We start from the raw sequence: 71,342 nt of genomic DNA, 5'->3' as shown, positions 1-71,342 counted from the left end.
CTTTCCTATGGGAAAAACCATCCATCTCGACCAGATGCCCATGGCCAAAGTTTGGAATCCTCCTCCAGAATTCCCTAGGTCCAAGGATTTCTCAGTGACAAAAGCTGCTAGGAAAAACAGGTCTGGCTGGCCCGGCCTCCCAGGAGCCTTCTCTCTCTGCTTCTGCCCCTGCAACAGTGGGGCTCAGTGCTTTCCTTCCTATGGAAAAGAACCATCCTTCTTAACAATGCAGAAATGGCTGAAACTGGGGTTCCACCTCCCAAATTCCCTATATCCAAGGGTTGCTTTCAGACAAAAAAAATACCACAACGGAGAGGTCTGGCTGCCCTTGGCCTCTGATGGTCACCTTTCATCTGCCCCTGAAACACCAGTGTTCCGTGCTTGCCTTCCTATGGAAAAGAACCGTCCTTCTCCTCCAGGCAGCCAGGTCTGAAACTGGCATTCCACCTCTAAAATTCCCTATATCCAAGGACAAAATCTGCCAGCACCATCTGATCTGGCTGCCTTTGGCCTCTGGTGGCTGTGGCTCATCTGCCCCTGCAGCACTGGGGCTGGGTTGTTCCCTTCCTGTGCGGAGCATGGTGGCATGATGAGGACCTGGAGGAACCATGGAGTCCATTGTGAAACTTTGGGGCCACGGTGACACCGTGGGGCTCCATGGAACCCAGAGACCACCATGAATCTGTGGGGCCTTGTGGAACCATGGAGACCATTCCGACCCTTCAGGGCCTGGTGTCACCAAGGGGGCATTGTGACACTTCAGGGCCTTCTGGAAACAAGGGACCAGGCTCCATGGAATGAGGGGAACAGGGAACAGGTCTGGCAGGCTTGGCCTCCCAGGGACCACCTGACAGGTCTGGCTGATCTTGGAATGTCAAGGGCTGCTTCTCATCTGCCCATGAACCACTGGGGCTCTGTGCTTTCCTTGCTATGGAAAAGAACTGTCCCTCTTTTCAGACACCCATGGACAAAATTGGTATTTCCCCTAAAAATTTCCTGTATGCAAGGGTATCTGCCAGAAAAAAACCTTCCAGCTCTGGCTGGCCTTGGCCTCTGATGGTCACATCTCAGTTGCCTCAGAAGCACTGGGGCTCTGTGCCTTCCTTTCTGCAGAAAAGAACTGACCCTCTTGTCCAGGGGCCATGGCAGGAACTGGAATGTGGCCGCCAAAATTCCATCTATCCTAGGATTGCTCCCAGACAAAAGCTGCCAGGACAGACAGTTCTGCCTGGCCTTGGCCTCTGGTGATATGAGCAGACGGTTTTCCTTTGCAAACACCTTGGAGAGGGCCGAGAGATCTCCCGAGCTGGGTTTTGCAGGCCTCAGGAACATAACCCATGTATGGAGGCTGATGTGCCTGGGCTCAGCTGTGAAGAGACTGAGGACAGATCAGGAGTGGCCTGGCAGGGCTTGAAAGGTGGATTCCGAAATGGTGGAGCTTTTCTCCATAGTGGGAATCAGGCAGGGAGAGAAATTATTCCACAAATGCAGCTGGGGAAATCCAGACTGGACACAGGAGGAGAAAGGAATTTCCCTCCCAGGGCAGGGCTGTGGTGCAGCACGTCCCCAGCAGGAGCCTGGAGCAGCCCAAGGCTTTGTGTGGCCAGGCAGGGGCAGCAGGAGGCAGAGCTGCCAGCAAAGGAAGGGCCAGCGAGGTGGGGCAGCCGGGGGTGACGACAGCCTGCAGGGACAGAGGCGCAGGGCAGGGACACCGTGGGACAGCCTGGGCTGCAGAGGGCTCAGGGATGTGCAGCAGCTGCAAGGCCCTGACAGAGCCAACCTGTGCAGCCCTTTGGCCATGGCTGCTGGCCCTGGGCCTGAGGCCACGAGGGGACAAGTGACCCTTGCAGCCCTGGGGCCTCAGTGCCTCCTTGTCCCTGCTCAGCAGCCTGGCAGGGGCCGCCCCATGGTCCTGCCCTTGGCACTGCACATCCCCACATGCCAGTGCCCATCCCGGGAAGAGCCCTGAGCAATGAGGGAGGGACAGGATCTGCCTTGCCAGGGGCTGGGGCTCAGGCCTGTGCCCTTTGCATTCCTGAAACACATCCAGGTTTGCTCAGCACCAGAGACACCTTTCCCTTGCTTGTCTCCAGCTGTCATCAGTGCCTCCAGTGTTGTGCTCTGACTGGAACCTGGGGACACTTTCTCAGTCCTGTCCCTCAGTGGGACCCATGTGTGAGAACCCCGGGTTTGGTCTGGGGTCTCGTGTGGTGGTAAAGCTTCTCCTCCAACCCGTGTTCCCAAAGAAAAACTCCGCACCCTCTTCTTGCTCGGTCTCAAGACGATTTATTGCTAGTTATCTAACAGATTAGGTTCTCGGGCTGCGGCCCTTTGGTCAGCGGCCCAGGCAGAGAGGCACACACTCCTGACACCCTGACTGTCTGGTGTCTTCTTCTTCTCTCTCCCCGCCCAGGGCTGCTGCTATCTTTTATAAGATATATTACATATAACATGTTTACAATTATTCCCCAATACCTATTACCTACGTTACCAAGTGTTTTTCTATTCTAAACCAATCTGTGAGTGCCAACATCACCAAGAACATGGAGGTAAGGAAGAAGAAAGAAGAAGGATGGGTTCAGCCCACTTTCCTCCATCTTAGAACTTCTGACCCCCCATGTACAAAGTAAAAACCCCCCTGTACATGCACTAAAACACCCCTGTACACTACCAAAAAATTTTTCCCTCTACTTTGTGACTGCATTTACTATACTATCTAGCATTTTGTGACTGCTTGTTCCACCTTCAAAGTTGGTAATTCATTCCATGGTTCAAACTCGAAATCACAGCTAAATCCAGCTGCCTGCCGGGTCCAGACTGCGTCTGACCACGGCCTGGAACCTCTAAAAATGTCTGAGAGACATTTTGAGTTCCCACATCTCCCCTCCCTGTTTGAACCAAAAACACCTGCTTTGCCACTTTGTTCAAGGCCCTTCGAATACACATGAAAATGCATGGCAGAACAAGCAGAAGAACTACAAGCCCTATAAGAATGTAAGATATTATTTTCAAAATTTCTTTCCACACTGGTGAGAGATCAAAAAGGTTAAAGAAATCATCCCACCAGGACCCTGTTACTTTTTTCAACTTGGTGATACTACTTTCTATTTGTTTTATATTTTCATGAATGGATTTTGAATGATCGGACAAATTCATGCAGCACATCCCCTCAAATTCTTCACATCCGTGCCCATGTGACAGCAGCAAATAATCAATTGCTGCCCTGTTTTGAAGCACTGCCTGTCTTGCACTGCTGATATCTGTTAACATGTCACTCAGTGCAGACGAAATGGCATGACTGTGTTTGCTCAACCAGCAAGCTATGTGGTCCAATTGTGTCAAGGCCACCCCTGATGCTGTTTGGGGCGAGAAAATTCCAACTGCAATTCTCTGAGCCTTGTCCCAGGTATAAACATCATCATCATCACAATTCGGACTATATTGATCAAGGGATCTTTTTTCCCCTGCGTGTCTGTTCCTTTAAAGTTTTCAAATCAGGCGTTATCAATGAGAGCTCCCCAATGCTGCATGGACCACCCTTGATTTTTGCAGGGATAGCAGGCCAAACTCTGTCCCCGCAAATCAAAAACACTCCCTTTGGTAAAGTGACTGGGTGTTGAAGGGATGCTTTGCTTGTCACCTTGGTGTAATTGCACCAGGATGATGCATTTTTATAAAAAGACTGATTCGAAGTGACATCTATTGTATGATTATCTGTCTTTGCCACTCCCACTGGATTAAATTTGATACAGTATTTCATTTTTGTTGACCCAAAAATGTCTAACTCTGGGGGTTCCAGGTGAGCCACAGGAAGGTATTGTGTCCAAACATGCCACCCTTCCACAGGATCCGAAAAGGTTTTCAAAACCTTTGGAGGGATATTTTTTGGAATTGGCCACTCCTTCACTGGCACACCTACCAAACATGTTGAAAATGGTTTCCCTGGCTTTGAATGAGTCAGACAAATACTGTCCAGACCCGCTGCCTTTGCCAAAGTTTCCCACACATTTTCCCTTGGTTGTTTCATGGGAAAGTCTGTCTCATTGTCCAAAGCAACAGACAAGAGAATGAGACACATGAACACTGCCTGTCTAAACTCCATGTCCATGTCCCCAACCTCTGTGAAAAACCCCTCAATGCAGCAATGTTCAAATGACACTTAATTTCCCTGAAAAAACCCCAAGTCTCTGAATAATCAATCGTTGTCCGACGAGACGTCTGCAGCGTCCTTGTCTGCCTCCGTCTGCATGCTCTCTTCTTTGCTCCTCGGGTCTGTGTCCACCTGTGTCTGCACCCGAAAAGGTTTCACATGCCTCGCCGACACCCACTTCGGTCCTCGCTCTGTGGAAACACAAGCGAAACCCTTGGCCCAAGTTATTAATGTAAATGGACCTTCAATTTGTCCTGATTCTGGATTTCTGATCAAAACCAAAGGATTTTCCCTTTACTTTGCTTGTGCACTGTTTGTAAAATGCCTGACAATTGGTGGTGTGGGCTCTGAGAAAGAACCATTTAAAAAATTCAACACATACAGAGCTTTGTTCAGCTGCATATAAGGTGTTGAGCCTGCCTCTCCCCTTTTCTGTTTATCCAAAAGGAATTTCAGGGTGTGATGTGTTCTTTCAATGATTGCTTGACCTGAGGGAGAATAAGGAATACCAAAAATGTGCTTCACTCCCCATTTTTTCAGAAATTTGTCAAGCACCTTGCCTGTATAAGTTGGACCATTATCTGTTTTTATTTCTTGTGGCATCCCGAGTGATGCAAATGCTTGTAAAAAGTGTCTGCAGGCATGTTCTGCGGTTTCCCCTGTATGTAATGATGCAAAAATCGCCCCTGAAAATGTGTCAGCTGAGACACGGATATTTTTGAGCCTCCCAAAAGATGGGTGTTTTGTGACATCAGCTTGCCAGAGCTGAAGACTCTGCAATCCCCTTGGATTGACAGCTCCTGTAGACGCAGGAGGCTGCACAAGCTGACAGTCTGGACAAGCACTGATGATCTCCTTTGCCTGACTTTTAGAAAGGCAAAAGGATTCCATCAATGCCTGTGCATTCTGATGGAAAAAAGCATGGCTCAATTTTGCCTGCTCAAAAATATCCGGCAATGTCTGAGATATGGTCATTGTAAGTCTGTCTGCTTGAGCATTTCCCTCTGCTAAGAACCCTGGGAGTGATGAGTGTGCCCTGATATGTGTAACAAAATATTCATGTTCTCTATTTTCCAGAATTGTCCTCATGCATGACAAATATGAATATAAAATTTCATTGTCAGTGTGTTTCAAAAGTGATCCCTCTAACCGTTTGACCACATTTGCAACATATGCTGAATCTGTGACCAGATTGAGAGGTTCCTGAAACAATTGAAAAACCCTGGCCACTGCTGCCAATTCCACAATTTGTGGTGAACCCTGTACCATTTTTATGTCTGATTTCCACTCCCCTGTTTTTGAATTTTGCCATGTAACTACTGATTTGTGAGTTTTTCCCGAACCATCAGTGAATACTGTCACCCCATCCACTGGTTCCTGGCTTATTTTTGGCTTTTCCCTGAAACTTACTTTCGCATTCAGCATCCTGTGAGCTGGAAAATGAACTGTACAAATTCCTGGATAACCCAACAAAGCAATTGTAAAATCCTGTGATTTCTGCATCGCCCATTCAAAATACACTTTTTTCAAAGGAACATGAATAACTGAGAAATCTCTGCCTGACATTGTCAGCAACCTGTTTCTCACCTTGATAATAATCTGTGCTACCATTTCTAGATCTGTGAGAATTGTTTTTGAGGGCCTGTAAGCTAAGAAAACCCACTCTATCAACAAAAGAGGGTCCATTTGAGACAAATCCCATTGAAAAATCAACCCATATAACTGTGCCATTTCCCCCAACACTGCTAAATGAAAAGGCAATGATTCTACAAAGTGATGTGCTTGTCTCTGCTGAATCATGTCTGTGGTCTTTTCAAGGTCTCTTTTTGCTTCAGGCGTCAGAGTTCTGGGAGATTTGATGTTATTGTCCCCTCTCAAAAGGTCGAGCAATGACGAGATGTCATCATTGGTGATTCCCAGGATCGGTCTCATCCAGTTATCTCCCCCAAAAGCTGTTGCAAGTCCTGGAGATTGGTGACCTTTGTGTTGACTTTCAGTTTCTGTGGCCTTATTGTTTGTTTTGTGATCTTCCATCCCAGGTATTTCCAAGGTGCAATTTCCTGTATTTTTGGTGTACTAATTTCCAGTCCTGATTTTTGCACCTGCACAATCACACAGTCATGAACCTCTTGCACCTCCTGTTTTGTTGGTGCTGCAATGAGAAAATCATCCATATAATGGATAATTTTTGTTTTTGGATGTTTTTCTCGTGCTGGATGCAAAGCTTGGGCCACGTACCATTGGCAAATGCTTGGAGAATTTTTGAGCCCCTGAGGAAGAACCGTCCAGTGGTGTCTTTGCAGAGGTTCTTCTCTGTTGATGCTTGGGACAGAAAATGCAAAGCGTGAAGCATCATCTGGATGAAGTGGAATGCTGAAAAAACAGTCCTTGAGATCAATGATCACAAGCGACCAGTCCCTCTGGATTATCGAGAGAGATGGAAGCCCAAGCTGCAGTGGCCCCATGTCCTGATGACCTCGTTGATTTTCCTGAGATCATGAAGCACTCTCCAAGACCCTGAAGTTTTCTTGTGAATGACGAACACTGGGGAGTTCCATGGGCTGTCTGTTGGTTTGATGTGTCCCTTCTGCAGCTGTTCCTGGACCAACTTTTTCAATGCACTCAATTTTTTCCGCTCCAGGGGACACTGATCCACCCAAACAGGATCATTTGTTTTCCAGGTCAGTTTCAGAGTGGCGAGTGCCACAGTGACCCCTGTTAAAAATCCAATTCTAATTTCAGTCCCCATTGTGCCAAAAGGTCCCTTCCCCACACTGTGATGGGCTTTTGCATGATGAAAGGACGGATAACTGCTGTCTTTTTTCCTGGGCCTGTGACAACAATTATGTTCTCACTCTGCATGCACAGGGAACTCCCCCCTATGCCTGTGAGAGAACCCAAAGGTGCAACCAAGTCCCATTCCCAAGGCCAAAAAATGTATGAAATAACTGTAACATCCGCTCCTGTGTCAAGCATCCCTGTAATAGCAATTGTCTTCTCGTTACAAGTCAACTGACAAGTAACAATGGGCCGATCCCGGCTCAAATGTTTCACCCAAGATGCATGCACCTCTGCTTGATCACCAGGAAAAGAGTCCCGTTTGTTGAACACCGGCATGGCTTGCCTTTCTGGATGAGATGGCAAAGCCATGGCTCGAGCAATCGGTGTGTTTTGTGGAATTGTCAGAGGTGGTCGCAAGGCTTTTGCCGTGACCATCAACTCCTCATTACGGTTTGCTGAAATCAAAGATGGATAAACAACAAGTCCAAGAATACTGCTCCTGTCCCTGGCCATTATTAAAAAGTCCTGCCTTTTCCAAGAAGTCCCTGTGACACCTGTAGGTATCACTGCATGGCTATTGTCCAAAAGACACGTCAACTTGGAGGTTGCCAAGATGCATTGGAATCCGGGTGGTACCAAGTCTGGGTCGCTGGGGATTTTGGAGATTGCTCTGCTGAGGGGTTCTGTTTGTTGCTCCCCGAGGATTGTTCCTGCTGGTTCTGTGTCACCGCCAGGATTTTTGCCTGAGCGCGCTGGCGTTGATTTGCGCTCTTTTTCCCGTTTCCCGGAATAGGAAGAAGTTTCCCATCCATATCTGTCTGTGAGTGACACTCACTTGTGAGATGTTTCCCTCTCCTGCATCGAGGGCAAAGGTCTGGTGGTTTGTTGGGCTTTGCAAGTTGTGGGCAGTTCCTTTTAATATGTCCTTGTGTCCCACACCCAAAGCACTGTCTCTCTGCATTGGAGTTGCCCTTTGTATAATTTGCAAGAGCTTCCCTAACACGTTTTTCAATTTGATCCCCCAAGTGTTCCTCCATGATGGAAGCAACATGTTGTGGTGTCCCCACCTTGCTGCACGCCTCGACCATGTCTGCCAAGGTGGCCTGGTGCGGCATCATGCTGATGATCCGTCTGCACTCCGGATTGGCATTGGAGAACGCGAGGCTTTTGGTCAGATGTGGTTTCGCTCCCTCCTCGCTCACCTGCCGCTCCACCGCCTGAGAAAGATGATCCACAAATGAAGAAAACGGCTCCAAAGGACCCTGTTTGATCTCGGTGTAGATGGTGTCCTGGACCCCCGCTGGAGCAATCTGAAGAATTGCCCTCCATGCTGCCTCTTTGATGTCACTGAGCACGTGACACAGGAGCCTCACCGCCTATTGAGTTGGATCATCCTCAGGAGGATCACCAGCAAGCTGCGCCATGGTGAGGTTTGCATTCGGCCCGCCCTGGTATCTGGCTCTCAGCTCCTCCAGGGATCTCCTCCACACCTTCTGCCACACAAGAGCTTGGGTGTCTGTAAGAACTGATGTCGCAAGATATTTAGGATCGTATGGTGTTAAATCATACATGCCAAAAATGCTTTTTAACATCTGCTTGAAATATGGTGATGACAACCCATTGTCCCTAATGGCCTTAGCTAAATCTTTGATTGCTCCACGATCCAGGCGTTCCCATCTCGGGTTTTGGCCCTGAGCGTCCTAGTTCACCGGCATCATTATATTTCCTGAGCCCTGCAATAAACCTTTCTCTTTCTCCAACTCTGCTCGAATGTCCTGCCAGTCCACTTTTGCGCTCTGCAAAGCTGTAAATTCAGTGGGTACTTGCCTGTAGAGTGGAGTCATCTGTTGTGGCTGCAGCTCTGGTGCAGCAGCACTCACCGATACCAACGGCGTCTGCAGCATCTGCGAAGATGAAGGCTGAGAGTCTCTGGAGAAAAGTGAAGCATCTGCTGTGGAGGAGAACACACGACTGCCTTGCATTATTTGGAAAATTTTTGGAAGATGAACCAACAGTTCTGGCTGTGACTCCAAGGCTGTGCTTAAATATCGTAAAAGAAATTCAACAACCCCCTTTGATATTAAAATTGTCTCTCCCTGCCCCGAAAGTTTGGCAGACCTTGATTTTGGAATTGTCCAAGCTGGGACACCCTGCGAAGCGGTGATGCGTATTGTTTCATCCCGTTGCTGCGCCTCAGCAGAAGTGTCCTGAGTCCCGCACTGTTCTGGTGTCAGTGGAGGTTCCTGCTGCCGTGCAGATGTGACCTTTTTCACCCTGGAGTTTTTCTTATAAGAAACTGGAAAAAAGTCCTGCAATGTCACAGTCCCACCACTGGGTGGCGCAGTGCCCTGACCAGACAAGTTCTGTGCCGCCTGTTGCAATGTTGTGGTTCCGCCACTAGATGGCGCTGCCGCCTGACCAGCTGAGGTGGGAACCGCACTCTGCTCTTCAATCTGCACTTCCGATAAACATTTGAGCATTTCTTCTGACAATTGATTTACATTTGCAAATCCTGCAATAATTCCTGATAAACCTTTGAGCATTTCTCCTAATAACTGTTTCACGTTTGCAATCCTTGCATTTGGTGAAACTGACTCTTGTTGCAATAACTGTTCCAATTTGGTCATGTCAGAAGCCGACAGGGATTGGCCGTGGGTTTGGGCTGTCTGTTGCCATGGGAACTGTGATGGAGCGGTGCCCTGAGGAATGTTTACCTCCTGGCCACGCCCCATCCCTGCCTGCATCATCTCAGGGGAGTGATCGCTCCTGCTCCGACCCTGGCTATGCTTTGGCCTCGCTCCGCCCCGCACCGCCTCCGAATCAGAGCCACTGCCGTCCCCCACAAGGCTGACGCAACCTCCCTCTTGTTCCCATTCCAGCCCTGATGTCTCCGTCTCACTTTTCCCGTCTCCTGGCTCCATGCCAGCACCCACAGCCCGCGCGCGCCAGCTCTGCCCCCTGTGTGCCCGTCCCGCGCATTCGAAATGTGAGAAATCCCCTCCACCCGTGGCTGTCGGGTTTTGCTCGACCTTCACACACGTGCCCGCCGCCTGAGCTGCAGTGAGGAACGCCTCCCGCTGTCCCTCTGCCGCTTTCTCAGCAGCCCGGGCTGCCGCGGTCAGGGAGCCAAATTCCCGCACCCTTTGGGCGGCCGCTTCTGCGGCCTCACAGATTCCCGACATTGAACGTGTCACCGGGCGCTCCGAGCGTACCACCGCCGCACTCGCACTCCCCGCTTTCGCCCCGATCCGTCCCGCCCCCGCCGCTCTCCCCGGCCTCGCTTTCTGCGCGGGCTGTTTTGAACTCCCAGCCTGCGCAGATGTGGAGGCGCTTTCCTCTCCCTCCTCCCCCTGCTCTGCACTCACGTTCGCACCTTCCCCCACCGGAGCCGCCACCGCTGCCACCCTGCCATGAGTTTGGACTTGGGCAATGTCTTCCTCCCACCGAGGGTGGCGGCTGTGCCTGGCTCGCCTGCCTCTGTCTGGGGAATTTCTGCATCGGAGGAGCTTAGGGACTCTTGGGAAACTGAGGAACAGTGAGAACCCGGGGACACGGGACGCGATGGGGTATCATCTCCCTGATGTTCCACAGGAAGCAATCCTGCCTGTCCTGTGTCTGTGGTGAGAGGGGCTGTCCTGAGCTGCTGGCTGGACTGTCCCCCGCTCTGTTTGTCACCAGGAGCCGTAGCTGCCTGGCTTGAGCTGCCACGTTGTGAGAGTGACTCTAAAACTGTTCTTGCTGAAGATAAAAGTTTTGCGGCAAGCTTATTATTTCTTATAGCCTGATAATATAATTGCTTATTAATTTCCTGCCAAAAATTTGGCTCAAACGATAAATCTGGATCTGAGTGTGGGAAGTTACACCTCACCCACAATAATAAATCTTTCATCTCCTTTTGAGCAATCTCCACCGGATGGGCAGAGATGATGCCCTGGAAGGCAGATACTATTTCTTTTTCCTCTTGGGAGAATTCCCCCACCATGTTCTTAATTTTGACCGTTCTCACCAAAAGCTGTGTCGGCTCGAGGTCAGTCCGGAGATGGCACTGATCACCGTCCAGCAGGTCACAGGTGAGAGATCCCAGGTGCGCTTCTGGGTCGTCTCCTCCCTGGAAAGTCCCCGAGATGACTTGTTTCAGTGAAGGCCAGGTTCTTATCTCGAGCTGTCTGCTCCCTCTCTTCTTGGAATTTGCTGCGAGTGTGTGTGCTCTGCTCTTCTCTTTTTTTTCTTCTCCGCTGATGCAGGTGGGAGGTTGTTTGATGTTTCTTTTCGGTCTTCTTGCTGATGCCCGCAAAGGGACGCCAGATGTGAGAACCCCAGGTTTGGTTTGGGGTCTCGTGTGGTGGTAAAGCTTCTCCTCCAACCCGTGCGTCCAAAGAAAAACTCTGCAGTCTCTTGTTATTCGGTCTAAAGACGATTTATTGCTAGTTATCTAACAGATTATGTTCTCGGGCTGCGGCTGTTTGATCAGCGGCCCAGGCAGAGAGGCACACACTCCTGACACCCTGACTGTCCGGTGTCTTCTTCTCTCTCCCCACCCAGGGCTGCTGCTATCTTTTATAAGATATATTACGCATAGCATGTTTACAATTATTCCCCAATACCTACTCCTATATTACCAGGTGCTTTTCTACTCTAAACCAATCTGTGAGTGCCAACATCACCAAGAACATGGAGGTAAGGAAGAAGAAAGAGGAAGAATGGGATCAGCCCACTTTCCTCCATCTTAGAACTTCTGACCCCCATGTACAATAGAAAACCCCGCCCCTGTACATGTGCTAAAACCCCTCTGTACAATACTAAAAAAATTTCCCCTCTACTTTGTAACTACTTTTACTATACTATCTAACCCTTTCTGACTGTTTGTTCCACCTTCAAAGTTGGTAGTTCATTCCATGGCTCAAACTCAAAATCACAGCTGATTCCAGCTGCCTGCTGGGGTCTAGAGTGCCTCTGACAAAGGCCTGGAGCCTCTAAAAATGTCTGAGAGACATTTTGAGTTCCCACAGATGAGGAGCCTTCATTCCTATGACCACCAAGGGCAGAAAAAAAAAGACCTCCTAGCAACTAATTGCACTGGCACAGAGTGCATTGAGAAAAAAATATCTCTACCATAAAAAAAAAAAAAGAAAAAGAAAAAAAGGACTATAAAAACAAAAACGTCAAAGGGGGAGGGTGCGTGCCATGGTGGAGAGGAGACTCCCCGGCCACCCAGAGCTGCCTTTTTTGCTTAATACTGCTTGCTTAATAAATTCTTGTTAGTTGATTTATCTGTAATTGGCCTCCCCAATTGAATTTGTCCATAATCCAGGCATCCAGGGAGCATCCTTTTGCCTATGCAAGGGATTGAAAACAGGCAAGTGCCCAAGAGAGGAGGCTGCTCTGTGCCCTTGGGGGCATGGACAGAGCAGGGAGGGGGCCCAGGATATTTGTCAGCGCCAGCCTCTGTCTGTGCCAGCCCTTGGCAGCCCTGGCTGCTGAGCCCAGCTCTACCCTGGGCTGAGTTTGGCTGTGGCCCAGCTCCATCCTCCTGCAGGGCTCAGGGCCTGTTCCCGGCCGTGGCCAGCCCTGGCTGCCTCTCTGCTGGCCCAGAGGCCGGCAGAGCCCGGGCAGGGCTGTCTGTGCAGCCCCACAGGTGCCACGGGCTCTGCAGGAGCTGGCAGAGGCTGCCCAGCAGGGAGGCCATGGGGCACAGAGCCCCAAGGCTGCTGTGGGTACCTAATAAGTGCTTGAATGTCTTCAGGAACATGTGAATTGTCCCAGCTGATAGCATTTCACTGAGGGTTCTGAGATAATGGGCCTGCAGGTGCCCCTCTCTCTGTCCCTTAGTGTTTCCCAGCTGTTGTTATCCTTATCAGAATGGTGACTGATCTTGGGATCTGTTTTCCTTCCAGTCACTGGTCTCCCAGGCATCTGACTCCTCTCAAGATCAATGTCCAAGTCCCTTCTCAGGCCCAAAGAGGCTCTCCTGGTTTCATGCCTCATCCCAGGTTTCTTATCTACATGTTCAGCTGGTTTCTTCGGCAGAAATCTTATTTTGTCCCTGATTTATTTAGCCATTTTGGTTGTGATGTGTGTTCTGCAATGAGTTTATTGATGTTTTTGTTCCCCTCAAACTGAGCCTCCAATCTTATCAGTAGTTCTTACTCTTCTTTAGTCAAGAATATTTTGTGGGCTTTTTTGACCACAACATCCCCTGCAGCATTACAGGCTGGGGACAAAGGGGCTGGACAGTGGCCAGGCAGAAAGGGACCTGGGGGGACTGATGGACAGCAGGCTGGACATGAGCCAGCAGTGTGCCCAGGTGGTCAAGAAGGCCAATGGTTCCTGGGCTGGATCAGAAATGGTGTGGCCAGTAGGAGCAGGGCAGTGATTCTTTCTCTGTGTTCAGGACTGGTTGGGCAGCACCTCGAGTGCTGTGTCCAGTTCTGGGCCACCAATTTAGGAAGGACATGGAGGGGTGGAGCATGTCCAGAGAAGGGTAACAAGGCTGCTGAGGTGTGTGGAACACAATTCCTGTGAGGAGTGGCTGAGGGATCTCTTGTTGTTTAACCTGAGGAAGAGGAGGCTCAGAGGAGACAAGGCGGTGTCAGGGACTAGGTTGGACTTTTGATGTCCAAGGTTTTTTCCAACCTTGCTGGTTGTGTTATTCTCTGAAACCACCCTTGGAGCAGTTGCAGGATTGCCCAGAACAGGGAGCCCCACAGCCAGACACAGCAGCCCAGATGTGCCCCCCTGGTCTGTGGTGCCTCTGGCAAGAGAGCAGCATGAGGCATGCAGGAGCCTCCAGACAATTCCTGAAGCATTTGTAGGATGATCCTGTTCCCCAGGGGACATTCCCATGGTGCCAATTTTGGGAGTGAGGCCAAGGTGGAAAGGGCAAACAGGGATGGGCTGCCTGCAAGAGAGGGAAAAGCAGTGGGCAACAGGAAGAAATTTGTAGCAGGAGGAATAAAGAAAGCAAAGGTGAAGCCAAGGAAATGCTCAGGGCAGTTTGGGGGTGGCTGCCAGGCAGCCCTGGCTCTGAGCAGCAGCGTCTGCAGTGGGACAGGAGACTCCCAGCTGATGGGAACAAACTTTCTGGCTGACTGCAGAGGCCAGGACAAAGCTGAGTGGTTTCCCTGCCATGCCCCAGCCCTTCCTGGCCCCTGGGGCTGATGGCATTTGTGCTCCCTCAGGTTCAAGTCCCTACACCGACACCGTGGGGATGCTTCCACCTGCTGTGTGCAATGCAAACAGGGGCTGCTGAGCCTGTCCTGCCGTGTCTGTGCCTGCAAGGACAAAGCACCTGTGTGAGCTGGGGGAGATGCCAGGGCTGCAGAGGGTGGTTATTGTTGACAGATCCATGAGGATGCTCTGGCATGGTGCCCTGGGCTGTCCAGCACACTGGGGATGGATCAGCCCCTGATCTTCTGTTCCTTCCCATCTCCCTCAGGGACCCTGCAGAGCACCAGCCATGCTGTTTGGCCACAGCCTGCCAACAGCCACCCTGGGGCTGCTCACAGGGGTTTGCTGTGCAGAGCATTGGCCTGGCCATGTTCTTGTGAGAGCCTGGGCAAAGAGCCTGGAGCCCCCAGGCCCTGGCTTGAGGCATCAGCACTGCCCCAGCAGTGCCCATGGCCTGTCCCTGCTTCAGCCCCGGCACTGCCACCCCCAGGACTGTGCCCGGCCCCGAGAGCACTCAGGCCCTGAAGCAACACCAGGGCCACCAGGGCAGTGGGGCAGTGGCACAGGAGCAGCACTGGCAGCACCAAGTGCTGCTGCTCCTGGGCACAGCTGCTGTGCCAGCACTGATCTGCCCCAGCTCTGCACACAGACATTGCTGCTGCAGCTCCAGAGAAGGCAACAAAAGGGGTAACTCTGGAGAAAAACTTTGCTGGGAGATCCTTTATTTCCTTTAAAGCCACCAAGAGCACAGACCCTCCTTGACACATTCTGTGGGCACAGGGAAGGTGGACAGAAACAAAATGAGAAATGGCACGAGGAATGGCTTTTCTTTGTGGACAACATGTGAAAACTAAAACAAAGTGAAAAAAAACCCACCACAATGCAACCAACAAGAAATATCAAAGATTACTTTTATTCCAAGTGATTTGTAGTTTATTAGAATTTATTTGCCGGCACTTTAATGTTCCTGAAATCATCCAGTCATCAGTGTCCACACTGCAGCCTTGAGCTCCTGGTTCCCTAGGCTGTGGATGAGGGGGTTCAGGGCTGGAGTCACCACTGAATACAGAACTGACAGTCCCAGATCCAGGAATGGTGAAGAGATGGAGAGGGGCTTCAGGCAGACATTGTGCCAGTTACAAACAGGGAGAGCAGAGGGTGATGAGGGAGAGAGGTGGAAAAGGCTTTGTGCCATCCCTGCTCAGAGGGGATGCTCAGCACGGCCCTGGATATAGGCACAGAGGAGAAAACAATGAACACAAAACATCTGAATCTTAAATGTACTCTAACTGCAATGAGCCCAAGTTCCCTGAGATAGGATTTGGATCAAGGGAGCTTCAATTTCTGGGGTATTTCACAGAAGAACTGGCCCAGAGCATTGCTCTGGCAAAGGGGCAGGGAAAATGATTTGGCTGGGTGCAGCAGTGAAAGGAGAAAGCCAGTGGCCCAGGCAGCTGCTCTGTTTAGCTTTTAGGCTGTATTCCTTTTATCCTTGCCCTCACTGTCCTTTTGTCACACACACACACACACACAAACACACACACACACAAACACACACACACACACAGAGACACACAGACTCCGGGACAGTTCTTGACTCCTTTTTGGTTTGATTACCTGGATTTTGTTTGGTTTTGTTGTTGCTTTGTTTCCTTGGTGTGCCTGAAGTGTCCAGTCAGGAGCAGAGTGACTCTTGCCAAGGAACTCTGTGGTTCTGTCACTTAATATTAAAGCTGTTTTATGCTACTCCCCTGCTGGGGATTTTTAAAGTGCTCTCAAGCCCTCCTTCATAAGAGGGTGAAGGAGCCCTGGCCAAGCTCTGGCCCTGGGGGCACAGGGATGCTGCTAGGGGGTCCCTGTCTCCCTGTTCCAACTGTGACGGCCCTGAGCCCCTGTCCCCGTGTCAGGCTCTGGGCTTGATCTCCTCGAACATCCTCAGCGGGAGGCTGCAGCGCCAGGGGCAGGGGGACCCAGAGGGACACGGGATGCTACTGTGCACCAGGAGCTTTGGACTTCTCTGGGAGGAACTGTGAGTGGGAGCTGGCTTGAAGTGACCTCCCCAGTAAGGTCACAGAGCCCCTGAGATGTCACACTGTCTCCTGGGATGTCACAGCCCACCCTGGGATCTCACAAATCCCCCTTGTGATGTCACAGAGCCAGTGCTGCTCTATCACTCTGGGATGTCATACAGTTGTGCTGTGATGGCACAGAAGACTCTGACATCACAAAGTCAGCCCGTGTCACAATCCTCGAGTGCAAGCAGGAATCATGATGGTTCGTTTTCCTGATCTCAGAGTGCAAAAACCACATAGAAGGGATTTTCAGTATTAATCAAAACAAATGCACCTTTTATTGAGTGCCCACAGGAAATGCTATAGAAGGATTAGAAAGGAGATAAAGGGTAGAAAGAGAGAGAGAAAAAGAGTGGAGAGGAATAGCTATGAAGGGAGAGACAAAATCCTCCTGTTCCAACCAATAGTTCCCTCTTCATATGTCAAGGAGAATCTCAATGACTTTAGTTAACTCAGAGCTTTTTTTTAATATGTCGAGGGAGCAGGTACAGGACAGTTGAGAATAAGTCCGTTGAGAACAAGTACAGACAGCCGTGTTCCAAACAGGACAAACCAGCCCCAGCTGTTAGCAGTGCCCATTGATTCAGGACTGCTTTCCCTGGGAAACCAGTCTTGGTGCAGCGAGCACATCTGCAGGTAACACTTGTGAGACATCCCGCTTCAGTCAGGCCATCACCTCTGTGTTAGAATCTTAGGGGTCTCAATCTCAGTCCTTGGGGGGGCTTCAATCTCTGTCCTTGGTGGCAGTCGTGAGGCAGATGAGGGATCTTCCCTGGGGGGAAGTTCTCCAAAGCGAGTGGTATCTGGCCAAGAGGTGGGCAAATTCATGGGGAGCGGGGATCGTGAAGCTGGTGTAAGTGTACAGAGAAGCTGCTAATTGCCAGTCCCTGCTCAAAGCGGTGCACCGTGTGCACAGCACGCACACCTGCAAACAATCACTTGGCAAGCATCCACCTCAACCAGACCAGAACTCCTGCCAGGGTCTTCAGGGTCTTAGTCTCAGTACTTGTGAGGATCGTGAGGCAGATGAGGGAAACTTTGGACTGTCTCTTACAGCCTGTGATGTCTCTGTCTGTTCTGTGATGTCACGGCCTGCTCTGTGATGTTACTCAGGCACCCAGTGATGTCACAACCCACTCTGGTGTCACACAGCCACCCTCCATGGTGGTAGAGTTGGCTCTATGGCCTTACACCCTACTCTATGATATCACAGCCATATCTGTGACAACACAACCCCCTCTGAGATGTCACAAAATCCTCTCTTTGCTGTCATATGGTCACTCTGTAATGTCACAGCACACACTTTGACCTCATAGCCCGCTCTATGATGGCATACAGCCGTGCCATGATGTCACGGCCTGCTCTGTGTTGTCACACAGTCCCCTCTATGATGGTGTAGTTGCTCAATGACCTCACACAACAAACTCTGTGATGTCATAGCCCAATCTGTGACCCCAAACAACTCATTCTGTGCTGTCACACAGCCCCTTTTTGACCTCATCGCTGCTCTGGGCCTCTGTGACACAGCCCCCTCTGGGACATCGCACAGCCCCTGCCATTGCTGAGCCCCTGAGAGTTCTGTCTGTGCCCTGCTCATGTCCCTGGGATGCCCTGGCAGTGCCCCAGCCCTGCTGGGCTGTGCACAGGAGCTGCTCCTGGCCAGAGCTGTCTCTCTGCAGCTCTGCCCTTGCCAGGAGCTGCCTCTGGGCCAGGAGCCCGGCACATCTCAGCAGCACAGACACAGGACAAGGACTTTGGTCATCCTCTGGGGGCTTTGGCGCTGTTTGCATCTGACTCATCAGTCCTTCTGAGTGTGCTCAAAAATTTCTTTCTCCTGGTATCTAGTCTTGGGCTCTCCAGGTGTCCTTGGTGCCATTATTTCTTTCTCATGCTTATATCCTCTATGGAGAAAAGCTCCACCATCTCTGAAACCACCCTTCAGTCTCTCCCAGACTACTCCTGTTCTATCCTCAGTCTTCACACCACTGAGCCCAGAGCCCGCAGCCTCTACCTGCTGGTTATGTGATGAGGCCTCCAACACATCTTGGGAGATTTTTGGGTCCTCTCAAAGGTCTGTGAAAATGGAAAAGTAGTGGTCAAAGGTATTCTCTCTCAAATCTTGCAGTGGCAGAAAAAGGGTCAATATCTTTCAACTGAATCAGGCTGGATTTACATTTGTTAGAAGAAAGAAATATTTTACAATGATGAGAGTGGAACAAAACTGCAACTGTTTTTTCAGAGAAGTGGATGTGCTATCCCAGGATTTATCCAAGAGCAGGAGCTTTGTGCAACCTGGCATAGTGAAACCCTGTCCCCTCGCCAAGGATGGAGTTCCTGTTGTGTGGTGTAGGAACATAAAAAGGTAAAAAAATGTAGAAAGTAGAAAAAGGACCCAGAAAGTTGACATGAGGCTGAGAAAGGCTGAGAAATTTCAAAACCTTCTAATGGGAAGCTAGGAAAGTAAGAACCAAGTGAATACATGTTACAGAATTTCTGAGAGACAGAGGTCATGATTTATGTTTGGAATAAGGTTTGAGCTACCCAGTCAGACTAGGCCTGATAAGCGGCCTTGATGGGGCCTCAAAGCCTTTGATGCAGTGAGAATTCAGTTGTGGCGCAGTCAGAAATTATGTTAAGGTAACTACAAAGTAATCAGCTGTCCGAGCATGAATTAGAGTAGAGCTGCAGTGAGAAAAGTTTAGCCACCTTAAGGAAAAGGTAAACAATGTTAGCTTGCCAATCAGAGTGCCTTTGTTTTTGTAAACTATGTAGGAGCTTATGTAAACTACCATCTTATCTGGAATAAGGGGAGAACATTTGATTAACCACATTGGTTCAGACTTCCATTTGTCCTGTCCAGTATCCCCTTTTCCTGAGATTCCCTGGCTTTTAATACATTTATATTTATCATAAGGAACAAGAAAGAACAAGAACTTATTGATAGTTCGAGATGTGAAAAGTTCTAGCTATATGCTTTGCAAAGATAGAAAAAGTTTCAATCTTATTTAATGAATTATTGTGTATTGTTTGAAGTTCATAGAAGTCCTTTTGTTAATATTAAAGCCACATGAGTCCTTGTCTTATCAGTAAGACTATAATGACTTTCCACCTTTTCTTTTATGCTATTGGATCAAAGAATATGTAAAGAAAGGCTTTGCATAAGCTGCCATCTTGTCTTTGATCTGGATTTGCATAGATGTTGTTATTTTCTCTGTGTCTCTTGCTTTTTGCTTGTATGATAGAGACAGATAATAAATCCTAAGTCTGCAACCTGTCAGAGTCCCATCCCGCCTGCAGCTTGGGGGCCACCACGGGCACGGTGCCCGGGGAGAGGGGATAGACCTGATGGCCCCGGGCCGACCCAGAGCCGGGTTAGAGCTGTTGTCCCCCGCCACCGCACAACGCCCAAGCACCGATGCGGGGCCGGCAGCCCCGGAACTGGGTAGACCTGATAGTCCCGGGCTAGGCAGGAGCCAGGGTAGACCTGTTGTTCCCATGCTGCTGCACACATCATGGGCGCTGCCCAGAGCCTGGTGGACCCGGAGACTGGTAGACGTGTTGTACGGAGCCGGCCATGAGCCGGAGTAGACCTGTTGCCTTCACCAACGCGTGCCACATGGCGCCACTCCGAGCTCGGTGGCCCTGGACCAGGAGAGACCTGATAATCCCGGGCCAGACTGAAGGCGGGGTAGACCTGTTGTCCATCACCACTGCACGCTGCCCAGAAGTCACCACAAGCCCAGCGGACCCTGCGCAGAGTAGACCTGATCACCACGGCTGACCCAAAGCTGGGTACCTCGCAACCTCACACAGCTCGGGTGCCCCCACAAGCCCGGCGGCTCTGCAGCAGGGTAGACCTGTTGTAGGGAGCTGGCCATGAGCTGGGGTAGACCTGTTGTCCCATGCCAATATCTACACTGATGATCTGGATGAGGGCACTGAGTCCATCATCATCAAATTTGCAGATGACACCAAACTGGGTGTGAGTATGGATCTGCTGGAGGGTAGGAGGGCTCTGCACAGGGAGCTGGACAGGCTGGATCCAGGGGCCAAATCCAGCAAGGGGAGGTTTAACAAGACCAAGTGACGCTGCACTGAACCAGGAGGTCAGTGTTACTCTCTGGGGCCTCGTGGAACAACAAAGACCACTGTGACATGGGGGCACCTTGTATAACCAAGAGGCCATTGTGACAATGCAAGTACTTGTTGAAGAAAAGGAAGAATTTTGGCAGCAGGGTTCTCCTTGGGACCAAGAGGCCATTGTGACACCATGGAACCAAGGAGGCCATTGCTGCACAGTGAGACCTCCTGGAACCAAGGATCCACTGTGACACTGCAGGGCCCTGGGGGACCAAGGGGCCATTGTGACACTGCAGGGCTTAAGGGTCCAAGGGACTTAGTGACACCAAGGGGTCCCATGGAACCAAAGTAACATTGTGACACTGGGATGCCTGACAGAATCATGGAGAAAATTGGGACACTCTAGGGCTTCATGGAATCATAGTGACACCAAGTGGAGAAGGAATGTTGATCTGCTGGAGGGTAGGAGGGCTCTGCAGAGGTCCCAAATCCAACAGTGCGAGGTTTAACAAGTCCAAGTGACGGGTCCTGCACTTTGGACACAACATCCCCTGCAGCACTACAGGCTGGGGACAAAGGGGCTGGACAGCGACCAGGCAGAAAGGGACCTGGGGGACTGATGGACAGCAGGCTGGACGTGAGCCAGCAGTGTGTCCAGGTGGCCAAGAAGGCCAATGGCTCCTGGGCTGGATCAGGAATGGTGTGGCCAGGAGGAGCAGGGCAGTGATGCTTCCCCTGTATGTTAAGCACTGGTTGAGCAGCACCTCGAGTGCTGTGTCCAGTTATGGCCCCCAATTTAGGAAGGACATGGAGGGCCATGTCCATAGAAGGGCAACAAGGCTGGTGAGGGCTGTGGAACACAATTCCTGTGAGGAGGGACTGAGGGGTTGTTTATCCTAGAGAAGAGGAGGCTTGGGAGCAGCAAGGTGGTGTCAGGGTTGTCAGGGCACAGGTTAAATTTGATGACATCCAAGGTCTTTTCCAACCTTGCTGATTGTGTTATTCTCATAAAACCACCCTTGGAGCAGCTGCAGGATGAGCCCTGTCCTGAGGCATCAGCGCTGCCCCAGCAGTGCCCATGGCCTGTCCCTGCTGCAGCCCCAGCACTGCCACCCCCAAGACTGTGCCCGGCTGTAGTAGTGCGTTTTTTATATATATTTTATGTACGGTTTTATATATTTGTATTTCCCAATGGTTTGTCCCTGTTTCCCCCCTATTGCTGAGTTGGTGCATTCTTTTGTTTTCGTTTTCCCGCCTGGTCCTCCTTCCCGCCTTCCCGGCACCTGTCCGTCATCCCCAAAACTGCTGTGTCATTCCCCTGTCCCCTCCCAGGTGCCTTGTCCGTCACTCGGTGTTCCTTCCCCTCTATCCAGAAGCTTCCACTCAGGGCACCGAGTGATTGGACGAGGGCCTGGGGCCACTCCCCTGACCCTTCCCCATTGGACCAGGCGGAATCACCCCACCTTGGAGCCACTCCCTTCCCCGTTCCCCATTGGTTCCCCCCTCACAGTTCACCACTCCCACACCCCTCCCACATGTTATAAAAGTCTGTGCCGAACCCCACTCGGGGTTCCAGTCGGCAGGTGTTTCTTCCCCGTGTTTGGCCACGTTGGCCCATTAATAAAGAAGAGTTTACCCCCGGCTGGATCCGGCTTTTCTTTTCCTCTCCGAGGCTTCGCCAGCGACTCGAATCAGGACCCACGAGGACACCTCCTTAACCCCGTCAGGGTGCAGCGGGAGGTGCCTCTATTGCCCGTTCTCACCCCAGGTGCAGAGCTAGCCGGGGTTGGAGAAGAGAAGATCGAAGGGCATCTGGGGCTGAGGAGCGCGGCACCCGGCCCCGAGAGCACTCAGGCCCTGCAGCAACACCAGGGCCACCAGGGCAGCGGGGCAGGGCCACGGGAGCAGCACTGGCAACACCAAGTGCTGCTGCTCCTGGGCACAGCTGCTGTGCCAGCACTGATCTGCCCCAGCTCTGCACACAGATATTGCTGCTGCAGCTCCAGAGAAGGCAACAAAAAGGGTAACCCTGGAGAAAACTTTGCTGGGAGATCTTTTATTTCCTTTAAAGCCACCAAGAGCTCAGCCATCGTTGACACATTCTGTGAGCACAGGGAAGGTGGACAGAAACAAAATGAGAAATGGCACGAGGAATGGCTTTTCTTTGTGGACAATATGTGAAAACTAAAACAAAGTGAAAGAAAACCCACCACAATGCAACCAACAAGAAATATCAAAGATTACTTTTATTCCAAGTAATTTGCAGTTTATTAGAATTTATTTGCTGGCACTTTAATGTTCCTGAAATCATCCAGTTATCAGTGTCCACACTGCAGACTTGAGCTCCTGGTTCCTCAGGCTGTAGATGTGGGGTTTCAGGGCTGGAGTCACCACCGAATAGAGAACTGACAGTGCCACATCCCGGGATGGAGAAGAGATGGAGAGGGGCTTCAGGCAGACAAATGTGCCAGTTACAAAAAGGGTCAGCTGGGGTCACCTGTGCTGGCTGTGTCCCCTCCCAGCCTCCCCGCAGCCCCAGCCCCTCCCCAGCGTGGCCCAGAGGGGCAGGACAGGCCTTGGCTTGGTGGGAGCTCAGCAAGAGCAAAACCATCTCAGTGTGCTCAGCCCTGTGCTCAGCACCCAGCCCAGCAGTGTCTCAGTGCCAGTGTCTGTGCCATCAGTCCCAAAAAGGGGTTTCCATGGCACCTGCCAGGACAGGTGGCCCAGGTGTCACACCCGCTGAGGGCTGCCATGGACACAGTGCCCAGCACTGCCCCTTTCTGTCTGCCTGACCTGGCCTTTGGCCCTGGCACTGCCGTTTGCTGCTGGTTCCGCGGTGCCTGACCGGCCAGCGTGACACAGGGCAGGTGGCCATGGCACAAGGGCCCAGCAAGGGATCCCCTCTGGCTCCGGGCTGTGACAGCAGCCCTGAGGAACGGCCCAGGGCAGGCTTCCATGGCAACCAACCATCACAACGCCTCCAGGCATTGGTTGCCATGGCACCAAACTAAGGAATGGATCCCTGTGGGTGTTGCTGTGGCACCTGGTGGCACCAAGGAGTGGCACTGCAATTGTGCCTGGAACAGCCCCAGCACCGCTTTGTCCTGAGGGCTGCCATGGCAGCCGAGGGCAGCAGCAGCTCTGCAGGCAAGTGGCCATGGAACCTGGCTGCAGAAAGGGGTCCTGGGCTGGTTTCCAAGGAAACTTGAACTGATGAGGCTTGCCATGGCACCCAAACCCAGCAGTGGGGTCAGTGCAGTGACCATGGCAAGAGTCCCTTGCAATGGCCCAGTGCAGGTTGGGCTGATGATCCACCCTCACCGCTGGCCCAGGGCAGGTCTGCAGTGCTCTTGGAGGCACCTTGGGCTTGGCACACACTTGAGGAGGGTGTCTGTTTTCAATGGGGAAACCCAGGAGTTTCATTTGCTACAAAAAGTAAAGAAGGAAAAGCCCTCTTTGCCTGAGTGCAGCCAGTTCTCCAAGCAAAGCAGGTCCCAGGTGAGTGAGGAGAGACAGGATGGGGATGGGGAATGCATACATTCTATTTAAAACAAGAACCTCTGCCTGTTATGTGTCAACTGCTTTTTTTAATCCCCATGGTGTCTTCGAATCTGAGCAAGGCCTGAAGAAATTAGCTTTTTCTGATACAAAAAACATAAATTCCTCTTCTCTGGAAGATTTAGGTATTCGGTGACAGTTACTTCAAAGCAAGTATCTCATTCCTTAAAAAAAACCCCATTGACATAATTTTTATTGTAACTACTAAAGCTTCATTTTAACTGTAAAACTACATTTACCATACTATTAAAATGTTAATACAGCACAACTAATCAATATAATATAACACATAGAGTAAATATCTGCATAGAGCCATATAATATGCATTTTTCACATCCATGCTGGCTCAGACCTCCAGGCACAGCTCTTCTGAACAGGCCAGACCTCCTCAGGAGAGTCCCGGGATCAATATCAGTCACTGAATGCTGTAATCTTCTCTTGTGTAATAAGAACAGCAATAAAAGACACCCTTTAAAACAGGAATACATATTTCCTAGAAGCTCTTTTAAATATCACTCCATAAATATTGCAGGAAAGCTTCTTAATGAATGACACTAGAGCAGAGAGAAATCAAGGCAGAGCCATGGTTTGTCAGGACTGGCTTGATCCTAATGAGCCCCGTGGTGCATTTGGAGCTGAGCCCTGGAACCTCAGGGCCTGAGAGGAGATGCCACAAACCTTTCCAGGAGTCAAAGTCACAGAAAAACCCAGAGTGTCTCAAGGCATTAATGGGTCCCACTGAGGACCATCCCCAATACAGGCTTCTCATGGACTCCTTGTAGGAGAGAATTGGAGGCAAAGATGGCACAAAAAGCTCTGACAGACTCAGTGTGGAAAGGAAATTCCAAAGTACCTTCAAGACCTTGAGTATCTCAAAGCATTAATGAGCCCCAATGAGTGTCAGTACAAAGCTCTCAAAGGACTCATTAAAGCTAATTGGGGTCATAAAGATAACTGGGGCCATGATTGCACAAACCTCTCACAGAGTCTGTATCAGAAGGGAAACAGCAAGTACTTTAAAATAACTGAAGTACCTTGAAGCATTAATGAGCCCACTCTCTGTTGTTACTGACAAAGCCTCTTCAGGGACTAATTACAGCAGATAATTGGAGGCCATGATTGCACAAACCTCTCAGAGTCTCCAAGGCAAAAGCCAAATCCAAAGTCCTTTGAGAAACCTGCAGTCCCTGGGAGCATTAAGGAGCCCCCAGGGCCATTCCTGACCAAGGTTCCCCAGGGACTCCTTCCAGCAGATCCTTGAGGCCACTGGGATGTGGGCTGTGGGGGATGCTGAGGGCAGGACCAGGGGGTGACAGTGCCCAGCCTGGCTGGGGCTGTGCCAGGAGGCCCCAGTGCCTCAGCACAAGGTGTCTCCTGACAGCTCTTGGTGGCACAGACCCTGCTGTGCCCCAGGGCACCAAGACTTGGCTTCTCTTTGTCCCCACCTGTCATCAGTGCCTCCAGTTCTCTGCTCTGGCTGGGGCATAGAGACACTTTCTCATTTTTGTCCCTCATTCAGACTCATTAAAAATCAAATAAACTTTGGAGATGGATTCTGACGTGAGTTCTTGAGAGGTTTCTTTAGCTTCCTCTCAGGGACTGATGCCTAGGGCCTCAGCACAAATCCCCAGAGCGTCATTAAAGTCCTTGTGCTGTGTCTGTGCTGCTGAGCTGGGCTGGGCTTCTGGTACAGAAGCAGCTCCTGAACACCAAGAGCTTCAAAGGTCCAGCTCTCTTGATGAGCAGCTCTTCTCCCAGCCCAGCAGGGCCGGGGCACTGCCTGCAGCCACCGCAGGCACAGCACAGGGGCACAGAGAATTAACGGGATGGACTCTTTATCTCCTCCTGCTCGTATCCACAATTTCTCATATAACAACTCCAGATGTTCTTCCTTTAAAAATTCAACCAACGTCTCATCTGAAGATTGCACCAATCTGTGCAATCTCCGCGCCTGTATACTTGGAATTAGCGCCCCCAACTTGATAATACCTAAACCACCGTCCTTATTGCTCGAATATAAATGGCATCACATGTACTCGGGGGAAGATGCAGCCACTCCTTGACCAATTTTCGAACCTGCTGGTCAAGGGCTTCCAGGAGCCCAAGATGGATCTTGGTATGGTCAGCCAGACGTACCAGCCTCTGGATGGTATAAGTTCTGAGTATATCCACTTTCTGAAGAGGTTTAAGGGGTGAATTCCCAATCCGATTGAGCCAATCTCCCAGTTTCTCAGACAAACCTGAATCAGCAAAGCCTGTCCACGGATCTATCCATGTGCCCAGATATTTCTCAGAGCTCCCTGGGTCGATCTTGTTCAGGGGGGACCCATTAATCTTCCATGGAGGACAATCATTGATGGTATATGAGTCCTTTGTTGGTCTAATATAAAATCCATGGCATTTTTCACCCTGTGTTCGCAGACCAGTAAGTTCACAAAAGGTCTCGAGAATTTTGATGTTATCACACATGCCTTCCCAGGAATCACTCATCAGCACTAAATCATCAGCAAAGGCCATAGCTGTTATTTTCAACCTGCCCTGGTGGAACCCTTTACCCTCTGTTTCAAGTTTACATAGGAGGGGATCAAGTGCGAGGTTGAACAGCAAAGGTGACATGGGGTCGCCCTGCTTGACACCCAAGTGAATATATATGGGGTCCATTTTCTCCTTCCCAAGAGAAATGTACGTTTTAATATTCCTGTACATTTCCCTTACCAACTGAATCATATGTGGATCGACCCCTCTCTGAACCAAACCCCGAAATATATGCTGATGACATACAGTGTCAAAAGCCTTGGCAATGTCCACAAACACCACCCCCAGATGTTTGTGCTCCCTTTTAGCATTTTTCACCACAAGTTGTAACAACTTGAGGTTTTCGGAACATCCTGAGGCACAAATAAAACGCCGTTGATGGGGGTGAATGGGACATGCTTCCTGCCATGTCCAGGAAGGTGTCTGGTGGCTGATTTGTCTGTCAGTCCTGCAGCAGGATGAGCCCAGACTGGCCATTCCAGGATTATCCCCTGCGAGTGTCTGCGATGCCAAGTGTCGCAGCTGCAAATACAGGCAGGCAAGGGGCAGGCTGAGGGGAGTTGGGCACATCCCCCCCTGAGAGGCAGCCCTGGTGCTCTCTGTGCAAGATCCCTGTGGGCATTTCAAAGCACATCTCACAGGAGCGCTCTCTGGGGTGAGCTGAGCCACGCTGAGTATGTGTGGCAGCACATTTCTCCTTGTGCTGTCACAAGTACAGGCTTTGCAGAAAGCTCCCTGCGAAGGCAGAGCTCATACCACACTCTCTGCACCAGGCCCTCATTTCCAGATAGCTCTGACAGGCCTCCCGGGCTGACACCTGCCAATCTCACCTCCTCCTTGGGTGTAAACCAGATTTGTAAGTTCTGCCACCGTTGCGGATCAAGGGTTCCTTGGGAGGGCATCACTTCAAAGGGACAGGGCTCATCCTCCGGCGCCTGCTGCTTCTGGCATAGGGCTGGTGTCACGTATTTGTGCCGATTGTTCTGGGCACAGAAACCAACCGTGTGAGGTCTCCTCGGTCTGCGAGGACAGAGCCTCACTTCCTGAGTGCTCTGAGACACTGATGCGGTGCTGAGAGCACCCACAGCCAAACCAAGAGTGGCCCCCATAGCCTAGAGCTGCAGGGAAAACCTGTAGACAGGGCGGGCAGATGGGGAACTACTGTCCTCAGAGAAGGAGGAGGAATGGGTGAATTTGCCACCTTGTCCTGCAAATCCTGTACAACCTTCCAAGCTATAACATCGTGCTTGTCCTGTTGTCCCGAATTTGGGACAGCCTTGTACACAGGAAAGGCTTGAAGCTTACCTTGAACTGAAGCATCATCATCCTCACTTGTGCTCCCCCTGGGGAGGACAGGAATCAACTGGCCGCTAGGTATGGTCTCTGCCTCCTTGAGAGGCGGGTTCAAAACCGCACCACCAGGCTTTCCCACCCGCTCTAACAAATCCTAATCACACACTTCCGAAGCGCTTTGCCTGACCGCATCCCAAAGGCGATGGGGATTTATTGGTCACACAAACACCTGACAGGGAGGTAGCGTCCACAGATCTCTCTGGGACGCTCGCCGCCCTTGTCGGTATTCCGACAGACGGTCAGGCCCCCGTGACAGAATCGAGTAGATCAAATCATCGCTGTCACTACCTGCCTCCTGTGACAGGGGCGTGGGGGACAGTCCGCCATCCACAGGGGAGGGTGGGCTGACGAGAGACACTGTTATGTGTAATAAATATAATTCGCACCATTCCTCATATGAAATATGTAATATTGGATATTTGTTAAATCATGCCTGTCATATTAGTTCCCCCCCCTTTACAGGTGAGACTGGATGTATAAGAAACTGATTTACAAGTAAAAGGATGTGGCTTGGCCAGGAGATGGGCCATGTCTGAGCTCCAGGTGTTAATCATCACGATCATCAGTGCTGATCGTCCAAGATGGATATCATGGAAATCCTCAGACAGATCCATGTGAATGCAGCCTTCCCGTAAACTCTCATCAAGAATTCAACTACTCCAGACATTGAATTATTTCTCCTCATCACCAAAAAAAGAAAATCTTATTAACCTATAAACTCTGAATAGAAGAAAGACTAACTGCTCAAATCTTGGCCTCAGGCGGAATTTTCCCTATAAAAACCACTTGTGCCAGGATGGAGGTGTGTGGGCATAGGAGAAAACCTCTGCTGAGGCTGACTCCTTGTTGCACACCCAGGGTCGACCCCGGGCTCGGCTCTGTCCTTTCCATGTGGCTGACTAGATAGAATTTGACCGCAAATAAAATTATTTTTATTTTTAATCTGGCTGAATAAATTCTCATTTATAACAACACCGCGGCTGGGGAAGCGGCTACGACCGCGAAGCCGAAGCACTGGGCGCGGCCCCCGAGCCAACAGCTCCCGAACCAGAAGGGCCAGCCGCCGGTGACGGGGCGGAGACTGGGACCATCACCGGCCGCTCGGTGGATCCTTCCATCGCAGGTGGCAGTATGAAAGGATCAGCAGGAGATTGCAACCGTGGATGTGACGTGCGTTGAAGCTGCAGTCATCGGAGGCAGGAACGGCACTGGCTGCTGGGGCGCAGCAGGCATCACGGGCACTGAAGCAACAGCGGGCGGGGCAGGAGGCAGAACCGCCGCCGCCGAAGCTGCAGGCGGGGCGAGAGGCAGAGGTGCTGCCGCTGAAACGGGGCGGGGGCAGGAACCAGAGGCGCCGCTGGAGCCGCCGAAGCGGCGGGCATGGCAAAAGGCAGAACCGCTCCAGCCGCGGGCGCCGGGCCCCATCGCTGGGAGCACCTGTGCCACGGCAGGCGTGGCGTGGAAAGCAGGCACCACTCCCAGCGCTGGTGTCAGTCCCGGAGCAGGGAGGGCCGAAAACAACACCAAAGTGCCCCCCACAACATGCTGCTGAACCATCGACACCGGCACCGTGAAAGAAATCAAGTCAGTCGCAGCACACGTCGCGCAGCGGGACGTTCCGGGAAGCAGCTGCGCTGGCCCCGCCGGTAGAACCGGAGCCCCCGCGGGAGGCGGGGGGTGTGGTGGGCATGAACCAAAGGCTGCATCCCTGCCCCCAGCGAGGCCCATACATCTGTGCAGGCTCCATAGCTGATAACGAAGCTGCAGACTGGAGAGGGGCCCCACAAGGGCTGAACCAGCTGAGCCGCCTGGTCAACCGCCGGACGGGCCCTGGGCTGTCGCGGCGAAGACGGGACAGCCCCCTGTTATAAATTGTGACACGGCAATTTGAAGTGTCTTAATTCAATAAAGCAATTTTATTTAAAATTAGCAAGCGAGTAAGGCAGGCAAAATCCAGCGCTGGGCGGCCGGGGAGTCTCCTGCTCCACCAACGGCGCGCAAAAATGTTCTGTCCCAACCTTCCTTTTATCCCCCCCCTTTCTCCTTGCAGACGTGACTCTCCAAATGCAGTCTGAGTCTGGTCGTTGTGATAGCTTCTAAGTCTCTTCTTTTGAGATACAGCAAGCAGACCAGATACACACACGCCCAGGACTTTAATCTCAACCTCCTTATCACCTTGTAAGCAAATAAGCATTTCAAAGACACACCAGTACATTCTTAGCCACTATCTTATGCAAAACAAATTAGGTTAACATACCACAGTACATTCTTATGCAAACCAAGATAAGCAAGCATATTACAGTGAACAAATTATCTTCTACTTATCTCACCCCCGACAGGCCGTGCAAAGGGGGGTGGGCCGAGCCCGAGAGCTGCGATGATGGCACTCCCAGCGCCGCCTGAAAAGCAGGTGCTGCCACTGGCACCGTGCCCAAGGCAGATTGAGCCTGCTCAGCCAGCCGGGGCACAGTCTGCTGTGCAACCTGCGGCTGATTGTCCGGCAAAGAATTCCCAGGCTGAGTAGAGCCATGGGGTTGGGGAGTGCTGGGACCAGCAGGAGTCCCCGGTGACACGGGAGGCTTGCGGGGCGTCCCATCATGTCCCGACACCCCGCTCCGCGCCGTGGAGGACTGGGCATCGCCCGGCCCGTCTGCCTGTCCCCGCTCCCCGAGACACGGCTGCACACAGAAGCGGCGGCGTCACTCCCGGAGAGAACACCCTCGGCATCCCTGCTCCCCGGGGCTCCCTCCCGCAGGGGCACATACACGCGCCTCCAGACCGAAAAGTGCGGACACCTCCGCGTCCCCCTTGTGCATCTGCTTCATGAGGCACCGCCCCAAATCGCGCCAGAGCTTTCGATCGAAGGCCTGCCCAATGTCCGCGGAGAATCCATGGTCCCGAGCCCAGATTAAGAGCAGTACCAGTTCCTCATCAGAGACCCGAACTCCCATCTGCGGGATAGAGGCTTTCCAGGCAGACAAGACCGTCCGATCAGCTGCAGACGCCTGATTCCCCATTGCTATGAAACCTCCTGTTTGTGAACATCCACTTTTAGAGACAAGACAGCCCGCTCCTCCAGGGAAAACCTGTCCCGCACAGTCCCGGCTTTTAAAAGCCGCACCACGGTCCAAATAGGACCAAGCCTTCTACAGAAGGCGTGGAGTTCCAGCGTTACCTTTCTTAAGAAGGCAAAGGTGTCTGTTCACAGCCACAGGCTGGTGGCACGGTGCCGCGCCGCCGAGACCCCCCCGCAAGACGCTGAGGTTCAGGTCACCAGCCCAGGCCATAGATTCACGAAGGGTCACCAGACCCTGTTTCTCAGGGTTAGGGGCAATTCCACGTCAGCGGTCACCAGATGTTGGTGTCGAGGTAGGACGGGAATGAAGAGACTGCTCAGAAGGCTGCGAGAGTAAAACTCTGGTTTATTCAAAATACACTGCTCTTTTATACAGAGCTTCGTGAGGACCAAATCCATTGGTTCTGTAGTGAAAACAACCCACCCCATTGGAGCAATGTGCTTCATGCACAGTGATAGAACTTAACAATAAACAATGGAATAACAAGAGAGATAAAGAACTATTTACATTCTTCTCCAGCTCTTTCCCCGGCTTCTGCCTGGCTAGAAATTCTCAGTTTCTTTCTTTGACTGAATCTGAGACCCACAGAGCCGGATGGTCTCAACCTGGCACTGCCCAACGGGGATGTCAGAGAACTGCAGTGTGTTCTTGGAGAGTTCAAGCGATGGTTCCAGCACAGTGGCACAGAGGCGGATGTGAGACGTGGGGCCATTTGTCACCTGGAGAAGGACAGAGAATTCAGCAGAGGGTGCAGGTGACATCTGCTGCTGCGCCCAGCCTGCTGCCTGCCCCAAGAGCTGTGGTACCTCTATGGGCAGCAGCACATCCACGTCACCCGGTGGCTGGTGGGCACTTTCAAAGTGCACTTCAAATGCCACGGTGTGGCTGGGGGGCAGGCTCTTTATCAGGCCTAGGTCCATGCTGAAACCTGGAACAGATGAACACAAAGCAGCTGAGATACACGAGGAACACGAAATGTGCCATAAGCACTTAAAGCCTTACAGGTGTCCTGGCTGAGAGGGCTGGGGAAAGCCCCACACTGTTCTGTGACCTGGATAAAAACTTAGAGTGCACCTGAACAGCCCTCAGACACAGTGAGCCACTGTGATGGAAGTGCAGCCTTGCCTCGAGGTCTCTTTTGGAAGCTTCTTTTGATCCACCAGAGGATCTCACAGGCTGTTTCTTCAATAAAGGCTGAATACAGGTGCTGTGACAGTGTGAACTCCAAACAAAGCATTTCCAAAACACAGCAGACCCCCCTGGTTGCCAAAACAAGCCCACAGAGTGCCCAAAGAAACTCGATGCTCGTGGGAGCCAAGGGCAGAGGATGCTGAGAGGTGACCAGGGTGATGAGCCCATCTGGCCTCTGCACTGAAGTGTTAGGGCAGGCACAGGCAGGCCAGGAGAGGTCCCTGGGCATGGATGGTCAGGAGAATTCTGCCTCTAAAGCTCCCAGCAGGGGCACTGAGAAGAAAAAAGCTCAAAAACCTCCCCAAGTTCAGTGGCTTAAGCTAATCTGTCTGAAACACCTCCTTCAAGGCCACAGGAAGTGTCTCCAGCACTGCTTACCTGTATCCTGCAGGGCAGACAGATCAGCCTGGAAGGACACTGGGATCTGCTCAGGGTTGGTGATCTCCAGAGTGCTTTTCTCAGTGAAACCCTTAAGGACAGGGCCCATGTCCAGGATATACTCGGGCAGCTTAACTCTGCAAGGAGGATTAAGGACAGTCCTTAAACCACAGCCTGGCTGCATGTCCAAGAGGACAGCCATAAATAAAGTGGCTATTTCTTTATTCACTGCTGTAAAAACTCAGCTCAAGCCCATGAAACCCATGGCCTGACCACCTGACAAAGAGTTTGGGAAGTCAGGAGGAGTCCTGACAAGTCCTAGGTTGTATCAGCTACTAACAGTACCTGCAAATAAAATTATTTAAAATGGACACTGGCCACAGCTCCTCTGCCATGAAAAGCCAGTACAGGTGAGTCCACTGGTTCTCCACTGGTCTCAGTGGAACTGCCCAGCCTGGGGTACAGCCTGAGGCTGAAATTGTTTTGGGGCCTAGAATATGATTTGCCTGCACAGGAAATCTTCATTGCTCTGCAACCAGACCACATGATCTGCTCTGCAGAGCATCTGCTTCCTGCATTGAAACCTCTGCTGCTTGTGCTGCATCATGATGGTCACAGGGACCCACCAAGTTTCCTAGACAAGCCCTGCCACCCCACCAGGATTCAAGCCATCTGATTTGGGGTTTTAAAGGGTTCCCTTCTCCTTTTGCTTAGTGTGCTCTGTTAGTTGGAACCACGACATCAGCTGGGAGCTGTCTCTTTCAGAGCTAGTCAGCAGGGACAGAATTTATCCTGCCTGGAAGGGCTGGAAGGTCTGCACTGGGTCCCCTCAGCTCTAGGGACAGAACCCCACACTTGTGGGGAACTGAGCAGTCCAAAGCTCAGCGTGATGCTGGGGAAGGGAGGACACCCCACTGCTCACGTGTGGTGTGTCACAGCCACCGGGACCAGACCCCTTCTGGACTCCAGGCTATTCCCAGCTCTGCAGGCCCAAGGAGATCTCAGGAGAAGGGGACATGGCTGGGTGTTCCCCATGGGGCACCTGGAGATGGGGATGGGAGTCCCTACTCACTTGACAAGACTATGGCATAGCTGGTTGTTAGGGAACCTGCCCTTTGGGAGATGGTATGTGAGCCTTTTCTGCCGCTCCAGAGCAGCCTTCTTTATCAGCATCCTCATCGTGTCTATCTGCAGCTGAGTGTTTGGCTGAGGAAAGGGAAAAAGTACTTGGTTAGCAAAGGTCCTTCCCAAGGCCCAGCCTGCACCTGAGAAAGGATCCCACCCTGCTCTTGTTGGGAGGGGGCGTGGGGTCCTCCTGTCCGGCTGCTCAGTGTCTGTGACACCTCCTGGTCTCTTAGCCAGGACCTCATCTCCAGGGAAGTAACTCCAGCATCTTTGCCTACCCAGATTCTCAGCAAAGCTGCTCTGGCCAGGCAGACAGACCAGCCAGGAACCTTCCAGAGCTCCAGACACTTGCCTCCCCCAGCCAGTACCAAGGCAGCTTGAACAAAAACTGTCTTGGAAGGGAATCAGGACCAAGCTGGTGCCTCTTGGAGATGAGCACCACCAGCACAGCCCCAGGGCACAATCAGGCAGCTGCTGTTCAGGTCTGTAACTCTGGCAGGGCTTGAGTTGGGACTAACAAACTCCCCAGCAATGACCTGCATCCCCTTCAAAGCACCATCAACTCCATCCCTGGAGCATGGCCTTCAGGACCTCTCCCTGGGGTAGCCAGGAAGTTGATGCAGCCCCAGAAGAGACCATGAGCAGAGTGTCAGCCCTAGGGGCAATGCTGAGATGACACAAGGTTGTAAGTGGGCAGGGAGGTCCCAGGTGCCATCAGGGCACTGGGGAGCTGCTGTGGGCTGCAAGGGGCTCAGGTGACACGGAGAAGGTGGCATGTGCCAAATGGGGCTGCAGCTGTTCTTACTACCGTGCCAGAGCCGAGCAAACGGGGCTTCAGGTCCTGAGTCTTCAGATCCCGAGTCTCCGAGGTCTGAGTCTTTGGAGTCTGAGTTTTCAGAGTCTGAGACTTCAGGCTCTGAGTCTTCTGAACAACTTTTGATTTATTCCTCTCACTGTACTGTTGCAGGTGTTTTGCAGTCTCTTTCAGTAGCTTCTCATATTTTTCATTTTCTGAAGGAAGAAAACATCCGCAAAGAGAAGTGTGAGCAAAGTGCCAGTCCCATTTCAGCTGGCAAGTCCCCACCTCCCAACATTGGTTTCTTCCAGAAAGAAATCCCTTAAGCCCTCTATGGGAAGTGGATGCTGCTGCTCCTTGCTGAATCCTCACGTTCTCTCCCTCCCCACCAAGGAGCATCTCATCCCCTGCAATGTCACACAAATCCAACCCTGCCAGAAGCCCTGCCAGCCTCTCCTACAGCTTTCCAAGCCCTTCACTCTCGCCACCATCCTTCAGGACCCTGCCAGATGTGCTGGCAGGATCTGCAGGATGGCTCCTGGGACAAAGCCCACATGGCATCCTCCGCTCAAGACTCATGAAGCAACCAGGGGGGCTTGAGTTGGCCTGGGAGTCCTGCAGACCTCCAGGCTCGGTGGGGTTGGCATGAGCTGCCCCATGGGCTTACGGTCGGGAACAAAACCAGAGCGGCCCTTCCTGGGGCAGACAGGCCGTGCCCACCTGTGGTGTTCCAGGGCAGGTTCACGCTGATCAAGGGACAGCACGCTTCTCCTTTCAGGGTGATATTTTTTGGGTCCAGATCATCCACTTCAAGCTGGTAAATCCTGATGAAAGCTCCTGGTATTCCTGGCATGTAAGAGAATTCCAGCTCTTGCTTCTCGCCAGGTGCAATGAAGCCCTGCAGGGACAGGAGAAGAGGGAGGGAATGCATCAGTGTTTGATGGGGGATCAGGGGACACACAGGCTCAGGAGACAGACTCTCATCTGGAATAAACCATCAGACCACATCACCTTCGTGATAAATATATTACAGTGTTGGTTTTCACAACTGTTAAATACAATGTGGTTTATAAGGTTGACTTCTGTAAAAGAAGTTTTGCTAAAGTTTAGAGTTCTTTTAATGCAAATGTTGTGTTGTGATACTAATGTTGATGAAGAGTTGTTGTAATATTAACATTTAACATTTATATAATGTTAAATTATAACATATATATAATATTAAATTTATAATATATATTAATTTATAACATATAAAAAGTATATAACATACACATATAAATATATTAATTTATAACATATATATATAATATTAAATTTAACACTTAATAGTGAAGGAATGGAAACCTGTTGAATATGTTGAAAAGTAACAAATGACCACCACTAGGACAACTGCACATGCTCCAAAAAAGTGGTACAGAGGGGAAACTATGTCAAAATTTTTGAATATATCTAACCATTTGTAAATATGTATTAGGCTGATGCAATACCCCAGGGATATAAGGGGTGTTGCTGTGTTGACTGGTGTGCCTGTGGCTGCAGCTAAGCACCCAGTGCTGTTACTTCTGCTTTATTGACTTTGTCCTCTATTGTCTCTTATTAAGTTTTTTTTTAATTTTAACTGAGGAGTGGCCTTTGTTTCTCACACCTTCTACCTTCCCTGTATCCAAAAGTGCACCGTGTGTCCTCCCCAGGGCTCACAAGGCTGCAGCCCCAGCACAGCCTGATACGAGCACAGCCCTGCTGTTAACAGGCTTTGCCCTCTGCCAGCAAGAGCCTGCCTCCACAAAAAAAACTTCTGCTGCCGCTGGGGAAGGGAAGCCTCTGCTCTCAGCAGGGCCAGCAGCTCCTCTCGTCCCTTGGAGGATTCAGGCATGCAGAAATGGGAAAGCAAATTACTTCCCACTTCAAGGAGGGACAAAGGCAGGAGTGCTGCTTCATCTCAAAGACATCCAGGCAGGACTGAGAGGCTTGGGCAGTGGTGGGATGCTGCTAATCTTTCTCGCTGCTCTTCCAGCCCCGCTCCCTGGCCCCCTCACTGCCCCACAAAGCCGCTGCACAGCAGCAGGGCTGGAGGAGGCAGGGAGCAGCAAGCCTAGTAAGGGACATGTAAGTGGTGCTTAGCTGGCAGTGGGGAGGCAGGGCCAAGGACAATGTCCTGTGTGATCACACCCTGGGTAAGGTGACCCTCAGAAACGCTCCAGTGCCAGCACAGCCTGAGATCTCAGCCCTCAGGGTCCCCACAGTGACTGTGAGGAACCAATTATATTTTTAGTCATGCCTCAGCATAGGCTATAAATCCATTTTCTGACACGGGGTGAAAAACTACAATAGGGGTTGTCCACGTGCTGGGAGCCCTAACTCATCCCACTTTAAAGGAGGTTGTGGCAGACAATGCAGGCAGGCTCCGTGTCTGGGGGCTGCCAGCGACCTCCCCCTCGGAGGAGGGCAGACCCCAAAGCCCAGGAAAACTTTGCCCGCCTGACCAAATCCTCCTGAAAGGGCTGAGTTACGGGAGTGTGAAAAACACATTCACTCTCCTGTGAAAATGTAAAAAGTTTAATAAAGGACAATAGGAGACAAAGACCACAGCAAAGGTTGTTAGGGCCAGGTGCATCTTGGCACTCATCCAGGAGCACACACTTACCTTCGGGGACACCCCTTAAATACCTTTTCATTACACCAGGCTGTTGCATATTCATAGTCCTTATGTATTTCCATAAACTAGTTTACATATTCCAGGAACCATTTTACATAGCCCCTCCTTGGTTCTGCCTTTTTAGGGCATTTGTGTTTCTTAGCTGGGTTTTGGCTCCTTCTCTTGATTGCTTCCAGTTCGGGCCTTGGTCCTCACTGCCTTCAGACGGTGAGTGCTGATGGTGGCAGATCTGCACAGGTGTCCTCATCCTGTGTTCACTGGGTGTTATCCCATCCGAGCAGGCATTTTAACACGAGCATGGCTATTTCACTGCTATGTCTAAGCTTAACCAGCAGCAGAAATACAAACTACATCTTTATAACAAAGTTACTTTAACACCACACATATAAAATCCATTTTAATATGTGGTATGCACATTCCCTGAACAGAGAGACGCATGATTCTCTCTCCCAGGATTTTTCCTGGGAAGCTGTGAGACACAGTGAGAAAGCTCAAGGAAAACAATTCTTCTCTCTATTCACTGCTCCTGTTGTTTGCACATGTGAAATGTGTTATGGAGATTGCTTACTGAGGAGGGATTTGTTAATTAGACATCAGTGATGGCTGTTTGGATTGATTGGCCAATTGGGTCAAAGCTGGACTATCTGCACACAATCACAGGTTTTTCTTCAGTATTTTTTAGTATGATATAGTTCTAGTACAATATATTATAAGAGGATATAATAAAGCAATTATTCAGCCTTCTACAACATAGACTCAGAGCATTCTCCGCACGGGGGGTCACATTGCTTTGATATTAATATTTGCAAAAAGCCAATATTATAATATGTATCTATGACAGGAGGAATCTTAGCATATAAAAGCACTGCCAGTTTTTCCCTGCCATTTTTGTTTTTTTTGTTGGGCTGGGAGCACCTGGAGGGCCTGGCTCCCTGCAGAGCCACTTCTTCCCTGTCTCTCTACCCTGCTGTCGCCACTTCCCTGCTCACCAGGGTAAGCTGGTGCTCCGCTGTCTCCATGAAAAACATGAACATTGATCTTATATGTGTCGTGTTAAAGTAACTTAGTTATAAAGATATAGTTTTTATTTCTGTTGTTAATTAAGCTTAGTGAAATAGCTGATATAATGTGCTTGGGTTAAAGTGCCTGCTTGCATGGGATGGCATCCAGTGAACATATGAAGAAGACACCTGTACAGATCTGCCAACCATCAGCACTCACCGTCTGAAGGCAGCCTGGGCTGGGGCCAGAACTGAAGATGATGACAAAAAAGGACTAAAAACGCAGCCAAGGAATAGGCACGCTCCAAAAAGGGCAGATCCAAGGAGGAGCCATGCTAAGCAATTCTTAGGACATGTAAACTAGTTTAGGGGAAAAGTTTACTATGCATAAGAGTCTGTAAATATGCAACAGGCTGATGTAATGGAAAAGGCACTTTAGGGGTATCCCCGAAGGTGACAGTGTGCTCCTGGCTGAGTGCCAAGATGCACCCGGCTGTAATAACCTTTGCTCTGTGGCCTTTGTCTCCTATTGTCCTTTCTTAAACGTTTTACAAGTTCACAGGAGAGGGAACATGTTTTTCACCGTGCAGCTGGCAGCACACTTGCTCCACCTGCCCAGCAGGACGCCGACGGAGCGTCCCAGGGTTCCAGCAGTAATGCTCTGTCCCTGTCCTCTGTTACTTTCTCCATTTCTCGTTTTCTCTCTGCTCTCTTTTCTATCCCCTTCTGGTCGGGACCATACCCTCTCTTTATCAACAAACAGTTCTCAGATACAGTACTTCCTGCGTTTGTGCCTTGTTTTTGTCCGAGAAATCTACCAAAAAGAATTCTCCTCTACTCCCCTGACAGCAGGACAGGACAATGACCAACACATTCGAGCCTCCTGCTGGTGTCTGCCTCTGACAGCAGATCCACCCACCAGCCAAGGCCATGGGGAATCTATCAGGAGAGCCCTTGTTAGACCTTCTCTGCCCCCAGCAGAAATTGCTTACAGCTCTCTCTCTCTCTCATGACTGGGTTTGGGTTTTTCCCTCTGAATTTTTTCCCCCTTTCTTCCCCTCCTTTTTCCCTTTAATGCTTTCCTGGGCCACCTGGCACAGGGCTGCGGTCTGTCACTTGTGCTACTTACAGTGGTGGGATTGACCAGAAACACACCAGGCAGATGCTGGTCATAAATGTTAGGCTTCAGCACCCAGGTGAACTCAGTCCTGCCAGTGTTCTCCAGAGTGACCGTGCTGTGACCAATTTCATTAAATATCTGGAGAGAAGGCACAGGAGTGGGAAGTTACAGACCCAGGCCTGCTGCTGGGAATCTCCTTCCTCTCTCCTGGGCTTGGAAGCAGACACATCGTGGGAGAAGGGTCCAGGGAGGAGATAAGGGCACTTGGGAACCCGGGGAACCCCCAGGCACAGGGCACCAGGACCACGGAGCTCTGGCAGCACACAGAGGTGTGGTAACAACCGTGTGAGGGCCAGCAATAAATGAACCAGGGGACACAGGCCCTCTGAGAGGTCACCAACAGCCAGGAGAAACCGAGACAGCACTGAGGCATTCCAGGAGAAAAGGCATGCAACTATTGTCAAGCAACACACATGCAACAAGGGAGTCACACAGGGCAACACAGACAGGGCCAGCAGCTGGAAATATCTGTGGGCTTTCAGCTGGAAAGTGGGGATTATTCTGGGACAGTCTCTCCAACTATAGCGACTGGAAGCCCAACTTCTTCCCTTGATTATTTGTGGATTAAGCAGGAGCTTTAGACGAGCATCTCCTTGGAGGTCAGGCTTTAGGTGTGGATCAGCAGAGGGATGTCTCAGGGACATGACCCCCAGGGCATCCCCACTGGGACCCTGCCTGCCCCAGGAGGCAGTCTTAGGCACCCAGAAAAAGAGGCACTCCCTACATTTTTGGAGATGGCTATTTTGAACCAGGTTGGATGCCAGATGTGTCCCTCAAAGGTTGTACTTCCAAGCCCCAGAGCCAACAAAGGGGCTGGGGAGGGGAGGGAGCCCTGGGCCGAGGTGGGCAGGAACCCGCTGACCGTGGTTCCAGGGCAAGGAGCTGTGCCAGGGGCTGTGTGTGGTACCTGAGGGCCACAGTTGATCTCCCAGCAGCTCAGGGAGTAGCTGAGGCGTGAGGTGATCAGCTCCACCTCGTAGGTGGGGCCTCCCTCCACGCAGCACAGCGCCTTCACGCTGGGGAGGATGTTGCAGCAGCCAGAGAAGGTGAAGGAGACCTGCTGGCTCTCTCCTGGCTGCAGCACACCTGACAGCGGCAGGATACTGAAAGCCTGGATGGAGGACAGGAGAGATTGAGGTGTTGAGCATGGAAATGGGTGCAGAAGAGCATCTTGGAGCAGAGTGCAGCTGTACCTGGAGGGGCCTATTCCCCAGCCAAAATCACCCTAATCTCATCCTGCATCCATGCCACTGACCAGTGGAGGGACCATGGGGAAAATCTCCCATACTCACGGATCAATGCGTTAATTAATACACTACATTGAAGTGAACTGGGATGTCTTCTGGCAGTAGAAATTCTCTCTGATTCACAACATGCCTTTAAAAAGCATTTCTTACTGCTTTTAGAAAAGGAGGAGACTCAGAGTAAGGGCTCTTGGAGCTCAGGGAGCTCAGGGAAGGACTCATCTGACTCCTGAGGCTTTCCCACCCCCCCCCCCTCTCTGATTTGTATCCTACTTCCTCCAGGTGCTACAGCAAAAGCTCCTGCAAGAATTTCCTATGGACCACCTGATGAGGTCCAGGGGGAGCAATGCCCTCCATAGGTGCTGCACAGCGTCCTTGGGCAGCCCTACACCATGTCCTGCATGGCCCCTCCAACAACCAGTTGGTTCAGCAGCACTTTGTGGTGAGCCTGGAGGGACGTGAAGCCCCTCTGTGGACAGTGCTGGGGGCCACCAGTGGGACTGGGAGCTACAGCCCTGCTTGCCACGCTGGCAATGGGTGAGTGAGACAGATTCCCTCTTACCTTCTCCGCTTCGAGGGGAGCATGAGGTGCATCCACGGAGGACGCGATTCCTGCCAGCTCCCGTGGGAGGTGAGGGGGTCCAGGAGTTTGTGGTGGCACCTGAAAAACAAGCCATTTTCTATGCCAGGAGGGAGACAGCCACTTTGCAAAGTCTCAGTTTGTAAGGCAGCTTCAGGGCCACCAGTGCAATACCAGCTCTCGGAAAAGGGTAGGTGAAGATCAGGACTCATCTCAGCTTGCTCTGGGAAGGAAGCTGGAGGTCTTACCATGATGATGCAGATAAAAGTCTCATCTTACATTGTGAAGAAAACCAGGCACAAAAATCCCACACTCAGCACAGGTCTGTAGGATCTGAGTGAGCTTCTCCAAGGAAAACTCTCCTCTTTCTCCCTCTCACACACCCCATATCCAGCCACAGGCCCTGCTGCCCAACCCACAGGGGCACAGGACAGCAGGGCAGCAAAAAGGGAGGTCAGCACGAGCGTGACTTGTCAGTGGCAAGCTGGGGAGGCAACACAAGCAGTGTGTGTACAAAAAAATCTACCTCTGTTCCTAAAGATTGGGTGAAATCCTGTGCTTCTTTCAGGGCACTGTTTGCCTCCTCCTTTCTAATCCTGAATCTCCTTCTATATGCTGAGTAATCCAAACGGGAGGTTCTCTGCTCCTTTGGTGGTTGGGGTTTGAATTTAGGTGGCTTAAGCTCATATCTGGAAAACAACAGAAATGTGAACAGGGATCTGCAGTGGGAGGGAGGAGGGAGGGACACCTGCACGAGCAGCGCCTGCTCATGATGCAGCCCCTGAGTGGGTGCTGGAGTGCTGAACTGAGAAATGGTTTGATCCAGCCCTTCCCAATCCAGGCTGGAGCAGGTCTGTTGTAAAGGCAGCCCAGGGATGACGCCGAGGCAGCAGCAGTGCAGCAGCTGCAGCTGCTTGCACTGAGCACCTACAGAGGACAGGGATTAACAGCTTGTGGGGATGCAAAAAGTGGGAGAGGGAAAGACACAGAAGACAAGCAGGAAGGTGGGGTTTGAGGCACCGAGGGGCAGACCCGGCCAGTGAGGAGCCAGCCCAGCAAACCCCAGTGCCCAATGCCAGAAACTCTGAAGCTCCACCAGGAATTTATCAGGAATGTTTCCCTGACAGTGTTGGGGGGGTTGGTTGATATTTTCCAACACTCCCAGGTGACTCAGGTCACAGTCCCCATTTTAAATTGAGGCAGGTGCTCAGGGTAACTCTGCTTGTGTTTCTAATGCCACATGAGGGACACAGTCGAGCCGTGCCTGCCTGTCACCCTGCTGAGCTGCAAGTGCTCCCCACACAGTCAAACACGACCTGGATGCTCCATCCCCAGACAGGCATTCAGGGCCTGTAATGACCTGCTCCCCAAGGAATCACTGCCTTTAGCTTTGTAGCTTGTTACCTAAGGCTGGGTTTAATTTCTGGGTGAGGGGCAGTCTCGTCATAACCCCCAAGAGATCCCTAATCATCTATTCCACTGTCTTTAGTTTTAATGAATGCTTTGAAGCAACTTCCCAGTTGTCCAGACAATGATATTTTTCACTCTAAAGCAGAAACTCTGAGGGAGGCAGGGATAGGAGATGATGTGATGAACAAGTCCTGCTGTCAAACAGGACAAAACCCACCAGGGACATGTTGCAGGGGAAAAGTCAAAACGAGTAATGGGTCACAAAAAAAGAGAGTGAAGATCCAAGGTGTGTGCTGAAAGCTGACCCCTGGGAGGGAAATCATCCTGGCAGTAAAGGAATTGTCTCAGCAAAGAAGGAAAGGGGAGGTAACAGACATTCAGCATCAGCCCAGGCACCAGGTAGCTTTTCTCTGGTGTTGGGACTTTCTGGGCATCCTGCAGCACAGTGCGAGGGAGGAAGGCAAGGAGCAGAGAGCTGCTCCTGCAGAGAGGACCCATCCCAAAGCAGAGGGGCCAGAAGGGGCTCCAGCAGCACTGTGGAGCTGGGACTAGGAGCCTTCATCAAGGTGACATTGCCTCAGGCCACAGAGGTCTGAGAAATCAGCTTTCACCCCAGCTTTCCTTCCCAGGGGAAACCCCTGTGGGGCCTAGGCAGCACCAAATTGGTGGAAAACCTTTTCTCTGAGCATCCAGGCTGACCACGGCTGGTCAGTGTTATTTGAACAAAGAAAAGCCAGAAGCAGTCTGTCAGATCCTAGGCCAACAGCTTTGTTCTTTGCCAAGTACAAGCAGGGCACCAGGAAGAAGAGCTTCAAGGAGAGGGCAAAGGTGCACATACCCCAGCTTGTCCGCCTGGCTGTCCCAACAGAGTGACCAGTGGTACTTGGTGAGAAGAAGGCTGCAGTTGGTCATCTCCAGAGAGCGCACTCCCTCAGTGCCACCCACGAACTCCAGGGTGCTGGGCTGGATTTGCAGATTTGGGAAGCAGTTTTTTCTCCAAAGGGCATCATGGAACACCAGGGAGGTGTCAGTGAGGCAACAGGTCTTGGTGTTGGGAGAGCCTAGGAAAAGGACACAAGTGTCCATTTAGGCACCAATTATGGCATGACTCAGTTCCCTTTGACACTGATTCCAGACTGCAGCCTTGAAAATGCCCACTCCTAGCCCTGCTGAACACTGCAAGCTTCTCTCTCTCTGATGGGGAGGAGCTCCCTCACCCGCTTCAAACCAGCACCAGTTATCTCTCAGGGATGAGTGTGCACCCAGACCCAGCATTTACTCTGAGAATTCAAGCTGCAAAATTCCCTGTTAAGTCTGCCAACACTCCCATTGTATTCAAAATACATAAGCAGTGAGTGACATGAATTCACACCCATTCTGGTCACTGTGATTACTGTTGCCTTTCTTGTTTCATTTATTCAAAACGCAACAAGTGCTTCAGCAGTGATAAGGGTGGGGAAGAAGCAGCTCAAGAAAGCTTCCTTCCTTCCTTCCTTCCTTCCTTCCTTCCTTCCTTCCTTCCTTCCTTCCTTCCTTCCTTCCTTCCTTCCTTCCTCCCTCTCTCGGAAACTTCTGTTATTGTGTTGTTGTTTGTGCCGATATATTCCAGTAAAGAATTGTTATTCCCTTTCCCATATTTTTGCCTGGAAGCCCCATTATTTCCAAGGTATAATAATTTGGAGGGAAGGGGTCATCTTTCCATTCCAGGAAGATTCCCGCCTTCCTTGACAGACATCTGTCTTTTAAACCAGGACAGGGACATCAGAAAATACTGCCTTTCTATTTTCCTTGGTTCTATTTGATCTCACAGTGGGAAATATACTGACTTTTTATTCTATTGGTTCTGTTTGATATCAGAGTGGCAAAAATACTGACTTTCTATTCTATTGGTTCTATTTGATCTCAGATTGGCAAAAAAACTGACTTTCTATTCTATTGGTTCTATTTGATCTCACAGTGGCAAAAAAAAATGACTTTCTATTCCTTGGTTCAATTTGATCTCAGATTGGCAAAAAAACTGACTTTCTATTCTATTGGTTCTATTTGATCTCACAGTGGCAAAAAAAATGACTTTCTATTCCTTGGTTCTATTTGATCTCACAGTGGCAGAATGCTACCTGGGGCACCCAGCAGCCCTGGAGTTCACACCCTGAAGAGGCTGCTGTGGCAGACCATGAGTGAGGGATGCTTTTATGTTCCAGTGCTCCATTTTGGAAGGCACAGATCCCCCACACTGTGTCCCAGCCCAGGGAACACTCACCAGAGGAGATGTCCTGGAAGTTGGGCTTAATGGCATCCAAGAGTGAAGTTGGTCCGGTGACACTGCCCCTGCCGTGGCGAGGACAGAGGAGGAGATGGCTTGGTTAAAGGGAATTCAAGCACAGGTCTGGCTGTCGTGGCTCGGGGGTGTAAAACCTGGTGTCAGGGCAGGTTTGAAATCAACACCCTGCCATGTGCACAGGGCAGGCAGGAAAAGCCCCCTGGTTGCTGGTGGTCCCATGAAGGACCCTGAACACACATCCAGACATGGCTCTGTGCCTCAGTTTCCCCATCTGTAACGTGATGGACATAAAGGTGTCCCCACAAACTTCTGTAACCTTTGCTGCTTTGCTACTCCCTAGCTGCAACTGCTGCTCCCATGGAGGATCTTTCTCAGGAGATTTTGACCCACACAATCATTACAGAATTTTGAGACATGAAGTCAGGGAAGCCCCAAACACCCTCTGAAAAGAGCAGCAACAGTTCTACACAGTGGGCAGATGAATCCTGGAGGAAAGGACCAGCTTGTCAGCAGTGCACCAGCTGGCACAGCCAAGAGCAATAGCTTAAACAACCAAACAGGGGTGTCCTGAATCTAGCACACCACCTCACCTGTCCTTAAACTCAGCAGACAGGCTCCAAAAGCCACAACATCCACTGAAATCAGCACTTGGAGCTGCACAACATCATGAGTTTATTTCATGGCTGATGCCAATTGATGCCCACTCTGCCTTTTGGTTAAAAATCAAGGACCAGCTGTGCCTTCTGTTGTATTCACAGGACTGCCACTGGCTCTGCTCTACACCTCTCAACAAGAGACACCTGCCCTTGCTCAAGGAGAAAGCTGCTTGTGCAATAACACCCCATGAGCAGTTTGGGGGAGGGACAGAGCAGAAACAATTATTTGACGGTGAAATGTTCCCTCTTGATTTCAAAAGTAGAAAAACCCAGCACTTTTCCTCTAAAAACAAATCCAGCATACTTGTTTCTCTACTATGGGCAGACCTACTCACCACTTTTCTCTTGCTAAGTAATAACTTTCTTGTTCTTTTTAATCCATCTCCTTTATCTCATTGGTATAATCGACTGCAGTTTGCTTTCATTCCTTCACTGCCTTGACCCAGTGCCTCCCAACAGCAGCTCCCAGCTCCAAAGCTCCAGAGCAGCCAGCACCAGCTCTCCTGCTTACCCTACAGGATCCTAGCAGCACATGGCTCAGGCTAGCAGGGACAAGCCCTCATGCTGCTGTGGTGCTGAGGACTGAGCTCTGCCTCCCCTATTTTCAGCCCCTCTCCCTTCTGCTGGCCAGGATTCTCTCTTGCCATGGCTCCAGCCCACAGGATGACACGCCTGTCCTTGGGACAGTTCCTGCTGCAGTTCCTGTGTCCCACATCAGCCCTTTCCTGGCTGTGGAAAGGAGGTACCAGAGCACTCTGTGCACAGGAGCTGGGAGCACGGCTCGTGCCTCACAGCATGGCCATGAGAGCTGAGGTGGGGCTGCTGCTGCCCCTCTGGGATGGATTATTAATGGGAATTTTTACAAACACTGCTGCTGGTGCAGAATCACCCAGGCTGGGCCACCTCCAAAGCCCTGGGGGCCTTGCTGGCTGTTCGGGGGGACATCCCAGAGCAGCTACTGCCCAAAGCTGATCCATCCCACTGCCTGCCATGGCCCACGGCAGAGGGAGATCCCTGCAGGGAGGATCGTGCCAGCTCCCAGGTACCCACACAGGGCAGGAGGCATCCTCACACTAAGGCAATTCCAGGATCAAAGCAGAGATCAGAACCTCAGGAAACACCTTTTTTCTCTGCTCAGCCCCAAAATGAGGGAGATGTCCCAGAGACAGCCACAGATGTGCCCACCAAGCTCCCACAGTCCTTACTTGATAGTCAGGAGTGCAGACCTATGAGATCCAGCCACACTGAACTGGAATTCTTCCTCAAACGTCCCCAGCACGGTGGCACTGAAGTAGACCTGGATCGTCTGGGTCCCACCTGGTGCAATGACGCCCTCCTTGGGTGCAAACTTGAAGTAGAAGCCCACGTTTGCATTTGAAGATATATAGGTGAAGGGAGCATCAATAGCTCCTAGGTTAATCAGCTGCACCTGCAGCAGCAAGAAAGCAAAATGGAAATAACCTTCTCGTGAGTTGTCTAATGATGCAATAAACATACACTTTCTAACTTTACACTGCTAGAGAGTTTTTGTCCGTCTCAGTTGCATATCGATATTAGATCGATATTCATATTTTAGTAAGTCACACCCAGGCTTGCTGCTGCCTCAGGAGCCATCAGGATCCATCCCAAGTCCTGCTCTCACCTCATGAACGTAAGGGGTGTTGACAGAAACGTTCCCAAGGTTCAGTTTGCGACAGTTCAGCTCAACCAGGGGTCCTTTGCCGTGTCCTCTGAGGCGCAGGGGCAGCCTGCTCTCACAGCCTGGGGAGAGATGTCCATTTCAGTACAATAATTCCCTCTGTTACACTGCATTTTCCAGGCTGCCTCAGTGCGAGTCCCTGACTCTGAGCTGGATGCCACCAGCTCCTGATGCTGCAGGAGAAGATATGGACCCTTCTGTTCCCTCAGGAGATATCCCTTGGGGCTGACTTGCAATTTCTAACCCATTCCTTAGGCTGGTTTCCAATCTTAGCCACCAGTCTGCTGAGTTTCAAACACCTCTGAGGTCCTGTAGTGGCAGGCCAAGCAGTAACGCATATAAATTGAAAGAAAGGAAATTTAGGTTAGATATTAGGAAGGAATTTTTTACTGTGAGGGTGGTGAGACACTGGAGCAGGTTCCCCAGGGGCGTTGTGGAGGTTCCAGCCCTGAAAGTGTTCAAAGCCAGGCTGGATGGGCTTGGAGCTCCCTGATCTAGTGGGAAGTGTCCCTGCCCAGAGGCCTTTAAGGTCCATTCCATCCTGAACTTACTATGACTCTGTGGTTTCCTTCCCATGCACTCAGAGGAGCTCTGAAATCCATTCAGTGCAGGCACAAAGCTCATACAGAGTTTGGCAATTGCCAAACTACCTGGCCCAGTAGCACACGGCTTTGTTGCCAAAATCCTCAACATCTGGCACTCAGCATCGTGTTCTACTTCCACAGACTGAGCTGCAAGGTGACAATTCCCACATAGGGACAGAGGCAAGTGCTGGCCAAGGGTGCTCCTTCACAAACACCCTGGGCTCACTGGGCTCAGCCACTCTGGTCTGGTGGTGCCTGGGCAGTGGGAGCAACCCAGGGTCAGGAAGCCCATTTCTAACTCAGCTCCTACCACCTGATGATGGAGCCGTGTCAAATGGACCATCCTGGAGGTCAGTGGCCTAGAGGGGCTCAGTGCTTGTTCACTAAAGCTGTTCTGCTCTGCAGCTCTTTGGCCTGTGAGGAAATGCTGGCAAAGCCATGGCAGGAAAACCTCTCCCTGCACTGTCTGGGTTGTTCTGGGATCAGGAACCCAGACACAGGATTCTGAGCCCTGGCCTTGCACAGGAGACTCCCTGGAAGCTGCAGGGCCAGTGGGGATGTGCCAGCACTGCCCGGCTGGCCAGGGACTCTTCCCAGCAGTTACAGGGGAGCCCAGTGGGCTCAGGCTTGCACCATGGCTGCACTGAGGCTGAGAGAAGCAGGGGAAAGGAGCTGGACCTGAGATGTTGCAGTAAGCCACACTTCGGTACTCCAGTGCCTCTATGGGTTTGAAGGTCACCTTGATTTCAGCCGAACAATTTGGCCCAATTTCTCCCTCCTAAAACAGAAAGAGACAGCAAAACATGTATCTTCAAACTTCACATTTCTTGTTTTCAACCACAGTCCTGCAAGCCTTAGTTTAGAGCATCAGTGATGAGTTAACAGCACAAGGAGCTCAAGGAAACACTCCAAACCCAGCTCAGCACACTGCTGGAAGCTCTCGGTGCTCAGCTGATCAGCTCCCACTCTCCACAATGTTCCTACTGCTCTGACACAAGCCCTTGGTCACTTCATGCTGCTGTCAGCTACAGCGGGATGCAACTGCCACTGTGCACTCATGGCTCTTCACAAGAAGAGAACATGATCCCCTTCCTTGGAAATAAAAATATTCGTTTAACCTTTTTTGAAAGAAAGCAGCAGTGGGGATTATTCTGGGATTTACTCCAAGATAGGAAGGGATTTTGCACTGTGCAGACACCAGGCATTCATCATCTCTCACATCTTCAGTACTCAGAATCAGGGCTCTGGCTGATTGGGAGGATGTGGGGGTTTGCTTGCACAAACAGAAAAGGAAAATGTTTTCTGTCCCTGTGTGCAGGAGAACTCAAAAGGCCCATTTAAACCTTCCACCCTTGTGTCCAAGCTCCAAGAGGACACTGGAAGGGACACTCAGAAATAGTGCAAGGCGTGGTCACAGGTGGGGATGGGCATTTCTATGATTAACCATGGCAAGCTTGAGCTCAGTATGTGAACTGGCAGAGCTCCAACACCCTCTGCTGAGCCCCTGCCTACAAGAACTGCTCCCTGTGGACACTGCAGGACAGCACGGAGCACCCCTGAGCTCCAGCCCTGGCAGCAGATCTCGGCTTTGTCAGGCTCCCAGCCCTGCCCTGAGCCTGCAGGGCAGAAATGCTTCCAGCAGGGAGCTCTGCAGCTGCACCAAAACTCGATGTCCTCCCTCCCAGCACATCGGGCCAGCTGAGGATCTGCGAGTGACCACATCCGGGTGGGAGGAGGGAGAGGGGGAGGAGGAGGAGGAGGAGGAGGAGGAAGAGGAAGAGGGGAAGGAGGAAAATGAGGTTCTCAGCTATCACTTACCACTGGCTCAATGAAGAAAATGTCATCGGAGAACAGCATGGGGTCTTGTTGCACCTTTGCTATCTCCTCCAGGACCGTGTTGCTCAGGAGGGCCGTGTGCTCTTCACAAGAGCTCATCTCTGACTCCGACGTTTCTTCCTCCGTTAAGTTTTCCTGCGACATCTCTGACCACAGCCGCAGAAAACGACACTGCCTGCAGCCACAGGAGAGACAAGGCCAGCAGATCGTTTAAGAAGCCACATATTTGCAGAGGGAAGTGTGAGCGCAGGAGAGCAAAGCACCTGGGGAGGAGCAGCAGCAGCTCCCCAGCAAGGGCTGACCCCAAGCCATGGGGTCCCACATGGATCAGAGGATAACCTGCTGTTCACTGGCACAGCAGATCGTTTCACTCCACACCTGCAAGCTCAGGAGATGTTTCCAAAGCCAGAGAAAACTTCCTGGCTCAAAGCCTCTGACAAAACTGAGGGAGAACCGACCAGGCACTTCAAGTGGATTTTCCTACCACTGAGCTGCTCAGGGGAGGCAGATAAAGATCATGGAGCAGGACTTCCTTGGGAAGGGGAGACAAAGCTGGGCTGCAGCTACGTGTTACCAGCGTCACTCTTTGTTTCTGCCATTTTGGACCTGCCCTGATCCCTACTCTGCCTTTCACAAGAGCATCCCACAGCACTTCCAAAGGAAATGGATAAATTCAGGCACCGCACCCCTTCAGTGACATTCAAGGTTTTATGCATGAAAACAGAAGCTCTGAGAGGTGAGGGGACTTTGCTGTGCAGGAGGGAGACAGAAAACTCCTGGAGAGGCCTTTTCATGACCCAGAGCTTTTTGGGTCCCATCCCAGTGCATGGTAGTATAATGTCCTGAGAGGGAAAGGATCCTGCACTGTGTCCTCTCATTAAAAAGTCCTCTTGGCTCTGAGATTTCAAAAGCTGCTCTGACAGCAGGACAGTGGCCTTGCCTAAGACTGGAAGTAAGGGAGAACAAAATGTCCTGGTGGCAGTCCAGGACACAAACTGGCATGAAAACAAATGTAATTGGAAAAAAAACCCACAAAACCAAAACCAGGTTGAAGTTTACTTTGGGGCAACCGAGTTGCTTTTGAGGGCAAAGCAGGTCACCTGGGGTCCAGGCTGAGGCAGGGAAGTGGGGAAAAATGGAAATAAAGAGCCCAGGGAAGTAGCCAGATAAGGTCATGGGGTTTTTGTTGACACACAGAGCTTGTATGGAAGTCAGACATTGAGTAAGGAGATGGAGAACAGTGGAAAACCAAGAAGCCCAGGGCACTAAAGCCATTCAGGTGGGCAAGGGTCAATCTCCTGGTTCTTTGCAGGCAATTTAAAATGACTGGGGACTGCAAGCAACCGGGCCCTCAGCAACCAGGGGCTTGCCACAGCAGTTTTGGTCCAGCAGTTTTGGCTCAGCAGTTTTGGCCTAGCAGTTTTGGCTCAGCAGTTTTAGCCCAGCAGTTTTGGCTCAGCAGTTTTGGCCCAGCAGTTTTGGCTCAGCAGTTTTAGCCCAGCAGTTTTGGCTCAGCAGTTTTGTTTCAGCAGCTTTGGCTCAGCAGTTTTGTTTCAGCAGTTCTGGTTCAGCAGTTTTGGCTCAGCAGTTTTGTTTCAGCAGTTTTGGCCCAGCATTTTTTTCAGTTTTTGTGTGGTAGTTTGCACAAGCAGCCTGAGCAGAAAAGGTGCAGCCACCCACCCTCCTTGTGCAGAGGGTTGTGTCTTTTTGCTGGTTGTGAGGTGCTTGCCTGGTTTTTTTTTCTTTCTTCTTTATGTTTTTTTTTCCCAGCAATGGCTTACAAATGATGAAGAGCCATTGCTGCTGCCAGCAGGAGTGCACTAACTCAAAGAGAACCCCCCAGGAAGGGCACAGCTGTCCAGGCCCCTGGCTGCAGGGAGGGTCTGAGCCTGGTGTTAATGGCAGAGGAAGTGCAGAAGACACCTGTGTGTGGTGTGAGCAGCTGAAGGATCTGCTCTGCCCAGTGGCAGAGTTAAAGGAAGAAGTGGGAAGGCTGAGGAGCATTAGGGAGAGTGACACAGAAATAAAGTGGTGGAGTTACACACCTCCAACCCTGAGAGAAACTCAGCAGGAGTCAGAGGAGCTCTGCCCCTCTTGGGATCAGGCAGAAGGAGGAGACCTAGGACCCAGTGGGGAATGGGAATGGGTCTCTCCTGGGGAGGCAATAAAATTCCATCCTGACCCTGTACAGGATTCCATCCTGCACTTGGTCTGTCAGACAGATCACAGCCTCAAGAATTAAGAAGAAAAGAAGGGTAATGGGTAGTGGTAGTAGGTGATTCCCTTCTAAGGGGAGCTGAGGGCCCTTAGATCGACTGGATCAATTCCACAGGGAAGTCTGTGCCTCCCTGGGGCCCATTTACAGGATATCACCAGGAAATTCCCTAATAACTAAATGAACTTCATCTCTTCACCACTGTCTGGGGTACAGTGACTGTGAAATAATAGGAGTTCTCAATATTCAGTGAAACAAGGAGGGGCATCAACAAAAGTTTCACTCTGGGCTTCTGGAGGGCAGATTTGGCCTGTTCAAGAGGCTGATTTGGCAAGAACCCTGGGAAACAGCCCTTAAAAACAAAGGGGTCCAGGAAGGATGGACATACTTCTAGAAAGAAGTCTTGAAGGCACAGGAACAGACTGTCCCTCTGTGCTGAAAGACAAGCTGGCAGGGAAGACAACCAGCCTGGATGGGCAAGGACCTTCTGAAGGATCTAAGGGGAAAAAAGAGGGTGTATCACCTTTGGAAAGAGAGTGAGCTGTTTAAGGATGTTGCCAGGTCATGTAGGAAGAAGATTGGAGAGGCGAAAGCCCAATGAGAACTTGAGGAAATTGAGTCATTGCAACTAACCTTTCCTTCCCAAAATGCCACCCTTGGTTGGAGTTTTAAGTGAAACTGGAATGCTCAGTGCTGAGCTCCTGAAGCCAGCAGGGACACACACCCTAGGGCCAGGCATGGTTTACTTGGCCCAAACCATTCAAAAGCACCAACACCCCCTGAGGCCACATGTCAGTTTTAGTCTTGGGCCATGTATCTCACTGAAATGAGATATGAAATGTCAGACCAACCTCCTCTTCTCTCGATTCTCTCCTTCCTCGGTAGGAAAAGCCTTCCACTGGAAGTGGGCCGTGACGTTACTCCTGTTCTCAATGAACATGGTTTTGTGGTTTGACATGGTGATGAACGTCGTCTCAACCGCCACGAAATTTGTGCTCAACCCGATGTTGAGCTCTACAGCTTCTGCGTGGAGCTCTGTGTGGGTACTTCCTTCACCTGGAACAAAGCAACGGGGAGTCTTTGCTCAGCTCACTGGCTGATGGAAGCATGAGGAACAAAGCAAACCACAGGTCACAGAAGAAAGTGTCACAGTTTTCAGCTGAGTGAGCAGTTCCATGGATCAGTCCATTTATCACATCCTGACAGCTCTGTGTGTACAGCGTGAGGATGTCCTGGGGACCTCCTTAAACACCTTATTTCTGGGAGTGTTTGTGCAGATTTGGCCCCAGGGTGACAGTATGTGCAGTGAGATTTGTCAGATGTGCTCTGGTGACCCACTCAGATCACCAGGATTTCTGCATCAAAGTCCTTCAGGTGACGCTGAGGAGCCCTGTTCAGTCCTGGCTTGCCCAGGCTCTCCCTGGGCATCCCAGGGGACTCCTGTCTCTCCTGATCCCTTGGATCCCTTGTTGCTGACAAGAAAATTTGCCTGGGGGCATGTGGGCAGCAAAAGTGAAGTGATGGCCCACAGCAGGAGGGGACACAGGTGAGGAAACACAACCAGTCTGGCTCTGCAATATGACAAACCACTACAAAATGAACACCGTGAAAATCATCATCATCTCCCTGTCCAAACCCACAGCCACATCAGTCTTGAAATATTTTATATTGTTCTGATCTCAAAAACCAAGCTGGAGCATTTCAGATTAAATAAAAAAGGGACAAAGGGAAGATTAATAAGTACAGAGCAGCTTCTATATGAAGACTGACTGGGATTCCTCAGTCTAGAAATCACATGGGAGATAGATGTGAGAGGTTTGCAACAGCATGAATGGCCTGGGAAATGGGGACGAGGAAAAATTTATCTTGATTTGTCACCAAACAGGAACTCGAGGGCCTGGAAATGTTATTAGACAAGAACTAATATATGTGTAAGGGCAGTATAGAAATAGGGTCTGTGACAAGCCAGTGGAGAAGCAGCATATGGGACAGAGGTGTGCAAGAAACACATTGCATTGGAGAGAGTCTGATGCAAACCTCACACCTCACATACAGCACTGCCTAGGAATAAAACAAAACTTCACCCAGGCATAGCCACACGGTAGTGGAGAATCAGGGATCCTCCTTCCTCCACTCAGCAACTCCCAGCAAAACAAGAGTCCAAAAATCTTAGTCCCGTTAGAGGGGATCCACTTTCTCAACCCCCTAAACACCAAGGAGTTCTCTGTTTTCTTTGGGATAAAGCTGAACAGGGGAGGGACCTCTAGAGGGAATGGAGGGGGACAGGACAACAGTGAGCGATGGTGCAGAACTGTTCTGTGCCCGTGCAGGGCCCAGCACTCACCTGTGTTGCAGCACAGAGACCCGGAATAGTCACCAGTCGTCAGCGCGTGAAATCCCACTGTCACCTGCACGGTGTCACCAGCGCCCACACTTCCCGTGGCCGGATCCACGGAGAAAGGACTGCAACACAAAGAGAGGGCAGCAGCTGCAATGTTCTGGCTCCTGCTGTTGCTCTTTCCCAGCCCTGGTACCACCCAAAGGGGTTTTGCACAAGGATAGAGCCTCACCTCTGGGTGCTCAGCTGGTAGTGAACTGCCCGGTTACTGACATTACGAACCAGCAGAGTCTTCTGGCTGCTGTGCTTGACCGGACACTCCGAGAAGTCCAGCTGGTCAGGGAACTCCAGGGTAGCTCGGGCACCAATGGCCCGAATTGGCACAACTATCCTTTCCCTTGCAGTGGTGCAGACGAACTCGTGGGAATAATCCTGCAGGAAAGGAACCTAGCTCAGCACAGGACATTTAGTGCCATCCCCATGGCAGAAGAAAAACCTACAACCCTTCAAGGGCATCAATTTACCTATTCCACCCTAAAATGAATGCTAAATTCTACTAATATGTCACATTTTAAGGTCACCAGCGCACTTTGCAAAACCTATCTCAATGGCATTAAGCTCTTGTGTCACTTGGGTCATCCTTAGGCCACCATAATTTTACTCTAAATTTTAATGATGCTAAATAATTCCTAAGTCCCTTCTAAGGAGCATGGAGCTAGGGAACACAGAACATTCCTGTTTAGGTTTCTATAGTCCCACTGTCTGAGAAGAGAACAAAGTGTTAAAGTGACTCTAATCAGCAAAAAGAAGATGAGAAACCAGCTGCACCCAAAGAGCTCCTGCACCTCTGGCCTGGTGCAGAAACATGGGTTGGCTCAGACCTGCCTTCTAACTTTGCCTGTCCAACCAAGTCAGGGGAAGAACAGCGCTAAGAGATGGCAGCATGCTGTTGGAAAGAGCCTCCCTTTGCTTCCCGGCAAGGCTTCCCCCTTCCATGCCACGTCCCAAACCCTTCTGTGTGAACAAGCCTCCAGATCACAGCACTGAGATCAGACTTGCCAGGGCCCCAGTACCAGTGTTCAAACCTCCCCAAAAAAGCAGGTTTGGCACGGAATGGGTGCCAGCTGACAGGGTCACCACAGTGACAGGCGTGAAGGCAGAGGCACAGCAGTGTCACTGCTGTGGGGTCACAGCTCTGCCTGCAGGTCGTGCCTGCCCTACACGAGCTCTTTCAGGCAGGTGACCAAGTCCCCTGCAGCTCACCAACCTCCTGCTGGCTAAGGGCACCTAGAGCCCAGTGTGCCCGTGCCAGGCCGGGCTCACGGGCACAGCTCATCCTCTGCCCTGGCCCTGCAGCTGTATCATGGTCACTTGTGCTCTGGGACAGCACAGCTGCAAGGCTGGAGAACAGAGGGTGTGAAAAAGCACCATCTTTGCTCCAGCCCAGGGTGAGGCAGGGAAGCTGTTGCCAGTCAGGAAGGAGGAAAGCTCTCGGACCTCTTTGTTCCTCTAGTGTTCTCCATAACAATGAAATCCCTTCCACTGTACCTAGAGATGGTCAAAGATCTATCAACACCCCTCTGTCATTTTTGCTGCTCCCCTGCATCTTCCTCGGGGATGCTCAGGAATGTGCAGGGGGGGAAGCAGAGCCTGTCAGGCCTGGGCGCAGTGCCTGACAGCAGGAGCCAAGCTGTGACTGGCTGCAGGCTGCCTGCCCACGGCCTGGAGCCAGGCTCACAGCACGGAATGGGGCTGCACGGAGAGCAGGGAAAACAACGGCTTTGGAGGTAATTCTGTGTTTTGGCTCCTCCAGTCTCACCTTGCCCTTGCCGGGGGTGAAGCGGATGCGCACAGGGGCAGGCACACCCGGCGTCACAACACGGTACGCGTCGTTGGAGCCCGCGAGCTGGAAGTAAGGCGAGCTCTCCATGGAGACCTTCACCACCTCAGGCAACTGCAGGAAAGACATGAAACGATTGTTTTGCCACTCATGGAAACAGGACAAGAGGAGACCTGTCCGTGCCCTGGTGAATCCCTCCTTGACCCCTTTTCCAAAAGCACTTTCAGCTGTGGAGCCACAGGCACGTAATTCCTGAGGGTGAACCCAAATCCCTTCTGGGTCCAGCATTTTGGCCAGGGGCAGTAGGGCAGTGCCTGGTGGGAAGGAAAGGCCAAGCAGGTCATCACCAGCAGGATGGAGACAGAGCACTTGAACCAAGTCATCTGCATATTCAACCAGAACAAAAAACCTGCTGGCTCCTGCCTGCACACAGCCACGCAGTAGTCGTGTTCCAGAGGGATTTTGTGCTGCCTGAAAGCAAAACAGCACATTATCCTGGGGGAAGGAAGAAATTCCCTTCTAGCAGATGAGATTTGGGTAGGGCAGTTCTGGGGATACAGTCATGCAGGCAGGCCAGCAAGAGAGGAGACCAAACACTTTGGCCTTACTGGGAATAAAAGCAAACCTGAAAAGCAAAAGGAACACAGCAAGACAACCCCTAAAACAAGGAGATGGCAAAGAGAATTTAAATGGGCAGTAAAGCAGTGAGGAAGAATCATAAAACCATGAGAGCAATCAGCTGGCCAAAAGTGACAGAAACACAGACAGGCTGTGCCTACTGACTATGGGCTTTGAAGGCATTTTCTGCCTGGAGAAACATGACCAGCACTGACTCACAGTGTGGTTCCAGAATTAAAAGCCAGTCTTGGCTCTCCAGGGGTTCTTGCTGCCTGTGCAGGCAAGCTGGGCTGTTGGGCATTCCCACCTGCAGCCAGCAGGCCAGGTTCTGTCCTCTGGGATACACAGACACAGCAAACATGCATTTTCTAGCACATAGATATCAACCCCCGAGCACCAAAATGCTCTCAAGAAGTCTAAAGTGGATGATTTTGACTCCCTCCTGTCTCTTGCCACCAGCCCACTCTTGGCACAAGGCTCATTTGAGAAAATGTTTTCCTGACTGAAATGCAAATGGTCTCCATTTTCCTCTTTACAGTGGAACACAACTGCTGATGTTTTTCGCCTTTTTCCCTCTCAACTCTCTTGGGAAACTGCAAAACAATCACAATTTCAAGTGAAGGTAAAAACCTCCAGGAGCACATGGCTTTGGATATGCTGTGGTTCTCCAAAGGGAAAGCAGAGCTCCAAGTTTCTTTTGGAAAACCTGAGCAGAGCTGGATGAAGCCTAGCAGGAGCCCAAAGTGACACCTAAAGGCTTCTGGCTGCTTCTGCTACATCAGCCTGATCCCAGGGCTGTTTCAGAACACACTTCCTGCAGTGCCAGTGCCAGTGATGAAAAGTGATTCCAGCATAAAGTGGAGAGGGCTCAGCCCCTGAGCTTTGGCTCTGAGCTGCACAAAGGGAGCCAAACAGGCTGAGAGAGGCAGAGGAGCCAAGATTTATCTAGGAGACACAGGATGTGGTATACACTCAAGGCAAAGCATGAGAGCAGGTAAGAACTGTACAGCCCTCAACATTCCTATCAATCCAGAGCTTTCAAGAGAAGGCAACTCCTTTGGGATACCATCAACACATGGCCAAAATCAGGGAGAATTCCCAGCACAAGATTTCCACCATCTTGCAGAACAAAGGTGCTGAGATGTTTCCTTGTGGATGTGCTGCAGCAGGTAACTTGCTTTGCTGTACACTCTGGGAATTACACCACTCTTCTCTTCCAGCACACTGTTACAGCTCCAGCCCCCAGCACTTACCTTGTCCTTATTCATGAGAGACACCACCATTTCAGAGACCTCATGAGCGACAAAGCCCTGAAACACCACCTCTGGTGGGGAAACCTGAAGCAAGTTCTGCTTCGGGGGAACTGACGACAGCTGGAGAGGCGAGAGAGAGCAGGGAGAGGTTCAGCTGCTGGGAGGAAGGGTCGTGAAGGATCCCTTACACTGATCCCCAGTGAAGTACAGGCTCTGGGTGAGCACGTCTGCCCAGCCCACACTGGGCAAACAGTGGCTCACCCACCTCTGCTCTGAGCTGATCAAGAGCTGCTGGGCCACACAGAGCAGGCTCAAGCCAAGCTGCTCTTTTGGCACGTATTTCTCCAGGTTTCCTTCTCCAGAATGCCAGGCAGCACTTACTTTAAGCACAGCCCTGTGCCCATGTGGTCACAGAGCTCTGAGGCACTGAGTGAGCACTCATGGAGTAAGTAAAATCCACAAATTTACATCAGACTCCATGGGAAACGATTTTAGGATGTCCTTTACTCTGAGACAGGGAAACCAAGGCCCACACAACTGCAAATATCTTTTTTGATCTAGAACTTAGACATCAGTAAGAAGAGAACAGTACCAGAGGAGGTGTGAGAGGTGAGGTGATATTTTGCTGAAGCCAAAAGGTTATCTAGCGAAAGAATGGAATTTGTTGGTTCTGTGTGTTGTTTGTGGCTTGGATTTGTTCAGGTTGGTTTGTTGGGTGCTGCTGTAAGAAGGACAGGGTTGAAGAGCTGACCAAAAGGAAGCAGGATGAGAGGGGAGGGGACAGAAAAGCTGGCAGCTGGACAGAATGGAAGTTCCTGAGTGCCCATCCAAGGGGAAAGGGGACAGGGACCGCCCTGGCTGGGTACAAAGGAGATAGAAAGATTGCCATTTTCTCAGAGGGTGTATTTGTTCATCTCTGGGAGGAGGGAGGCATGCCCAACTCAGCTGAATTGTTACTCGTTACAGAATTTCTGTGAGAGAGAGAGAGCATGATTTATGTCTGCAGTGAGACTTGAGCTCCCCCTCAGACAGGCCCTGATGAGCGGCCTTGGTGGGGCCTCGAAGCCTTTGATGCAGTGAGAATTCAGTAGTGGCCAGTCAGAAATTGTGTTAAGGTAACTACAAAGCAATCAGCTGTCCGAGCATGAATTGGAGTAGAGCTGCAGTGTGAAAAGCCTGACCACCTTAAGGCAAAGGTAAACAATGACAGCTTGCCAATCAGAGTGCCTTTGTAAACTGTAAACTATATCAGAGTGTATATAAACTGCCATCTTATCACAAATAAGGGAAGAACGTTGCATTAATCATATTGCTTGGATGTGTGTTCTGTCCTGTCCAATTTTCCAATTTTATGAGGTCGCTGGCTTTTGTTACTAATAAATAGTTTTCTTTTGTCCTCTTTAATTGCATTTAAAAGTTAGTGCATTTCAAACAGAGGTAAAAGCAAAAATAAAGTAACACAGAATTTAGGAAAAAGACAAATGAGTGAGTGCTGAATGAGGAAAAGGTTCAGTTATTTTCTGAGCAACTTGAGTGAAGGTAGAGTTGGTGACTCCTTTTTCCATGAGCTTTAAATGGGTGCTTTCTTGTAATTATTGCCATCTCACATGATACCATTGTAGAGGCACGTCTGGGATGACACAACAACAGCAAATGCTTCTGGAGCAGAGACATTGCTTTGAGAAAACTCTCCCCTTTGCCCGCCTTCTCCAGCCACACTGCTGTCACTCCAGAGACACAAGCAGGCCTCCTGTGTGACTCCCCCGGAGACACAGTCTGCTGAAGCGAGTGGCTGCAGCATCCTGGCCTTTAGTTGTGCCCTTCCCTGAGGTGTTCCCAACGCCCCTCTCCAGGGCAATCCTTAACCAGCGTCTCTTGCTGCCAATTTCTTGCTCAACAGCCCACCTTGGTCACCTACCCCTTTGGGCTGTGCTTTATACTGAGCCAGTCCTGCCAGAAAAGCAGCTTTAAACACACCTCTAAGTAGGCACTGATGCAGATAAAGCACATCCATTCCCCTCTGCCCAGGGCGAGTCCCCTGCACATCTGGCAGCCTGCTAAATCTAACACCCCGTCAGGGTCCAACACATTGTTCCAACCCAAAGCATTAATGAAGTTCATTTTGTTCAATCTGAAGTAATTCCTGCAGCTCCTCGGCCTTCAAAGGCCAGCGCTGCCACTCGGAAGGGAATCCTATGACCCCGGGCATTTGATGGCGACCACACCAAAGCAAGAGGTGGCTACTTCAGCAGGAGAATGGCAAATGGCAATTTTGTGCCTTTGTGTCCCCAGCCTTCCCCCCATTGTTTTAGCAATGGCAGCTACACTTAGGCAGTTTCAGCAGAGGTTATTTGTGTTGGCTCAGTGCAGATCAGGACTCCCATCCACCACTACCAGCAGTTTGCACCGACAACAGGACCTGGACACTGAGGTATTTTGCTGGAGGCAAGCCTGTCACAAGCACACACCCTCTTCAAACTTCACATCAAACAGGTGTGGAAAAGAGCAGGAAAAGGCTACCTTTTGACTGGTGTTACTCATGTCTAGAAATGGGCCAGTTCTGGGTGGAATATTCCCTGCAGTGCTGGTCTTCTTCCTGTTGAAAAACTTCTCCCACAGGGACTTAGAAGGAAGCAGCTGAAAGGCAAAAATAAACCAGCTAGAGTCTCAGAGATGTGCTTGTTCAGAAAAGCTTTTCTTGAACAAGTGGCACTGGTGAACAATTTGTGATCACATAGTCTAGGACAGTCCTGGAAGCCCTGGAAGTTACTTGCTGAAATACTTAGCACAGATAAATTAATAATACAGAGTGGAATACACATACTCCAACCACACAGCTGTGTCCCATTAGCTTCTCCATGATGTAATGTGACATCTTTGGGAATTTCTCCTCTTTGGGCATTTGTTTCCTCTTATATTTCAGTGGATTGAGGCATTGACCTTTACAGAGAGTGGGGAGGAGCTCTCAGAACTCCCCAAACTCCATCCATGGACAACACTGAGAACTCACAGCAAGGAGCTATCGCTGCTGGGGGAGTCCAAGAGACGCAAGAAAGGAACGTTGTACCAAGAATGAGGAGCACAGGAATGTGTCCAAGTTTTAATTTTCTCTGTTAATCTGCATTTGTTTTCTCTGTCTGGACTCACAGACCCCTCCACAGAAGAAAACAGAGGGGTCTCCTTGACAGAGCCTCAGCAGTGGGGCATCTTCACTCCAGTGAGCTCCAGACACCAAGGGACCTTTGTGGCCTTGACTCCAGCACTGCCTGCAGGGCTGGATCTGCATCCACACAGGAGATGAGAGAGAGCAGCTGGCTTGGAAGCTCTTCCAGCTGGGACCAGCCATGTCTCTCTAGGCTTTGGGCAGAGTTTGAGCTTTCTCCGCCCCACCACATGCCCAGGTGCCTAAGGGCCAGTGGGTCAGAGCAGCACAGGTGAGTGGCCAGCCTGACAGAAGGAATTGCTGTGGCAAAGGGAAAGGGACAGAAGACACGCTCGGGGCTTCAGCTGCACATTGGTTTCACTTGGCTCAGCCAGGCAAGACCCTGAGGCAACACACGGTGTTCCCTACAGCACCAGGACAGCCCCCACCAAGAGCCAGGAGCACGGCACAAAGAGGTGGGGAGGGCGTCTGCAGCTTCACAGCGCTGCTGACAACAGGGGCAGGGAGAGGAGGGACACGAGGGGAGTTTTAACACAGCCCCAGTGCGTACTTACAGTGAAAGACTTCAGCGCTTCCCTGGACCAAAGACGGGGTGTCAGGATCTTTTCTCGGAATCCAGAAGCCATTTTGAAGGGAGGATATCCCAGATAAATGACAATGCCTCAAGGAAACTGGAAGGAGCAGCAATGGAACTCTGAAAATCCAGAACCCAATTCCTGGCAGATTCAAGGCATATACTGGTGCTAAAAATTTTATAGTATTTGGAAGTAGCTAAATGCTTGTTTGGTGTAAGTAGCTAGTATTGTTAGGCCTCTAGCTGGACTTTATTTGAACTATATGGCTATGTTGTACAATTCAAAGATGGATCATACTGAAACCTGGAGCTAAAAATATGAACATTAATAATAGTTAGAACAAAGATATAGCTTAAATATTAAATACTTAAAAATACCTCAAGTGGATCTCCTCTTCTTTAGGCTAAACCAGCCCTGTTCTCTCAGCTGTTCCTCACAGGACTTGTGAGAGACTGCAGTGTTATGGCTAATGGCTTAAATATTGTTATAAAGGACTTTCTGCCCATTGTGACTGCATAAAGAAGCTGCGACCACCCAAGCCAACCCTTCCCTGAAAACACCTCCTGGCTGGAACTTTGGACTGTGAGTTAAGCTGCCTAAGGGAACTTGAAACAAGACAAAGGTGACACTATTGCCCAGTTATCTCAGGTCTGGGGAGAAGTAAACAAAGCTGAGGAGAAAACCTACCCACAACAAAGCCAAACCCAGCAGCTGTCCTGAAAATCAGCTCTGTCTGGGTTCAGGGCAGGGAATTCATAGCCACAGACTCATCTGCTGAGGCCAGCTTTGCACACAAACCTCCCATCAAAGACCTCCAAAGTGCCCCCAGACCCATCCCTGAGGCCTTGCACCAGATGACTGCAGGCCATGCCAGGTAACACAACAGATCTGAAAATCCAGAACCCAATTCATGGCAGACTCAAAGGATATACTGGTGCTAAAGATTTGATATTATTTGAAAGTAGCAATAGATGGAGTCAGACTTGCCCCACCCCAGGGAGGTCCCACCTTGCCCAAATCTGCATTAATCCACTGGAGTCTTATGTTTTGCGAGAGAGACCTCACCACAGAGAAGACCAGAAGAGGATTTTATGGTATGCTCATGGGATCCATGGAATGGTGATATTTTTTACTTAATCTGTCTCTGTCCTCTCTTTCTCCTCCCTCTTCTGAACCCCACCTTCCCTGCCACTTTTTCTTTCTTTTTCTCTCTATTCCTCACATTTACTGTTAAATAAAATCCAGACTATTGACTTTGGCAATTCAGAGGCATCTCCCTAATAATTTTAATAACCAGATGATAACAACCCACTGAAACTTGACCAGAACTCATTCACCTTTAAGCAGTTTAAGCAATCACTATAGGAAAAAAATGTATAGACTAGTACATTTAGAAAATGTTGTATTTCTTCAGTGCAAAAATGCACAATCAGTAGCCCATATGTCATTCATCCACTCAGCTGTACATGCCACTGAACTGCTGCACCAGAGGACTGGCATTATCACACCCTGCATTTCCCTTTGGCATTCTCTTTCAGAGTGCAGATGAGACAAAACCAAAAAGTTCAGCTTTAGTCAATCTTTACCTTCAAAGGAAATTCAGGACTGTGTAGCAGAGACCAATGCTCTGTGAATTCAGGAATCCTTTGCAGAAACCAATGCTCTGTGAATTCTGGAGTCCTGTGCAGAGACCAATGCTCTGCGAATTCGGGAATCTCGTGCAGAGACCAATGCCCTGTGAATTCGGGAATCCTTTGCAGAGACCAATGCTCTGTGAATTCTGGAATTCTGTGCAGAGACCAATGCTCTGTGAAATCAGGAATCCCGTGCAGAGACCGATGCTCTGCAAATTCGGGAATCCTTTGCAGAGACCAATGCTCTGTGAAATCAGGAATCCCGTGCAGAGACCAATGCTCTGCGAATTCGGGAATCCCGTGCAGAGACCAATGCTCTGCGAATTCGGGAATCCCGTGCAGAGAGCGATGCTCTGTGAATTCGGGGATCCCGTGCAGAGAGCGATGCTCTGTGAATTCGGGAATCCCGTGCAGGGAGCGATGGTCTGTGAATTCGGGAATCCCGTGCAGGGAGCGATGCTCTGTGAATTCGGGAATCCCGTGCAGGGAGCGATGCTCTCTGAACAATCACTTGGCGAATGGCCCAGTGTAGCCGCCCGCTGGAGCCCAGGCTGGCACAACCAGCTAGGAGCGCTCTGTGGCTGCTGAGCCGAGCCGAGCACATCACCGCCGCTCGTCACAGACGCCGCCGCCGCGTTCGCGGTTTCCAGGCACCCACGGCACCCGATGGGCGGGGCCGGGCCGAGCCGGGCCGAGCCGCGGCGATTTTCAAAGGAGATTGTCACTTGAGCTACTGACTTGACTTCGGTGCTTTCTGTGAAAAACACCAATCACTTGGTTTTTAAGATTTTAAAAGTTTAATAATTAAAGTAATAAACTACCAATTAGAGTAATAAAAATTTAAGAGTTAGGACAATTACAAGACAATAAAAAGCAAAGAATTACGGACGTCCGGATGCTGTCCGTGAAAAACCTGCGAAGCCTTTCCCGCCCTGCGCCGCCGGGATCTGCCCGGCGACCGATGACATCATTGGAGACTCGGGCTGCCATTGGCGGGCAGCAAAGAGCGGAGCCAATGGCGGGGCCGGAGGCGGCTCTGGGGGCGGGGCCGCAGCGGAGCAGCACCATGACTCCAGCGCTGGGGCTGGGGGCGCTCCTGGGCCCCGGGGCGGCGGCGAGAGGCGAGGGGGACCCCCGGCACCGGGACTCTTTGATCGCCCATTCCGGAGCACCGAGGGGCCCTGAGCCATTCCCGGGCGCCGCCATCCCCCCGCACCCATTCCCAGCATGGGTTCTACCCTGCACCCCCTTACCCGGCACCAGCAACCCCCGCACCCCTTTCCCGGCCATCCTGCCTCTCCCAGCCCCCAGAGCCCCCTTTTCCTTCGCCCAGAGATCCCCTGGACCCCTATCCTTGCCTTTCCCAGCGCCCAGCCCCTCCTTTCCTCAACGCCGAGGACACCCGGGACCCCTATTCCCAGCCAGCCCGGGTTTTCCCACCTTTTGCGGAGAATGGGGACACCGGGGAGCCGTGGAGCTCCCTTTCCTGGATACAAGAACGCCCTTAACCCCGCCCATCCCACCTCTACCCACCCCAGCCTTCCCCTTTTCTTAATCCTGGAACCCCCTAACCCCGTTCCCAGCGCTCCCGTTCCCCCTTTCCTTCCCCCGTGCCCCCCCAGCCCCCAAATCTCCGTGTGCCCCCAGTTCTCCTGTCCCTGCGTTCCCTGCCCCTGGCGCTGTCGGAGCCCCGCCCGGGGTTCCCGCAGTTCGTGTCCATGGGGTCCCTGGATGGGATCCCCTTCCAGCGGAGCCGCAGCCGAGCCGGGATCTCGGCACAGCCAGAGCCGGCACAGGGAGCGGAGGACTTCTCCTCCCCCTGCCTGCTGGCTGGGGCGAATCTCAGCAGAGGCAGAGCCTTGGCTGAGCTGGCCCGGCCCGGGGCTGCTCCTGGGGCCTGGCGGACCCTGGCTCGGCCTGGGGAGCAGCAGGGTGGGCCTCAGCAGTGGCCAGATGTTAGCAGCTGCAGCGCTAACAGCTCGGCCCCGCGGCCTCTCCTCCCGCTGCAGCTGGTGGGCTTCCCAGGAAGGGGATTTTTCCTTTTTTACGTGCATGTTCACAGAGGCATATCAGCTTTCTCAGCGGTTTAACAGATTGTCAGTTGTCAAAGCTAATTACTGATTGGGTTTTGTGTCAGACATGGAGGAAACTGCTCCTAGCTTCTCTGTGCATTTCTGCCACAAGCACCTCCCATGCAAAACCACCACAGGATAGCAACAGGGGGCTGGGGATGGAAACTGACCACAGCAACAGGGGGCTAGTCATGTTTGCCTATGAAGGAACCGAGTTGCCACGGGCACTCAGAGAGGTTCCATGGGGACTTTCTGAGACTCTCCAGACTGTTCAAGAGCTGGAATGTCACACACAGAGAGACAGGGGCTCCATGGAGACCTCCCAGAGCTTTCTGGGGATGGAAAGAGCCGTGTGGTCAGAGGCAGTCACAGACATTCCATGGTGACATCCCAGTGGACCTTGGGCTGCAAAGGCACCGGTCGGTCACAGGCACTCACAGGGGCCCCATGGTGACATCCCAGGAGTGCCCAGGCTGCCAAACAGCCAGGATGTCCCAGACACTCAAAGCTGTTCCTGTCATGGGCAGAGTGGGAGCTTCAGGCAAAAGCTTTATTTCTTTATTGGAGAAACTCCTGCTGAGTCATGAGGTGGAGAAATGATACCCAGCAGCCGCCCTGAAACCCCCAAATCCTCCAGGACTGCTAGACTTCTAAAATTCCTTCTAAGAGAGGAGCCTCTGAATGGCTGGATCCAATCCCAGCCCCAGATTTGGCAAAGGTGTAAAAGACTGGACAGGTGGAATTGAACTTCAATGCAATTTGTCCCACAGGATTAGCGATGGAATAACAGATATATTTATAGAAATATAATGGAACAGTTCATACTGAGTGCTATCACACAGCACTTACAGGATGGCCAGGGTACCAGACCCAGTCAGCATGGGTTTAAAAAGGGTAGGTCATGTCTGAACAATCTGGTCTCCTTCTATGACCAGGTGACCCATCTGGTGGATGCAGGAAGGGCTGTGGATGTTGGTTATTCAGACTTCAGCAAGGCCTTTGATACAGTCTCCCACAGCACAGTCCTGGAGAAGCTGGCAGCCCACGGCTTGGACAGGAGCACACTTTGCTGGGTTAGGAACAGGCTGGATGGCCAGGCCCAGAGAGTGGTGGTGAATGGTGCCGCATCCAGCTGGGGACACTCACCAGTGGTGTCCCTCAGGGCTCTGTACTGGGACCAGTTCTACTTAATATTTTTAGAGATGACAGGGATGAGGGCATCAAGTCCATCATTAATAAATTTGCAGATGACACTAAGCTGTGAGCTTGTGTTGATCTATTGGTAGGAAGGAGGGCACTGCAGAGAGACTTAGATCGGTTGGATGGATGGGCAGAGTCCAACAACATGAAGTTTAATAAGTCTATGTGCCAAGTTCTACATTTTGGCCACAAAAATCCCCTACAAGGTTAAAAGCTGGGACAGGGTGGCTGGACAGTGTTCAGGCAAAAAGGGACCAGGGGGTGCTTGTTGACAGCCGGTTGAATATGAGCCAGCAATGTGCCTTGGTGGCCAGGAAGCCAATGGAATCCTGGCCTGCATTAGGAATTGTGTGACCAGCAGGAGCAGGGAGGTCATTCTTCCCCTGTACTCGGTGCTGGTGAGACTGCACCTTGAGTGCTGTGTCCAGTTCTGGGCCCCTCATTTGGGAAGGACGTTGAGATCCTTGACCATGTCCAGAGGAGGGCAACAAGGCTGGTGAGGGGCTTGGAACACAAGCCCTATGAGGAACATTTGAAGGAACTGGGGTTGTTTAGCCTGGAGAAGAGGAGGCTTAGAGGTGACCTTATTGCTCTCTACAACTTCCTGAAGGGAGGTTGTAGACAGGTGGGGGTCGGTCCCTTCCACCAAGAAGCAACCAACAGAACAAGAGGACACAGTCTCAAGCTATGTCAGGGAAGGTTCAGATTGGATATTAGGAAAAAAAAATTCACCAAAAGAATAATAAAGTACTGTAATTGTTTTCCTAGGGACGTGGTAGAATCCCCATCTCTGGATATGTTTTAAAAAAGACTGGAAATGGCACTTTATGTTATGGTCTAGTTGAGGTGTTAGGGCATAGGTTGGACTTGATGATCTTAGAGGTCTCTTCAACCTCATTATTCTGTGATTCTGTGAAATACAGCTCTGATTGATTCTGATCATGATTAGACAGGAAGATCTTAATCAATGTTATTTACTCCACAGCATAGGAGCTGTAATTATTATTAGCATATTCTGCTCCAGGAAGGAATTTTGAAGTCAACAGGGCCTTGCTGGAGTGGTTTGAGCCCATTGCAGGCAGAGCCACCTGCTCCAGCAGGAACTGCCTTTCCTGTGCCATGAGCAGGGCAGGTCCCGCTGCAGGAAAAGCCCCAGGCCAGCCCCAGCACAGGGAAGGCCTCGGGCACAAGGGCAGAGTTCCCTGCTGGGAGCTGTGGCAGGGACAGCCTGAGGCACCACAGGCACCTTGGCAGCAGCAGCTGCTTGCAGGGCATGGCCAGAAGCCTCCTTTGGCAACGCGGCCTGGTGGCCACCACTGCGGAGCTGCTGCCTCAGGGGTCATTCCTTGCTGTGCTCTGGAAAGCCACTTGTGCTCCAGGAGTCTGACTGGGAAGCAATTGGCCCCAGCTCCTTGGCGACAAGATATTGATGACAAAACTCTTCATACCAGCAGAGACAAGGCAGGAGCAGAGGAAAGGGGAGAGCCAGGCCCAGGGGACAGGGCTGCCATCATCCGAGGTGATGGCTGTGAGGTCACTGCTACTGCAGCAGCCTGGCTGCCCTCAGCAGACATTCTGGCCAGAAGCCTTGTGAGGTCACCCAGCACATCAGAGAACCCACACAACAGGAATTCCATCCTTGGGGAGGGGACGGCACTTCACTATGTCAGGTTGCACAAAGCTCCTGCTCTTGGACAATTCCTGGGATGGAGAATCCACTTCTCTGTAAAAAAAACAGCTGCTGTTTTGTTCCACTTTGTCACAGCTCAGTGCAGGCATAGTGCTAGGGCACCCATGAAAATATTTTCCTCAAATGTCTACTGTGAGATGTGACCAGAGACAGAGCAGAGCAGGCCCAAGCTTAGAAATAAAGAAAAAAAAAACTTAATTTACCTACAACTATAATAAAAGGAACACTCAGAATTCAGAATGAAAACCTTCCAAAACATTCCTTTTCGCCCCACCCAATTTCCACCAAAACACAGTGAGACAAAATTTTGGACCTTCAATCAAGTAACCACCACTCCAATGAATCAATTCTCAGTGTTTCTCCACCCCTCTGTCCTGCAGGGGCTGGCCGGGTTCCATTCCCTTCACCCCCTTCTCTGTCCGGCACTCCTGGCCCACCTCAGCCTCGGCCGCATGGTTACCCCTCCCCAGCCCAGACTGTGGCTGGGCAGGGGAAGATTGAACTCTTCACTGACCACAACAACAGAAGAGACTTCCCTTGAGAATTCTCTGCTTTTAATCCCCTGTGTCCTCTGAGGCGTGTCCAATGCCTCCAGTGGTCACACCAGGTGTCAATATTCAAATCTGACCACTGATTGGTTTGGCTATAACTTCCCAGGAAAACTCACTTCCTTGTCCACATATGACAATCCCTCTTCTTGATGTCTCTTGGAGTAATCCCATCTGGACTGGGAGCTGAGTTTTTACTCATCTCCTGCACATTTTTCTCCATTTCTTTTGCCATTAGTAAATCTCTGAAAGCACTATTGTCGGCTTTCCCATTAATTTGGAAATTTCCAAGGCTATCAAATGGTTCCAGGCGTTCCTGTTGGGCTTTAGAAAGTTGGCTGGGTGGGATTTCACAGGACAAACACTATGTCATTCAGGATAATTTTAGCAAGTTTGGCCCTATCTAGAAGGAGCAGGTCCTGGAAGCACAGATAATTGCTTTTCTTAAATACCTTCTTTTCATCCACTTTTGAAAAAGTCTTCATGGTCCTTTTTCCTGGTTCCCCATTTTGCTCTTTGCTTGCTTACTGTTCTTATCTGGCTTACTGATTCAAGACTGATCAGAAGCAGTCTTGTGCTCATTGTTGATTGCATCTCCTGCTAAGTGCTTGAAGGCCCTTGGGAAGGTGTTAATTGTCCCAGCTGATAGCATTTCACTGAGGGTTCTGAGATAATGGGCCTGCAGCTGCCCCTCCCTCTGTCCCTTAGTGTTTCCCAGCTGTTGTTGTCCTTATCAGGGTGGTGACTCCTCTTGGGATCTGTTTTCCTCCCAGCTGCTGATCTCCCAGGCATCTGACTCCTCTCAAGATCAATGTCCAAGTCCCTTCTCAGGCACACAGTGGCTCTTCTGGTTCCATGACTCATTCCAGGTTCCTTATCTATATCCTCAGCTGGTTTCTTGAGCAAAAATATCCTTATAGTGCTGATTTCTTTAGCCATTTTGGTTGTGATGTGTGTTCTGCAATGAGATTATTGATGGTTTTGTTCCCCTCAAAGTGGGCCTCCAATTTTATGAGTAGTTCTTCCTCCACTTTACTCCAGCATCTTTTGTTGGCTTGGAAGTCTGTTTTGGGTGGGAAGTGAGATAAGTGGAAGATCATTTGTTCACTGTGGTATGCTCGCTTACCTTGGTTTGCATAAGAATGTACTGGTGTGTCTTTGAAATGCTTATTTGCTTACAAGTTGATAAGGAGGTTGAGATTAGAGTCCTGGGTGTGTGTATCTGGTCTGCTTGCTGTATTTCAAAAGAAGAGACTTAGAAGCTATCACAACGACCAGACTCAGACTACATATGGTGAGTCACGCCTGCAAGGAGAAGGGGGGGGGATAAAAGGAAGATTGGGACAGAACATTTTTGCGTGCCGTTGGTGGAGCAGGAGACTCCCCGGCCGCCCAGCGCTGTGCTTTGCCTGCCTTACTCACTTGCTATTTTAAATAAAATTGCTTTATTGAATTAAGACACTTCAAATTGTCATGTCACAATTTATAACAATTTGGTGCCGTGACTCGGATGGAGAAGTAGATCAGTCGCTACGGGACGATCGGGAGGCGCCCCGCCCTTATGGCGGCTCGGCTGCCCCAGGCTTTCTGATCACTCTCCACCGACGAACCTAAATTGAGTAACGGGCAAAGGAGAACCAGTTACCCCTGTAATCTTTGTGCACGAAGAACCAGCGAAGACGCAGGACGCGTGAGTATAGGCCGGTTTCCCGCTCGGTTTGGGGTGGTTTTCCCGGAGTGCTGTGTGTGAGAGGTCTCGTGGAGACCAAGTGAGTGCGGACTCTGTATTAGTGCGTTTTCCATTCCCCGCGAGGGGCTGGGCCACGAACCAGGGGAGCACGTGTGTGAGAAATTGAGTGCACTCCGGAAGATGGGACAGAGGAAAAGCAAGCCCTCTGGTCCCATGGGAGAGGGGACCCATGCTAAGCTTCCCCAGATTCCCAGGGATAGCCCCTTGGGTTTGATGATAATTAATTGGGATGCTTTCCCATCTAGAAAAGGGAAAGACAAAGTTAAAATGATACATTATTGTATGGAAGTGTGCGGGGGGGAAACAAATTAGGGGAGACCATTTGTATTGGCCGGTATTCGGGTCCTTTGAGGATTGGATTTGTCAGGCTCTAAATATATATGTTAACTCAAAGGAAGCCTTTGATTCAGAAGAGAGCGAATATGCTTCCCTGTGGACAGTTGGGGAGACAAGGACAAAACTATTTGCCTTATCAGCCAGGGAAAAGAACAAGAAAAACAAGGAGGAAGATAATATGCCCCCCTACGTTCCTCCTGCATATATTCCTCCACTCCCACCCCCTGCTAGTCAAACTATATATCCCCAGCTGCCTGCGGACCCGGTTGGCCCCGGGGTCCCCACGGCTCCTTCAGACGCTGATGATGAGGCAGAGAGTGGAGGAACAAGGGAAAACAATCGTAGGGTAACTAGAAGTCAGACTAGGAAAAAGGAACAGGAATTGGGGATGTTTCCCCTAAGAGAACAAAGCATTGGTATGATCCCAAATCCCCAAGCGGGACAGGAAGGTCAGCCACCCCAAATAGCAGGGGTTGCCTATGTAACTGTGCCTTTAGACTCTGGGCAAGTCAGGGACTTTAAGAAGGAAATGGGACATTTGTTGAACGATCCTCTAGGAGTGGCAGAACGGTTGGACCAATTTTTGGGGCCCAATGTGTACATATGGGAGGAGTTACAGTCAATACTAAGGATTTTGTTCACGGCAGACTAGAGGATTAGAGGAGCTCTTGAGGGAAGCGCAGAAGGTTTTTGTGAGAAGGGAGGAGGATTATGGCTGCA

At 50.9% G+C, this 71,342-nt stretch overlaps 1 long non-coding RNA gene across 1 annotated transcript; it reads right to left on the bottom strand.

The window, feature by feature from the left end:
• Positions 1-32,208: 32,208 nt before the first annotated feature.
• Positions 32,209-49,073, bottom strand: LOC146765038 (uncharacterized). Its single transcript, XR_014950422.1, has 3 exons — positions 45,206-49,073; positions 44,595-44,662; positions 32,209-43,395 (listed from the first exon to the last, which is right to left on the bottom strand). It is a non-coding gene; the product is annotated as an uncharacterized LOC146765038 (long non-coding RNA).
• Positions 49,074-71,342: the final 22,269 nt, after the last annotated feature.

The sequence above is a fragment of the Lonchura striata genome, chromosome 29 (assembly GCF_050655825.1).
Source record: "Lonchura striata isolate lonStrDom1 chromosome 29, ASM5065582v1, whole genome shotgun sequence".
Lineage (NCBI taxonomy): Eukaryota > Metazoa > Chordata > Aves > Passeriformes > Estrildidae > Lonchura > Lonchura striata.
This window is presented reverse-complemented; position numbering and strand designations above follow the sequence as displayed.